The sequence below is a fragment of the Nerophis ophidion genome, linkage group LG06 (assembly GCF_033978795.1).
Source record: "Nerophis ophidion isolate RoL-2023_Sa linkage group LG06, RoL_Noph_v1.0, whole genome shotgun sequence".
In the NCBI taxonomy this organism is placed as follows: Eukaryota; Metazoa; Chordata; class Actinopteri; order Syngnathiformes; family Syngnathidae; genus Nerophis; species Nerophis ophidion.
In genome coordinates, this window is record NC_084616.1 from 49,173,989 (window position 1) to 49,234,936 (window position 60,948).

The 60,948-nt window shown below is 42.3% G+C and overlaps 2 protein-coding genes across 6 annotated transcripts; both read right to left on the reverse strand.

The window, feature by feature from the left end:
• Positions 1 to 7,136: 7,136 nt before the first annotated feature.
• On the reverse strand, positions 7,137 to 27,662 carry uckl1a (uridine-cytidine kinase 1-like 1a). 5 transcript variants are annotated; one of them, XR_009807231.1, is made up of 15 exons: positions 18,227 to 18,459; positions 17,288 to 17,475; positions 16,990 to 17,096; positions 15,351 to 15,521; positions 12,315 to 12,386; positions 12,020 to 12,209; positions 11,867 to 11,928; positions 11,584 to 11,600; positions 11,387 to 11,485; positions 11,214 to 11,307; positions 8,750 to 8,812; positions 8,543 to 8,669; positions 8,254 to 8,361; positions 7,681 to 7,837; positions 7,137 to 7,589 (listed from the first exon to the last, which is right to left on the reverse strand). XR_009807231.1 is itself a non-coding variant. In XM_061904068.1 (15 exons), exons 1-15 carry the CDS (start codon positions 27,567 to 27,569, stop codon positions 7,507 to 7,509), a joined length of 1,554 nt encoding a protein of 517 aa, XP_061760052.1. In that variant the 5' UTR covers positions 27,570 to 27,662; the 3' UTR covers positions 7,137 to 7,506. The 5 variants fall into 5 exon arrangements, 4 of the variants coding, with proteins under 4 accessions (XP_061760052.1, XP_061760051.1, XP_061760050.1 ...); XM_061904068.1 differs by lacking the exon at positions 18,227 to 18,459 and adding an exon at positions 27,550 to 27,662 and having other exon boundaries at positions 8,547 to 8,669; XM_061904067.1 differs by lacking the exon at positions 18,227 to 18,459 and adding an exon at positions 27,577 to 27,657 and having other exon boundaries at positions 8,547 to 8,669.
• A 72-nt stretch (positions 27,663 to 27,734) lies between these two features.
• On the reverse strand, positions 27,735 to 49,286 carry samd10a (sterile alpha motif domain containing 10a). Its single transcript, XM_061904071.1, has 5 exons — positions 48,909 to 49,286; positions 40,395 to 40,573; positions 28,529 to 28,697; positions 28,312 to 28,458; positions 27,735 to 27,977 (listed from the first exon to the last, which is right to left on the reverse strand). The coding sequence occupies exons 1-5, from the start codon at positions 48,919 to 48,921 to the stop codon at positions 27,955 to 27,957; spliced, it is 531 nt and encodes a 176-aa protein (XP_061760055.1). The 5' UTR covers positions 48,922 to 49,286; the 3' UTR covers positions 27,735 to 27,954.
• Positions 49,287 to 60,948: the final 11,662 nt, after the last annotated feature.

Below are 60,948 nucleotides of genomic sequence, written 5' to 3' on the forward strand. Positions count from 1 at the left end.
CTAGTGTGTGAATGTGAGTGTGAATTGTTGTCTGTCTATCTTTGTTGGCCCTGCGATGAAATATGAAATGGCGACTTGTCCAGGGTGTACCCCGCCTTCCGCACGATTGTAGCTGAGATAGGCGCCAGCGCCCCCCGCGACCCCAAAAGGGAATAAGCGGTAGAAAATGGATGGATGGATGGATGGCCACAATACCAGCAATATGTTTGAAGGAGAAAATGTGAAGCCTTTAATCCCAGGAACACTATTTAATCCCAGGAACACCATCCCACTGTCAAGCATGGTGGTGGTAGTATTATGCTCTGGGACGGTTTTGCTGCCAATGGAACTGGTGCTTTAAATGGGACAATGAAAAAGGAGGATTAGCTCCAAATTCTTCAGGACAACCTAAAATCCCTAGCCCAGAGGTTGGGTCTTGGGTGCAGTTGGGTGTTCCAACAGGACAATGATCCCAAACATGCATCAAAAGTGGAAAAGGAATGGCAAAATCAGGCTAGAATTAAGGTTTTAGAATGGCCTTCCCAAAGTCCTGAATTAAACGTTTAGACCAGGGGTGTCAAAATCATTTTAGATCGGGGGCCACATGGAGAAAATTTACTCCCAAGTGGGCCGGACTGGTAAAATCCCTGCATGATAACTTAAAAATAAAGACACCTTCAGATTGTTTTCTGTGTTTAAAAATAGAAGAAGCACATTCTGAAAATGTACAAATCATAATGTTGTTGTATTTTTACACGTACATGTTGCGGTTAATAGTATTCTATCTTTATTTGTTGTTATTTATATTTTCTGAATGAATTATGTGATAATGTTCATCAGTCAACTCAATGGTGTTCATTTTCAATCTATCAAGATAAAAAAATATCAAAATCAAATTACAGTATGGCATGTATGTAGTTTGATCATTTTCCTTGATTGATGTACTATCATCATGTGGTTTATTTTATACATATGTACCATCATCTACAGCTGGGGTCGCCAACCTTTACCACTCAAAGAGCCATTTTGACCAGTTTCACAAAATAAAAAAAAACTATGGGTGCCACAAGACTCTTTTGAAATTAAAAATGAAATAATACAGCGTACAAAGTTTTGTTTTGCTTTGTGCTATGTATTAACCAGGGGTCTCGGACACAAGGCCCGCACCTTTATATGAAAATGTAATATTAGTGCAAGTTTTATTTAAATGCCGCTTGACAACATCACATTTGCCAACCATCTCAATTTTTCCGGGAGACTACCGAGTTTCAGAGCAACCTTTCTCTTGACTGTCTGCTGGTTTTCACCCAAACAACAATAGTAAGGGCGTTGCGACAATCTGTCACTTCGTTTCTGTTAGTTTTTCGTGTTTTGTACTTTATTTCCTGTTCAGTGCTCTTATTTTGTTGTACTTCCTGTTTACTCCGCTGACCACTGTTTTTCTCTCACTCGCCGTTGATTGGCAGCGGTCCACAGCTGCTGTCAATCAACATAGGTCTATTTATGTTTCACTCGAGCACTCCTCAGTTCTCAAAGTTAAAACCATGTTGGGAACATCTCCATGCAAGACTGCTTTCTGTTTATTTCTGTTACTTTGATGAAATTAAAATCATCTTACCCACTTTCTGCTCTCCTGGATTCTTGCATACTTGAGGTCACACAACTGCAGCCATGTGAAGTCCTCACAGTAACTTCGAGCCAGAAAATTGTGACCCCGCAAGAATCCCTGTCGGCGATCCTCAGCCGACGTTCTGGACCGCACATTTCCTGAAGGCCAGGTTTGTGCGGTCCCAGCCTACAGCAGACGCGTACCTTCTCCTCGCGGCTTACCCGTCGGCTACGGCTCCCCGACCGGCGCGTCCCCCGCCGCCATCCTTCCTCTCGGCTCGACGGCCGGCTACGGCTCTCCGACCGGCACGTCCGCCACCTCCTTCACGCCTCGCGGCTCCGTTGCCGACTATGGCTCCCCGACCGGCACGACCGCCGCCGCCATCCTTCCCGTCGTCTGCTGTGCTGCTTCTCCCTGCTCCTATGCAGCTTCCAGCGGCTGCTCCCCGGCTGCTCTTCCTGCCGGCTTCCGCTCTCTTTGCTGGTTCGCCGAGGGCTCCAGTGCAGCCCACTGTGAGGTCTCTTTTGTCCTCCTGCTGGGACTCGGTGCGGGACGTGTTTTCGTCCCTCCTCCTGGCCCCCATCCGCCCGTCCCTGGTTTTCGCACCGGGGGACTCCGACGAGCAGGCACGTCTTCCAGCAAGTGTGGACGGCGTCTGGCAGCCGCCTAGTGGAGGGGGGGCTACTATACGCAGCGGTGCAGCCAGGCACACACCGCTGTCATCCCCGCCAGCGTCTTCTTCCACGGAGACATCTACGTCCATGGTGGGCTTTCGCACAGCTCCAACGCCGGCTCCACGCCAAGTTCCAACGCCGGCAGTATGCACGGCTCCAACGCCACCAGTAGCAGCACCACGCCAAGCTTTGTCGCCGCCGGCATCTGCTATTCCTTGGCCGGCATCTGCTGCTCCTCGCCCGGCATCTTCATCTGCCGCTTCCACGCCGCCGATGACGTTTGCCGCTTCAACCCTGGCACCAGCATCGGCTCCTCGGCCGCCTCCTGCAGAGGTATCTGTTTCTGCTGCAGCCCCCCCCGCTTCGTCTTCTGCTTCAGGGCCTGCTTCGGCGCGCCCTCCTCCATGTGGGCCACCGACGTGGCCGTTCCCTGGGCGTCCTCCTTGCGGGACGCACTCATCTCTTTTTCGGCCAATGATGTGGCCATTCCGTGGCCGCCCGCCTCACCAGTTCCAGCGGCGTCAATGCGCCGCCGCCATTTGACTCTTCCTCGCTGGCTGCGGGGACACTGGGTTTGGCGACCCTCCGCCAAGTCCTCCCTCCGCCCTCCCTTAAATGTTGGACTTTTTTCCATTTTCTTTTCTAGGGAACATCTGGAATCTGTTCCTTGAGGGGGAGGTCCTGTGACAATCTGTCACTGCATTTCTGTTAGTTTTTCGTGTTTTGTACTTTATTTCCTGTTCAGTGCTCTTATTTTGTTGTACTTCCTGTTCACTCCGCTGAGCACTGTTTTTCTCTCATTCGCCGTTGATTGGCAGCGGTCCACAGTTGCTGTCAATCAACATAGGTCTATTTATGTTTCACTCGAGCACTCATTAGTGCTCGAAGTTAAAACCATGTTTGGAACATCTCCATGCAAGACTGCTTTCTGTTTATTTCTGTTACTTTGATGAAATTAAAATCATCTTACCTGCTTTCTGCTCTCCTGGATTCTTGCATACTTGTGCTCACACAACTGCAGCCATGCGAGTTCTTCACAGGCGTGCTATGATGACAATGCGTTTAGCGCCCTCCACAACCGTAACAAACAGCTTACCAGCCCAATCGCATGTTGTATGTGGCTTCTGCAGACACACATAAGCGACTGCAACCCATACTTACTCAACAGCCATGCAGGTTACACTGAGGGTTGTGATATAAACAACATTAACACTCTAACACTGTGAACCCACACCAAACAAGAATGACAAACACATTTCGGGAGAACATCCGCACTGTAACACATTATAAACGCAACATAACAAATACCCAGAATCCCATGCATCCCTAACTATTACGGGCTCCATTATACACCCTCGCTAGCACCAAACCCCAGTTGGGGGGGTGGTAGTATTGATCGGGGTAGAACCACTGTTTTGAATTGGAGCACTTTATGCCAAGCTAATTGTTCACGTTTCGCTGTTCCCCCGACGACCACACCTAGCCATTTAAATGAGACCATTAATCTGTCGGGGGTACCACCGAATAGCACAACCTCAAACAAGGTATTTAGTAGAAAACGGGCTCAGTTCCTTCCCTCACATCGTCTTTAAGACTGTTAAATTAAACTCCTCCCGGAGTCATTGTTACCTGTGGCAAGACTCTATAACGTGTCAGGCCCAGAACAATTCCTATTAAGTGACTATATTTTCTCATCTCTCGCAGGTCTCATTTGCCCCTCTTCCTCTCTATTGGGGGTCGTTTTTGTTGAGAAAAAAAAAATCTATGCGGCCCTGTATTGACTAATGCGGTCTTACTGACAAGAATAGCTATCCGTTGCCACTAATGGATTAAGCATTAAACTTCTTCATCGTCGTCAGAAGTTTTCACTAAATTAGACTTACACAATACTTATCATTTGGTAAGAATGAAGGAGTGGAATGAGTGGAATACCACTTTTAACACCCCTGCAGGGCATTTTGAATATTTAATTATGCCTTTTGGCCTCACGATGATGACCAAGCAATTGTGTTCTGTGTACCTCGATGAAATATTTATCTTTTCCAGAAATCTCTAAGAACATGTCCGCAAATCCGTCTCGTCTTGCAGCGATTATTGGAGAATCGGCGATATGTCAAAGCTGAAAAGTGCACATTTCACTGGCCATCTTTGTTGTTTCTGGGGTTCATCGTGGAGAAGGGCCATCACAAACCTGATCCTGCCAAAATCCAGGCAGTAATTGAGTGGCTATATCCTACATCAAGAAAGCGCTTGCAAATTTTCTTGGGTTTTTCTACCTTCTATAGGCGATTCATCCAATTTAGCAGCAAAGCTGAACCTTTGATGGGACTCACATCCATTAAGGTTCCTTTCAGGTGGACCCAAGAAGCTGAGGCCACCTTTTCTTCGCTAAAACAAATGTTTACTGCAGCATCTATTCTCACGCATGTTGATCCTGTTTTACAATTTTTTTGTCAAGATTGATGTATCGTATACAGGAGATGACGCAGTTCTGTTCCACTAGAAGCTGCACTTTGTGTTTTCTTCTCACGTCGACTCAAAGCAGCGGATAGAAACTATGAGAGGGGGACTATAGAGCTGCTGGCCATCGCTCTCGTGCTACATTAATGGAGGCACTGGCTGGAGGCGACTGCCACGCCATTCCTGGTTGTCATAGATCATAAGAACCTGTCGTACATTAGGATTGTGTGGAGAAGCGGAGCCGGCAGTCGGACAGCCAGGTAGGGCACACCGTAGCCTGCTGCAAGATGGCGGAGAGGAGGCGTGGCCGTCAGTCCGACAGTGAGGCAGCATCTATTCTTAGGCACGTTGATCCTGTTTTACAATTTTTTTGTCAAGATTGATGTATCGTATACAGGAGATGACGCAGTTCTGTTCCACTAGAAGCTTCACTTTGTGTTTTCTTCTCACGTCAACTCAAAGCAGGGGATAGAAACTATGACAGGGGGACTATAGAGCTGCTGGCCATCGCTTTCGTGCTACATTAATGGAGGCACTGGCCGGAGGCGAAAACCACGCCATTCCTGGTTGTCATAGATCATAAGAACCTGTCATACATTAGGATTGTGTGGAGAGGCGGAGCCGGCAGTCGGACAGCGAGGCCGGGCACACCGTAGCCCGCTGCAAGCTGGCGGAGAGGAGGCATGGCCGTCAGTCCGACAGTGAGGCAGGGGACGCCGGAGCCCAGCCCAAGATGGCGGCGAGGAGGCGCGTACTGCGAGCACGCAGCGAGGCGGGGCGCGCCGCAATCAACCCCACAAATATTATCAGGTGCGTGGGTTGCCCAGCTGGGCACAATTTAAATCTCCTCTCACACTGTATAAAAGGGCAGCGGCCGTAAACGCCAGGGGTAGAGACGGAGAGAGAAGGAGCCAGAAGGAAGCCGATGCTGAGCGCGAGAGGAAAAGGAAGACGACGCATGCAGCCGAATAGCTGGAGCGGAAGAGCGAGTAGAAAAATGGGAAGACTGAAAAGAAAACCGGCAAGAGACATAAATATTGCAAAATAAAAGTAGTCTTCACCTGCTCGGCAGAATGTCATTCCTTGGTGATCCTGAGAATCCGTACAACGACAGTTCGAGACCGTCACAGATTGCTCTAAGACTTATTAGCACAGTGGTCACTGTTTCTTACTCGTTTCCGCTTTTCCATTGCCTACAAACCCAGCTTCCAAAACAGCAAGCCTGATGCGCTCTCCAGATTTTACGGTCAAATAGCGTTGCAAATAATAATAGTGTCCTTTGCCGCGACTTGTTCAAAAGTTGTACAGTCCATCTTCACCAATGTATTTTCCCCTGGTTTATAAATAAAACGTCAATTAAAAGTAAACTGGTGATTCTGAATAATTAGTTTCAGTGTAGACAAAGATGTCGAAGATGCGGTTGTCATCTATCGTCATTCTTCACAAAAAGCAAATACAGTTTCAGACAATGACAGCTGCAGTTGGTCCTTCAGGAGACACTGCCCCTTAGTGTTTTGGAAGATAAATACAGGCCGGGCGTCACCCCCCATGGAAGAACTATTAATCAACAAGACGCCGTCAGAGGAGACACAAAATACGCGACGTGAAAGTATACACAAGGCTTAAGTGTGAAGGACAGTGCTGAGAAGATGAAGAAAATGATAGTCATCGAATTGAAGAAAGAAATCATCAAAAACATAACCGAGTGTGTCACCAACTTGTAACCAATTAGAGCGAATCACAGCTGATCTGAACCATAATGAAGCAGAAGGAGTCAAAAATGCCAGCCAATAATATTACAATACTATCTAAATGGTGGCCATTTATCCATAAAAATATGGGGAAGCTGCTGATGGTGTGTTTGACGGAGAATGAGCTGGAGAAAGATAGTGTAGAAGTCCACTTCCAAGGTAAATGCTGTACAATATTATTACATTACATCAAAAAAACATATTGTAGTTGTTTGTAGTACATTCTGTTATATTTTTATGTATATAATATGTATTTACGGTATCCAGCAGAATGCTGAAAGTAATGAGTCTGCTAAATAAATATCTTCCTAGGACTTAACATCCTCATATGTGGCCATCACAATTTTGGTTGTTTAGACAACAATGCAACATCTAATCTACAAGACACTAGTTTGCACTTATGAGGACATTATACTGCCAATTAGTGGTGGAGGAAGCGTATATCACATCACATGGGTTCAAGAGAACCGAAAACACATTGAAAAGTTCGGATGGAAACTTCTTTGTGTTTATACCCTTTGGGTTCCAAAGAGCCCAAATAACCAAGATAAATAAAAAATGCATGTCATACAAAATGTTTGGTCTTAGGAGACTACGGTGCTATGTTTCACGCTTGGTTTCGTGTTTTTTTAATTCTCCCCCTAAATTATTCACCTTTAAGACTGATTGCAAGTTTTGTTTAATATATTTTTATCTCCTATTGTGTTTCTAAACTGACTTTCCTTTTTTGTTCTTTGCAATCAAGTATGTTTCTGAGGTCATTTGCTTTCCCGTAATTGTAACTCATTGACCAGAAGCATATTTCCGCAAATAACTTGATGAATGAAAAGCTGGTGCAGTGAAATCCTGAATAACATCATTTGAAACATAACATTGTTATTACATAGAGTAATTGCACCACTTTCTATAAGCACCATAGTTTAAAAATTCTCAGTTGTTAATGATGCACCAAAACTCACCCCCTCAAAGGGTACAGGAGTGTGAGTTGACAATACGCCATAAAGAAAAGAATGTTCAAGTAGTCTTTCGCACATCAGTATGATGGCTGTTCTTGATCCTCTTCATCACTCCATCTGTCAGAGCCATCCGTCCCAAAGTAGCGGTCCCCAAAGTCCCCTAAAAGCACACACCTTTATAATATCTTTCTCAGGTACTCTATAACAATTCAATATTCCACTCGAACCAGAAAGTGTGAGTAATGCCTTACCGATACCGGGGATGACGTGTAAAGAGTCGTCAAGGTCCTTGTCCACAGCTGTGGTGATGATTTTAACCTTTGGGAAGGCGTAGGCCACAGAGTGCACACCGAGCTCTGCCATCAGCAGCGACACCAGCAGGATTTTCTCCTCCTGTACTTCGTGGTCCTGCTCAGTCGCAAACACATCACAGACCAACATTATGACATTTTGTGTAATCGAATGTGACCCAATACGGGCGCTGTATGAAACCGATGTAGTTTGAACTGGTGCACTGAGAGGGTACTGCAGCTCTTCTGAGAATCTTGACATTAAATTTTTGCTTCCAAAATTGTGTAGATAGATAGATAGATAGATAGATAGATAGATAGTATTTTATTGTTTCCTTCAGGAGAGTTCTCTCAGGAAAATTATTGTGCAGTGCATATTACAAGTACAGTAATGAACACAATTGTTATTGATTATTACCTCTTACAAGTGATCATAATATTGTGTCTGCTTGGTGAATATTGGTGTTAAAAAAAGCAATATTGGTAGGTGATCCTGAGGTCTGAAGTAAGGCTAATAATGTCAAGTAAACCCACCAGAAGTACTCGCACTGCCATCATGGCTGCTGCACCAGTCGACACAGTGCTGTCCATTAAGATGACATGATCTTCGCTGATGTCTTTGGGCAGACGCAGGTAATGTAGCTGGGGAGGCCCATAGGAAAAGAGACAGGTTACCATGGTTACAAAACAGGTGGTGTAGTTTCCAAGGAGACGCCCATCATCTGTAGAGAAACAATCGAACCTCTTCCCCTTTTGTTTAATGGGTTTCTTCAGACGTGTATTTTCTGTTAAGAACACTTGCTTCAAAATGAGCAAGACCTACCTACCTCGGGTTCTCCTGAGTCCAGGTTGGTCTGGATGAGGATCTTGCCAATACGCACGTCCTTGCACACAGCCCTCAGGGCTGGCTCCATGGTCTCTCCTGCCCGCAGAATGGACACACCAGTAATCTGTAGACATGAGTTAGCGGAACAGTTCGATGATCGAAAGCCCAAAAGACACACTTGAATAACGAGCAAGAAACACTCACCCCTTTACCTCCAAATCTGTGTCCCTCATACTCATGGCCCTGTGGTGTCTGAACCTTGCAAGGCTGAGACAGAGAAAATACCTTTTATTCATGCGATGCATATTAGGGGTACACAGTAGTACTGTATACACAGTACATTGCCTTTCCTTACATATTGCAGTATTTTCAACAACAAAGCAAGAGTGTGGATTGTTTCTACATGGTGCCACAAACAACCTACACATTAACATGATTGTAGAGGACTTGTTGAGAATTTGTGTCAATGATGCCAGTAAATGGGGAACTCCACTTTTGGGGGGAATTGTGCCTATTATAGGTTGATTGGCAACACTAAAATTGGCCCTAGTGTGTGAATGTGAGTGTGAATGTAGTCTGTCTATCTGTGTTGGCCCTGTGATGGCGACTTGTCCAGGGTATACGCCGCCTTCTGCCCGAATTCAGCTGAGATAGGCTCCAGCACCCCCTGCGACCACAAGCGGTAGAAAAGGGATGGATGGATGGATGGATACACAATTCTTATGTAAGAGAAGGACACATATATTTTTATTATTTTATGCATTCTAAATGTAAATAAATGCGATTAAAAGTTTGCTTACAATGGAGCCAATGGGAGTCGTTCTATTCTGCTCATAAAAATCTCTAAAAACATCATAACACCTCCTTTAAGGTTTTATATACACACTATAAGTACATACTTATGTAGTGTGTATATAAAAACCTTAATGGTGTTGTTCGAATAAAACTCAAGTCACAAAATGTACTTAGAGTATTATTGGCGCGTTTAAACTGATTTTGTCAAGTGATTTATGGCCAGGATAGCGCTGCCTTCGTTGACTCAAATATAAGCCAAATTTGCATTAAATGTGAAATTGTGAAAGTTAAGCAACATTCCAAAAAAAGTTTCCCATTAAATGTAAATGATTTACCAATAATTGGTACCGTAATCCAATTGTCATTAAATCAAATGCGATTATTATTTTTAAGCAGGAGAAACATTGAATTATGTTTAATTTGAGTAAAGTGACTTAAAATTATTTTGAGGAAAGTAATCTCATGGTTTACATAATTATTATCTCCATCAGGCCATTTCCATTTTGGTCCCTTAATGCTCCACAATACTGGAAAAAATTAAATATATTAAAATTAAAAATATCAAACATTTGGGTCAAAAATACTTGTTTTCTTGCCATGTTAATTAGACCAATTACATGATCTCAAGTAATATAAGATATAAATATATAAATATATAAAATCTGAAATATATTACTAAAAATGAATCAACATAAAAATACCAGCCAACAAAACCAGTCAAATATTCTTGTTGTTGTGTTGGCCGATTATTTTGCATTATTTTGGAAAAATATAAATAATACCATTATTAAAAGGTACATACTGATACACATCGTGCTTCAAGTATTGCAGTTGCACAAAATTGAGGATTTAGGTTTTTGTTGTTGTTTTTTTAAGCATATATTACAAAATGTTGGCCCAAATTCAATCATTTTGAAGGATAAAAGTGACAAAATAAACAAAACATTTCATTTGTATGCACTAGCTATGAACATATTCAATGTATAATGAATGAATACTACCATAATTCATATAACAAAATAAATAAAATAAAAAACAGAATGTACACACAATACTATTTTTGTCCAACATGAGTATTTTTGATGTTGTTTTCAGATATTTAATTTTGGTTTCATTTTGCATGTTGTAGTGCATGATCACAGACTGCTTGCAAACCTTGACCCATCCATCCATCCATTTCCTACCGCTTATTCCCTTTGCGGTCGCGGGGGCGCTGGTGCCTATCTCAGCTACAATCGGGCAGAAGGTGGGGTACACCCTGGACAAGTCGCCACCTCATCGCAGGGCCAACACAGATAGACATACAACATGCACACACTAAGGCCAATTTTAGTGTTGCCAATCAACCTATCCCCAGGTGCATGTCTTTGGAGGCGGGAGGAAGCCGGAGTACCCGGAGGGAACCCACGCATTCACAGGGAGAACATGCAAACTCCACACAGAAAGATCCCGAGCCTGGGATTGAACCCAGGACTACTCAGGACCTTCGTTTTGTGAGGCAGACGCACTAACTCCTCTGCCACCGTGAAGCCCTAAACCTTGACCATAACCTATTATTTGATTTCGGCTGGGTTTTCTTCGGCTTCCTCCTACATTCCAAAAACATGCATGTTAAGTTAATTGAAGATTGCCCTTCTCACCCGAAATCAGCTGGGATAACTACTACTAATCCATGATACTAATGAGGACAAGCGGTATGGGAAATGCACTGATGGATCTAGAGCTTGTCAGTAACTTTTGTGACGTTGTTGATAATCAAATTACAGGTTAAAGGTTGCATTGCATATGAAAGACACTTAAAGCATATCAGTCACAGTGGTTTAATTCTAGTACACAAACAGCTCTTTATATGGTGTACTCACTAACTACGCACCTGTGATGACAAAAAGGTAAGTGCATGTTCTATAAGAAGGCGCATCAATCTCTTTGAGTAGAAGATGAACTCATCTCTGCTGGTTTCTTTATTCCTGCAGAGAAGACAAATCAAGTTGTACATCCGGGATGATTTCAATTCACCCACAAAATCGCAGAAGCAGGCATCGCTACCTGATGATGGTGTGGACGCCTCTGACTCGTGGCGTGCTCTCCAACACACTGAGCGTCTGTGGCAGTGGTTGTGTCTGCTGAGCGGATGCTAGAAGCGCCCTAATCAAAAAAGACATCAAAATTGTGTGACTTGACCGCAGAGAAGACAAAGATAGAGTTACATGCACTAGTTAACTACAAAATGCACATTAGCGTACCTGACACTGAGCTCACGCTGCATAAAGAGAAAATAGCAGATGATATAAAAAAATGTGAAAAGAAAGTAGCTTTAAGTTGGTTCCATGTGTCAACAACATCATGAAGTGCTCAAATCTGACTAGCAATTTAAAGTAGTGTATTAAAATAGAACTTGACCCAAGGAAATAACAGTGTTTTTGAAATAAGAAAAACTTCTGGTAACTTTTTTGAATTTTTTTCTCGGTACAGCATTCACCCACAAGATGGCGCCACTGTCTCATGTTCACGTAATGTTCCTCTTACCTCCTCCAGTTGACTGTGCACATGCTGGACTATCAGATCGATGGCCACCATATTGCAGCCACCTTGAAGAGAAGTCAGTAAGAGGAGGTGTGAACGGTGCTTTCTTTGTAATACAGTGATAAAGTTGCATACAAAAAAAAATGTTGTTTCAACCTCGTGGCACAACAATGTCCGCCAGTCTCATGGCTGGCTCGATGTACTGCTCAAAGGCGGGCTTTACAAACTTGTTGTATTGCTTGATGACACCTTCGATGTCCCGCATGCGCTCCGTGATATCCCTACGGAGGCGACGGACCAGTCGGATGTCTGAATCTGTGTCCACAAAGATTTTCATGTCCAGGAGCTGCAGTTGAAATGGTCAATCACATGTTCAGTTCGATTAATATTTACCACATTCAATAAAAAGTTAAACCCGGAGATATACTTTATTCCAAACATGTCACTTTACCTGAAGAAGATCTTTATCTGCAAAAGCCATGATTCCTTCACATATAATTACACTTGCACCATATACGTTCTTCTGTAGGGGAGACACACACAGGAGTCTTCAGAGAGAACATGTTGACTAATTCAGTAACATTAATAATACAAAATAATTTCACTTTTTGAATGTAACTATTAAAATAGGTTAACTTTTCAAAATATTATGTTTTATTGACAAGTATGTGGACATGATTATCACATTGTTCTCAACATGATGAGCGCGCTCTGTCTTTTATTTAAAAAGGACTTAAATCTTTTGTGCTCCTAACCCTGATAGATAATAATGAAATACTTGGAAATTTAAAAAAAATACACAATTAGCAAACATAAAAGGTAGGAAGGTTAACATTAGGGTTGGGTATCGTTTGAATTCAAACGATTCCGATTCCGATTCTTTGTTTCGATTCCGATTCTTTCTTTAAAAACATTTTTTTTAAAAAGGCTGGGTTCAAAATAAGTTTTGGATGTTTTAAATGAGCTAACTAACCTACAATCTTTCTGAATGAAATAGTCTGACATTCTCCATCAATTTTAATTCTATTAACTTTTTATGAACTTTACTATAAATTCCTCACAGAGCTGATTTCACTGAGCTCTGTAATGATGTTACACTTCTCCACCTTGTACCATGCCGGGATCAATGTGTTTGAAAGGTAGTCCCTGGAAAGTGGTATGTATTTTGGGTTGAGAGTTTTCACCATATCCCTGCAAACATAAACAAACATGTAAAGTTGCTGTTACTGTTTAGCCCAGTATCAATTAGCTTAGCTCTAACGTTATTGCTTAACTAACCTAAATGTTGGAGATTCCACCTCAGAAAAGGGATGCAGTCTTTTGATTATGTGTGCAGTGACCTTTCTGTGCCACTATGGTGAACGGAGTACACAGAGCGCATCGCGGAGCCTGGCTAGCAGGTTGTAAATTGTCTATGAAAAAATACGCGGGATAATTTGTTAGCTGCCTCAACGTTGGCGCAAAACACATTATCTATTGCATATATATTGTTTTACTTATCGGATTTTGCACTGCAGTGCAGTCACCGAGGTGCCAGGCTGGGCGTCGGAGCCGGAGCCAGAGGAAGAGGCAGAGGAGGACGGTCGGCGCAGCGCGTCGAAGACGGGACACGCATTTATGTGTACTCCATGAACTCTTAGGTGCTTTATCATGTTCGACGTGCACCCTCCTAAGCACGAAACAGTCCTGTCGCACATGTTGCATTTCGCCGATATTTCATTTTTTTTTGTAAAATAAAGCCACACTTTCGACCGCCGACGACCGCTATCCATGCTTGACTGACTCGCTCGGCTACATAGGCTCGGCTATGCTAACACTTCCGGCGGTGGGCGCTTCTTCAAGGTGTTCAACGGCTTCTTCTTCCGGGTCGGCGGACATTTTTTTTCCGGTCGGCGGACTGGGTATCGAAACTAGGAATCGGAATTTAAACTTTTGAACGATACCGCGAGAATCGGAAAGTTAGTCCCGGTTCCAATCGATACTCGATACTCGATACCCAACCCTAGTTAACATAGATTTAAGTCCTGGCCTGTATTATCTGCATCCTCCTTAAAAGAGGACATATTCTCCTTTTATCACATTTTCAGACTTACTGCATATTTTAGATGTTGTACAGTACTCGTTATACCTGATGAGATTGGACTGTTTTTAGGTTATATGTGGTTCAAATACAATTCCTAAATCTTGTTAAAGGTTGGGTACGAGAACTTCACAAGATTTCTACAAGGTCTTGCATATTTCTTTAGGAGGACCAGATCGCTACCTTTCACATTGCACATTGTTAATTGTTACAGGGGTGTGACTATCCATTGAGAAACAAAGGACAATTGAGGAAAAAAAAGTGGAATATTTCTATCAGCACATACTGTAGTGCTGCTAGCAAACCCCGAAAACATTTTTTTGAAAATCAAGGCTACATTTTCTGCTATTGGGTTGAATTCTACACTTTATTTTACCTTGAAATTCATTCTCATTTACCAACTTCTTTTGGATGTCTTTTTGACACATAAATGTCCAATTATGTAACATACCACATATGTACTATGTAAAATGTAATGTATAAAAACCATGCAAAGAACTCAGAAAACGTTTTCCATTTGGCAACTCTGTCCTGTAGCAAGGTCCGTGGGTAATATATTCCGGTTATGTGACCTCTGTCGAAAATAAAGGTTGAAAATATACTTTCTCGCTGGCTACTAGTAAATACTCTACAACTTCAACTGTTTCTGAACTAACAGTGTTCGGATTGTAGTCATCCAAATATTATTCAGCAAAATAGACAGCCGTCAACGTTGTGACTCAGAGAGCGAATGGAGTCGACAACAAGTAAGCTAGCTAGATGGTTAGCTAACAAGAGCACTTGTTTTGGTCCTCCTGATCACCTCCTCGTACTGCAACTCAGTGCGGCGTTTAGGCAAGAGAAACAGCAAGTAACTGTGGCTGAGGCGAAAGTTCAGCAAATATAATTTACAATATATTTGTATTTATAATGTCATAAAAAAAAGCCAAAGTGATATTTTTACATGAAAATTGATGTTTAAAAACACAAATTTCCGCGTTCCCGCACATGCCTTTCTATGGCATATCCAATTGGAATTAGCATCAAGCTAGCGCATTTTGGAAAAGAGGAGCCTTACTGTATGATAGTAGTTCCAACAGATTACGGTCAGTGCCTAAAAAACGTACAGAATTTGATACCCATACCAGGTCCGTGTACAGTATGTCTTGCCTGCTGTCTAGCAGTAAGTGCTGCTCAGCAGAGTTCATTGTCACATTTTCTAGGGCTAAACCTCGGCCCCTTAATAATCGCAACAGACGCGAAGTCGGGCAGAGAGGCTACCAAATGTGAGCCTTTTGACCAAAAGGAATATGAGGCAGATTTGACCTGTACTCAACTTTGATATTTATGGAGTATTTCATTAAAATTAATTTAAAAGGTGCCCCACTGAGGCACTGGTCCCTTTAAGCTTAAAAACACCACACTCACCCAGTCTTTTTGTCGTCTGTGGGTGGTGAAGTCATACACAGGAATTTTCACACTTTTTCCTTGCTTCAGCTTCCGCAGGGTGGCAACCAGCAGCTCAAAGTCGAAGGCTCCCGGATGATCGAAGTTGTAATCGTTACTTGCGGCCAAGGCTTGTTCCTCAGGATATAAATCCTGTCAAACCCAACAGACTGTCACTTAGTTGTTTAGCAGATGAAGCATGTCAAGCACATTAAAGAAAAATATCTGTCATCTGCAACTTTGACAAAGGAAAACTGCAATTTTTGTGGAATTTTGCCCATCATCCACAATTCCTACATGAGACAAGAACACACTGTGTGTTGTAGATAGGAAAAAGCCACTAGTACGAAGCAACTAAGAATGGGGATTCATCTTTTTAGTCCATTAAAGCCCTTTAAAACATCAAACAACTTATAACAACGCTCCATTTATATGCCATGACCTACAGTATATATTGACCAAGCTATAAAGACATCGTTAATGTAAAAGCTAACATAGTGGTATAGTGACCTTGCTCACATCATCATGCTCACACTGCTTTTTCAACCACTAGTGAGAGGTAATGCTAGTTACTTGAGCTGCTTCTGCTGTATTGCCTTTTAGTCTGGAAAAGTTAATGACAGGATCTAAATCATGCCTCTCACCTGTATAGTAGAAGATAGTGGCACCAGGCCGAGAATTTGGTCAACATTGAAATTCCGCACGCGACGCTAAAAATTCAGACAGACTGAAATAGGGGATTTTGGCTATCAACTTGACTCTCAATTAATGGAATAAAACCCAACAACATTGCTACGAAGACTGAGCAAGATGCTCATTTGTTATCTGAGGAGTGAGGATTAAGTCTTTTGCTGAAAGACACAACCATCCCAACAGTTGTCATTCCAGTGAGAGCGGACATTTTAAGTGACAGTTTTATGTTCTTATCTTGTCCCTGAAACAATTAGCACTTAGCATAAGTGCGACATGATAATGCTCCAAGGTTCTTACAAAGCCTAGAATGATTACATACATACATTGTTGCTCATTTTGACAAAACAGTCTTGGGTAAAATAAACACAAAAGTATTTATTTTAAATACATCAGAGCAGGCGGGATGTCATTCGAAAAGGAATGACACAGAAGTTACAGGCAGCAGTCTTGGCTGCGACGGCTCAGCAGAGGGGCAGGAGGCTTGCCGACACAGCATGTTCGAGAATGCCCACATAAGTATGTGACAAATGGCCTACTGTTAAAAAGCACAGCATTGAGAGGCATCCAAAACGGTGTGCAAGCTCTCGCCCAAATGCTTTAGTATTAACATCCATCTATCCATTTTCTACCGCGTGTCTCTTTTGGAGTCACGGGGGGTACTGGAGCCGATCGCAGCTGCATTCGGCCGGTAGACGGGGTACACCCTGTATAAGTCGCCACCACATAACAGGGAGTATCAAGACCAGTATCCAAAATTGTTTGTAAGTCAGAAAAGTGAAAACTATCACAGGTACTCTTTAAATAATAGCCCTGAGGCATAAAACAATGTAATCTGTATTACTGAAAACTATTTGAACACCGTCTGTTGATATCTGCTTACTTTGAAAACATCATGAACAAAGTATATTGACATGCACGAATGACTTACCTTGTAGAAGGAATCCATGGACAGTAGCACCACCCAGGGCACATCGAGAGCCTCAATGATTTTATTGGCTACGGTCGTCTTCCCTGAGGCACTGCCCCCACATAACCCTGCCGATACACACAGCACTCTATTTCAGAAGACCATTATATGTGTTTTGCAGAGTGTGTCTAATGTTGTTGGGCCGCATGCGTATGTCACAGCAGTTACGTGTTTAAGTGGGACAAGCAGAAATGCTGTGCAGCTCAACAAAAAAAGTGGCAAGCTAAGAAAGTCAAAACAACTTCACTGAGCATCATACCGATGACAAAGGCCTCTTTGGACTGCGCTCCATGCTCATCGTACCAGGGAGGTCGGCCAGCGGTGTAGATTGTGCGGGTGCCTGTGCGAAGCAAGGGGGGCTCTGTTTTACTCAGCGAAGTAGTGCTCTTTCTGCGGGGTGCACCTGCGGGGGGCAGGAGCCGGTCCAAAGAGTCCTCTCCGCTCCCGCTGGAAAACGAGTACGCAAGTTAGAACCTGAACGTTACACTACACAAGCTTCTGTCATATAAACAACAAAAAATAAGTGGTTATATGTACTTTTATCAGTTTCAAATTATTAATTTTGACGGGAGTGAGATATTGCACCAACATTTGTAAAAGAATACCGGTTCAGTAATCACCAGATCAGTATAGGGACAACAGGCAGGTGGAAGTAATACATTTAGTTACATTATGTATCAAAACAATGATGACCAGTATGGAAACATCAGGACAGACACAGGATAGCAGAAACCAAGTGAAACTGTCAACTCTGAAAATATGGTAAACTCTTAACACTTTTAACACCACTTATTAAGTGATATATTTTTTTTACAACATAAAGTTGCATTGTGTAAGTGGTACCAGCTGTGAAACCACATAAATTCTAATCTCATTATCTTCTCAGCTGAAATTAGAATTAATTTATGAAGCTAAACTACATATAGGAAAATTATGAATAAGAAGTGTTTTGCATACTCTTGTTGACGACTGATACACATTTTAGGGAACCATCAGAGAGACTACCCACAAAAAAAAAACTTGTGCTGTCGCTCACATGCATCATAAACCTACGCCGCCTGTGACCTCTCAGATACCCCTGCTGAGAAGACTATTTATAGCTCACACAACACACACAACAAACAAGTTAACATTTTTCGCAATAAAAGCAGCATCTTGCTTGTATTATACAAGAAACATCAATGCAGGCGGGTCATACCTGGAGTCGGACCTCAGAGACCAACAGCCAGAGATTCTGGCACCTGTACAGTCGAGTAAGGTTCTATCCGCTTCGGATGACAACCTGTTGTTGTCCATCTTGCCTTGGCAAATGTATCTTTGGCTCTAATGTGAATGAATATAGCACTAGGCATACAGTACAATACCAGCCTCCTTTTCTGTCACGTCCATGCGTCCTCGACACTCTCTGACATTGTGTGCATGGAAGACACTTAAGAGGATCAGTGTAACACTGGCAGCAAATAGCTGCTTGGCTGGTATTATTAGAGGCACCTAGAAGTAAAAGAAGAGGACAGGATAATGTCTTTTGCTGATCCTTTTTTGCTGGTCAATAATCAGAGTCACACAAACGGCTAAATTTGACAAAAAAACTCAAATACAGAACACGGGCAAGCCTCAACCATCTTCAGCTTCACATCCCTGCTAGACCAGACACAGAGACAACAGTTGTAATAATCTTTGACATAATGTAAAATTGATAGTCTCATGTTTTTGGACTATGAGGAGAAGCCGAAGTATCTGGAAAATCAAGGAGAACATGCTAACTCCTCAGAAAGATCAAAGAAGAGATGGCAACCCAGAACCTTATCGCTGTTTGGCGGCAATACTAACCACTGCTTCACTGTGCAGAACAATCAAGAAAATAGACAAAAGTGATAATTGTATCTTTTTTTTTTAATTGATGTTTGATTGTCTCTCATTACATGCTCACAAGGGCCTGTTTAGCCGCTTGGTGGCAGAATTGAAGGTTGTTTGCTGTAATTTCATTAGAAGGCCTAATTTAAGAACACATCCAATAAACATTTTACTTCAAGGCTTTGAACTGACATTGAAACATACAGTGCAGCCAGAAAGTATTCGCAGCGTTTTATTTTTTTCACATTTTGTTATGTTACACGCTCATTCCAAAATGTTTAACTTTGCAAATGTACTGTATTGGAAATAAAAAGAATAAGAAATCACATATACATAATTATTCACAGCTTTTTTTCTAAACTTTGCTGACGCACCATTTGGCAACAATTACAGCCACAAGTATTTTTGAAAACGATCCCACAACCTTGGAACACCTAAATGTTTGCAGTTTTGCCCATTCCTCTTTGCAGCAGCTCTCAAGCGCCATCAGGTTGGATGAGAAGCCATCTCTACAGCAATTCACCAATCAGGCCTGTATGGTATAGCGCATACTTGCCAACCTTGACACATCCGATTTCAGGAGGTGGGGGTTGGGGTGGGTGCGTGGTCGGGGGTGGGGCAGGGGCGTAGTTGGGGGTGTGGTTAAGAGGGGAGGAGTATATTTACAGCTAAAGAAAGTATTTCATATATATATATATATATATATATATATATATATATATATATATATATATATATATATATATATATGAGAAATACTTGAAATTCAGTGTTCATTTATTTACACATACACACACATAGCACTCATCTACTCATTGTTGAGTTAGGGGTTGAATTGTCCACCCTTGTTCTATTCTCTGTCACTATTTTTCTAACCATGCCGAACATCCTTTCTGATGATGCATTGCTGTGTGGCACGCACAAGAGTCGTTTCATCAAATGCACTAGAGTCTGGAATCTTCCATCTCTCCCTAGTATGGGCCAAAACCGGTCAATATTTTCTTCCTGAGGAGGATCTTCACTGCCAAGCAATTGGTAGTCCACTACTTCTCCCCGGAGGCTATCCAGGTCCAATTGCAGCTGCGGCTTAGAACTTACAAGCGTATTTCTTCATCTTACTCGTCGTCGGCGTCGCTATGGCTGTATCTTCCTCTTTCTTCTAAAAGCCGTAGATGTTATTATCACATATGCATGTACAGTAGATGGCAGTATGGTCTTGTTTAAGAGTGTCACAACATTGCGGTTTACAGCAGACGAACTGCTTTACGGTAAACGAAAACGTGACTGCTGTCGTTGTGTGTTGTTACCGCGCTGTGAGGACGTTAATGAAACTGCCTAACAATAAACCCACATAAGAAACCAAGAACTCGCCCTCGATCATTCTACAGTTATAACGTCATTGGGCAGGCACGTTGTTTATATTGTGGGAAAGCGGACGTGAAAACAGGCTGTCGACACGTCACTCAGGTCCGCATAGAGCTGGAGAGGGCGTGGCCCCCAGCTCCGCCTGAATTTCGGGAGATTTTTGGGAGAAAATTTGTCCCAGGAGGTTTTCGGGAGAGGCGCTGAATTTCGGGAGTCCCCCGGAAAATCCGGGAGGATTGGCAAGTATGGTATAGCGGCCGAACGGAAGCCATTTCTTAGTTAGCCAAAATGCACTTGATTGACTCCAGGACCATGACAAACAAAATTCTCTGGTCTGACGAGACCAGGATTTACATCTTTGGTATGTGGAGGAGCAGCGGCTTTAGTTTGAGCTCCTCCTGGATGACAAAGCTTCTCACCCTATCTCTAAGGGAAAGCCCCGCCACCCGCCGGAGGAAGCTTATTTCGGCCGCTTGTACCTGTGGTCTTGTCCATTCAGTCATAACCCAAAGCTCATGACCATAGGTGAGGATGGGAACGTAGATCGATTAGTAAATTGAGAGCTTCCGCCTCAGCTCCTTCTTCACCAGGGATCGATACAGCGTCCGCATTATTGAAGACGTCGCACCCATCCACCTGTCGACTTCACGGTCCACTCTTCCCTCACTCGTGAACAAGACTCCGAGGTACTTGAACTCCTCCACTTGGGGCAAGATCTCCTCCCCAACCCGCAGATGGAACTCAACCTTTTTCCGGGCGACAACCATCGACTCAGACTTAAAGGGGAACATTATCACAATTTCAAAAGGGTTAAAAACAATAAAAATCAGTTCCCAGTGGCTTGTTGTATTTTTTGAATTTTTTTTCAAAATTTTACCGGTCCCGGAATATCCCTAAATAAAGCTTTAAAGTGCCTTAATTTCGCTATCTTCGAAACCATTATCCATTTCCCTGTGACGTCATACAGGGCTGCCAATACAAACAACATGGTGGTTACCACAGCAAGATATAGCGACATTAGCTCGGATTCAGACTCGGATTTCAGCGGCTTAAGCGATTCAACAGATTACGCATGTATTGAAACAGATGGTCGGAGTATGGAGGCAGATAGCAAAAACGAAATTGAAGAAGAAATTGAAGCTATTGAGCGAATAGCTATTGACGCTATTCGGCCATAGCGTGGGTGTACCTAATGAAGTGGCCCATAGCATGGCTGCCTTATTAGCATCGCCGGTAAAATGTGCAGACCAAACGATCAGGACGTTCGCATCTTGTGACACTGGAGCAACTTAAATCCGTCGATTGGTAAGTGTTTGTTTCGCATTAAATGTGGGTATCTAGTTTCAAATGTACATACAGCTAGCGTAAGTAGAATGTTAGCATCGATTAGCATAGCATGTTAGCATCGATTAGCTGGCAGTCATGCCGTGACCAAATATGTCTGATTAGCACATAAGTCAACAACATCAACAAAACTCACCTTTGTGATTTCGTTGACTTAATCGTTGCACATGCATCTGCAGGTTATCCATACATCTCTGTGCCATGTCTGTCTTAGCATCGCCGGTCAAATGTGAAGACACTCTGGTACATTCAATGGGGGTCTGGCGGCAGATTTCCTGCCAGTGGTGCAACTTGAATCCCTCCCTGTTAGTGTTGTTACACCCTCCGACAACACACCGACGAGGCATGATGTCTCCAAGGTTCCAAAAAATAGTCAAAAAAATGGAAAATAACAGAGCTGAGACCCGGTGTTTGTAATGTGAAAATGAATATGGCGGGTCTGTTACTACGGTGACGTCACGTTCTGACGTCATCGCTAAAAGACCGATGAACAGAAAGGCGTTTAATTTGCCCAAATTCACCCATTTAGAGTTCGGAAATCGGTTAAAAAAATACATGGTCTTTTTTCTGCAACATCAAGGTATATATTGACGCTTGCATAGGTTTGGTGATAATGTTCCCCTTTAAAGGTGCTGATTCCTATCTCAGTCGCTTCACACTTGGCTGCGAACCAATTCAGTGAGAGCCAGATGAAGCCATCAGGACCACAGCATCTGCAAAAAGCAGAGACCTAATCCTGCAGCCAACAAAACAGATACCCTCATCGCCTCGACTGCGCCTAGAAATTTTGTCCATAAAAGTTATGAACATAATCGGTGACAAATGGCAGCCTTAGTGGGGTCCAACCCACACTGGAAACGGGTCCGACTTACTTACAATGCGGACCAAGCTCTGACACTGATCATACAAGGAGCAGACCGCCACAATCAGACAGTCCGTTACCCCATACTCTCTGAGCACTCCCGATAGGACTTCCCGGGGTACACAGTCGAAAGCATTCTCTAAGACCACAAAGCACATGTAGACTGGTTGGGCAAACTCCCATGTACCCTCAAGGAACCTGCCGAGAGTATAGAGCTGGTCCACAGTTCCACGACCAGGACGAAAACCACACTTTTTCTCCTGAATCCGAAGTTCGACTATACGGCGTAGCCTCCTCTTCAGTACACCTGAATAGACCTTACTGGGAAGGCTGAGGAGTGTGATCCCACGATAGTTGGAACACACCCTCCGGTTCCCCTTCTTAAAGAGAGGAACCACCACTCCAGTCTGCCAATCCAGAGGTACCGCCCCCGATGTCCACGTAATGTTGCAGAGTCTTGTCAATCAAGACAGCCCCACAGCATCCAGAGCCTTAAGGAACTCCGGGCGGGTCACATCCACCCCTGGGGCCTTGCCACCAAGGAGGATTTTAACTACCTCGGCAACCTTAGCCCCAGAAATAGGAGAGCCCACCACAGATTACCCAGGCACTGTTTCCTAATAGGAAGACGTGTCGGTACGATTGAGGAGGTCTTTGAAGTATTCCCTCCACCGTTCCACAACATCCACAGTCGAGGTCAGCAGAACAACATCTCCACCATACATGGTGTTGTCATTGCACTGCTTCCCTTTCCTCAGGCAGATGGTGGTCGAGAAGCGCTTCGAAGCCATCTGGAAGTTGTTTTCCATGGCTTCCCCGAACTCCTCCCATGTCCAAGTTTTTGCCTCCGCGACCGCTGAAGCTGCACACCACTTGGCCTGTCGGTACCTCTCTGCTGCCTCCGGAGTCCTATGAGCCAAAAGAACCCGACAGGACTCTTTCTTCAGCTTGACGGCATCCCTCACTGCTGGTGTCCACCAGCGGGTTCTAAGATTACCGCCACGACAGGCACCAACCACCTTGCGGCCACAGCTCTAATCGGCTGCCTTGACAATAGAGGAACACCTTCCAATCGGACTCAATGTCCAACACCTCCCTCGTGACATGTACAAAGTTCTTCCGTAGGCGTGAATTGAAACTCTATCTGACAGGAGACTCTGCTAGGCGTTCCCAGCACACCCTCACAATGCTTCTGGGCCTGCCAGGTCTGTCTGGCATCGTCCCTCACTATTGTAGCCAACTCAACACCAAGTGGTGATCGGTAGAAAGCTCCACCCCTCTCTTCACCCGAGTGTCCAAAACTTGAGACCGCAAATCCGATGACACAATTACAAAGTCGATTATGGAACTGCGGCCTAGGGTGTCCTGGTGCCAAGTGCACATATGAACACCATTATGTTTGAACATGGTGTTTGTTATGGACAATCTGGGACGAGCACAAAAGTCCAATAACAAAACACCACTCGGGTTCAGATCCGGTCGGCCATTCTTCCCAATCACGCCTCTCCAGGTTTCACTGTTGTTGCCAATATGAGCGTCCAAGTCCCCCAGTAGAACGAGGGAATCACCCGGGGGACCACTCTCAAGTACTCCCTCCAGTAAGCATAAACAAAAGTCAGGACCCGTACCCCCACCCGAAGGCGGAGGGAAGCTACCCTCTCTTCCACTGGGTTGAACTCCAATGTGCAGGGTCTGAGCCCGGGGCCAACAAGAATTGCCACCCCAGCCCGTCGCCCCTCACTGCTGGCAACGCCAGAGTTCAAGAGAGGGTCCAGAACAGAACATATTTTGCTTTATTCAATATTGACGTATTACTTGCCACTGTATGTTGTAATTTTTTTATTGACATTTCCAGTTAATTTTCTAATCTATTATTACACCCAAAATTCGGTTTCAACAACTCTTTCAATGTCTACTTCATCTATTTGTATTTGAATTTCTCTCTGACTGTTATCATCCATCTATTTTTCTACTGCTTCTCCCTTTCCGGGTTGCGGGGGGTGCTGGAGCCTATCTCAGCTGCATTCGGGCGGAAGGCGCGGTACATCCTGGACAAGTCGCCAACTCATTGCAGGGCCAACATGGACAGACAGACAACATTCACACTCACATTCCCACACTTGGGCCAATTTAGTGTTGCCAATCAACCACACAGAAAGATCCCAAACCCGGGTTTGAACTCAGGACTACTCTGGACCTTCGTATTGTGACCTAATAGCATTAATTTAGTTTTGCTGACATTCAAAGACAGTCAGTTTTTTTAAACAAATTTAAGTTCCACAATAATCCATAAAGTTGCTTTGACGTAAGATAAAATCCACTGACAAGCTTGTAGTCGCTGTCTGACGTCACTTCATCGAAGCATGATTGCGACATGGCATTAATAGACACTTTGTTTAATTGTGTTAAAGTTCTGTCTCTACACAACAACTTCACGATTGAAAATTACAATTGATCTTTTTATTTGTATTGTTCAAACAACACAGGTCATAGGTGGGTAGCTGTCAATCTCCGGTCAGTCACTCAACTACGTCTGTGTAAAACATAAACACAAAACTCGTTCTATTGTTTCAAAATACACGCCAACACAACATGTTAATATATTGTATTGACTTATAACATATATTTGATATGATGTATCATTTAACAGGTATCTGATCTGTACATGAATGTTAAATGATAAATTATATTTCCAGGTGAGTGTAATTGTAATGGATAGAAACAGAGATGGGTCGGTGAGCTTTTTACAAGATGATGACATAAGAACTGCATTAGCAAACATAGTTGACTTGTTTAGAACTTAAAAAGCAGGTGTTGATAAAATATTTCCCTGCTGAGATGTTACATCATGATGTGAACCTGCGCACTATCTTGTGCTAATAAAAAACAGTAATATTAAATGCATTTTTCCAACATCTTTATTTACACCAATTACATATAGTCTCGGTAAGAATACAGAAAAATTACGGTATCGATAACGAATGTCGATAAGGATATCGCATCGATAACATCTTAACGATATAGAGCCCTATCTGGGATGCCTGCAATTTTTTGCTAACAGTCGGCCAACAACATATCCTCTGTTGTCCACACATAAGTGTCTCCAATTTCACTGCACAACACAACACCTTCCTCCTTCTCGCCTTTCAGGTTCGGTACGTTCACGAACATGAGAACTCAGAAAATCAATAATGTGAACAAATAACATTAAAGGGGAACTGCACTTTTTGGGAATTTTGATCCTGATGAATCCTGATGAGCGACAGCCACACATCTGTTTGTTTGTTTTTTGCATTCTTTTTGGTAATAATAGTGAATTGTGAAGTGAATTATATTTATATAGCGCTTTTCTCTAGTGACTCATAAGCTAATAAGCTCGTTCGAGGTGGCTAGCAACTAGGGCTGTGGGAAAAAATCGATTCGAATGCGATGTGCGATTCAGAATCGATTCTCATTTGAAAAAAATTTATTAAAAAAAAAAAAAAAATATATATATATATATATATATATATATGTATATATATATATATATATATATATACATTTTTTTATCAATCCAAACAACAAAAAAATACAGCAATACCATAACAATGCAATCCAATTCCAAAACCAAACCTGACCCAGCAACACTCAGAACTGCATTAAACAGAGCAATTGAGAAGACACAAACACGACACAGAACAAACCAAAAGTAGTGAAACAAAATAGAATATTATCAATATTAGTTATAATTTCAGCATCGCAGTGATTAAAAATCCCTCATTGACATTATCATTAGACATTTATAAAAAAAAAGAACAATAGTGTCACAGTGGCTTACACTTGCATCGCATCTCATAAGCTTGACAACACACTGTGTGCAATGTTTTCACAAAGATAAAATAAGTCTTATTTTTGGTTCGTTTAATAGTTAAAACAAATTTACATTATTGCAATTAGTTGATCAATCATTTTCCTTTACAATTATAAAAGCTTTTTTAAAAAAATGTACTACTCTGCTGGCATGTCAGCAGACTCGGGTAGATCATGCTGAAATCCTATGTATTGAATGAATACAGAATCGTTTTGAATCGGAAAAATTTCGTTTTTGAATCGAGAATCGAATCGAATCGAATCAAATAAAGCGATATAATATCGAATCGTGACCCCAAGAATCGATTTTGAATCGAATCGTGGGACACCCAAAGATTTGCAGCCCTAATAGCAACGCAGCTAATGTGAGGAATCCATTCTGCTAAACCACACTAAATATGCATCTAAAAACCGCCAATATTACTTAATTTATGTTCCGTCACCTGTATAATAACCAAGTTGTAGCAACATTACTTGCAGCACGCAAATAAAACGTTGATGGAGAGGTTTGAAGCTGGTTTAGAGAGGGATTTGAAGGCTACAATGGTGATTCCAATTAGCCGCATCCTGCAAGCATTTTGTTTGTCTTTAGAATCCTAAAAAAAAATACATATGCCTTCTTGTTTCAGTGAATGACATTTCAGAAAACGTGCTGTCCCCTTTAACACCAGCAGGTCATTACAATACAAATGACACATTGGTTTAAAATATGTTCAGGATGCATCTTGGTAAATGTGGGAGTAAAGATTTTATGAGCATATTAAGGTTTGATATGATGTAATTATTTTATGTGGTGTGTGTTGGACCTTTTGCCAGCCTAGTTATGTAATTAGGTGAATGTTTAACTTACAAATACATCTATAGAGACATAAATACATATTAATAGTCAAAAGTGATTGTAGTCCAGCTATATTTAATATACCGTTGTGGAAATAGTCTAATCTTATTGTGTAACAGTTATGTGTGACGCAGAAAGGCGCGTCATCAGCTCAGCTACTTTTGAGGCGCTCGAGTCTCACTCAAAGCATTTTGTTCGTCCATAACCACTAAATTTAAATTTGATTTGAAAAAAATAAAATTGACAGTCAAATGTTTTAATCAAATATGTAAATACAATGTATTTCAGAGCGAGAGCGAGAGAGAGATGGACTCCCAAGGACACAACAGCGTGACAAACAAAAAAAAGACAATGATTGAGATGCTACAACAAATGTGTACAGTTAAAAACATGTTTGGTCATGTACCTGTCGGAGCGACACGACATTATTTACCCGCACTTCGTTTCCAGGCAGACCTTAGGAGGTCCGAACCGGCGTCGACTGTCAGAAGCCATGGATGGATACTTCCTCACTGACGCATCATGGGTAATGTAGTTTATACAATGTGGTCACCAGAGGCTCATTTTCAATCACACACAAATCTGGGCGGCGTTTTTGACGTTTATATTTATTTATGAGATTTGGCACTGTTTACAGAAGTGAACATGTATAAATAAGAAAAAATATGACAGTATATCACTGCATAGGTGATTATTGACAGAAGATTGACAGGATGCGTTTTCATACTGTCTAGCAAGGAGACCTGGTCGGTTTAATCCAACTCTCACAATGTCTTTCGGGGTCCAAAATACTTCAAACATTTCTGGGTGCTTACGATCGCTTTTCGAAGGAGCCTGGAAAAGACAATATAAATGTTAGCAATATTTACACCAGCAGAGGGCAGAAAAAACAACATGACGTATGCAATTATGTTTTATTGGTATTTCCTCAAACCCTGAAGTTACAAAACATCATTATTCTGACAGTTCACCCTTGTCTGTTTCCTCTTCCTGACAAATCTGAATATAATGGTCATGTTTAATCATTTAACACCAACAACAACAACACACTTTATGCTATGTTTTCCTGCACTTTGCTTTTGCCATAATTTAGCTGATGTGAGGGTCTTTCACACACAAAGTGTGTATGTTTGATTTAAAGTTGGACACTGGTGTAATAGTCACTGACTTTCTCCTCTGCTGAGCAGCTGCAGGTTGCGTCCTTCCTCCTGCACCTGCAGCTGAAGAACTTGCTGCAGCAGCTCCTGTCTCAGCGTTTCTTGCACCAGTCCCATCCTTTGTAACTTGTCACCATTCAGACGCAGCAGCGCCCGGCCTGAAAGTTGCAATGGCTAGTAATTAGTTTCCACATAAAGATATAATTTGCATTTAACTAGAGTGAATACCTGTGATCGCATGATGGGAGAAGGCCTCTACGTAGGTTAGATAGTTGTGTGGACAGTGCTTCTTCAGCCATTTACAAACATCTTGCTGTGTCCACATGACCACGGGTCGGATTAAGCTTGGCTGTGTCGGGCTAGTGTTGTATATGCTGTAATTGTCACTGCAACGATACTGCAGATAAACAGACATTAGAAAAGATTTGTGCTGGCAAATTATCATTTTTTAAAATGTGATTATTGCACTTTCAAATTTGTATTAATCACGGGTTATTACTCGCATCCATAATTTAAAGTAATTTAAGCAATATTTGGACACAAATCATTTTATTGTCCGAATGTCATACAGTGACATATTTAAACATTTTAATTGAATTGTGGTCATTTACTTGTTTAAAACTTGGTAACAGTTTTATCTAAAGTACCGTCTAGGTGTATTTGGACATGACATTTACCAGTGAGCAAACCAGTCGGAGTCTCCTGACTCATCTTTGCACTTATGTATGCATTGGTGTGATCACTGACCGTAAAGCAACCCACAACGATTAAGGTAAAGGAACATGTGTGGTCAAAATAAATTGCATAACCTGCGTATATATACACACACAGTACGTCACTAAATCTGCAGCAATCTGCTAAAACTTTATTGTTAAAATCTGGGAGCTACACTGTCAGTAAGTAGTGTATGGTTTCTATAAAGTGATGGCAAGTTGACTAAGTATAGTACAAAATTGCAACTGTTAAAGCTGACCTTTACACTCATGCCATTTTGCTTTTTAATTACCAGCCCCTTCTGCATACTCATCATGTGTGAGCTTAAGAAAATTGCTACATGTCAGAAAAAATGCTATGATAATTGTACGCTTGAACCTTTGGTAGCAACCAAACAAACAGGCACAGTTTACCACCACATTCACACACTAATGTTTGAGCCTGATCGGCCTCATTAAAGCTTGCAGAATTGATTGAGACCGTGTGTGCAGTTTGTTTACCGTGGTTATTCAACTTGCAAATTCAGTTACATCTCTTGGGAGACAAACATTCTTGCAGCAAATTCCTAAAAACACACCATGCTTCTGACGTATAGAGGAACTTGGACCACTGTAAGCACATTGGCGGATCCTTGCATTTACATTTTAACCTTGCCAACATAGAACACTGCGGTCCGAACTTGTGATTTACATAACTGAGGCGTTTCTCAAGGCACCCCTTTTAAGTCCTCTCCATGTAGGCAATTACATTTTTTTTCAGAATGCGATTTATATAACCAAAGTGTAGCTGTAGCTTGTTTACTTCAGATGCAGTCTGTAGTTATTTATTCAATTTCTTTGTGTGGAGAGGCGCACCCGGCGAAAGAGCAGCGGGGCAGGGCACGCTGCAGCCCGGCCAAAGATGGCGGTAAGGAGGCGGAGAATGCGGCCGAGCGGAGAGGCGGGGCGTGCCGGGAGCGACGCCACAATCGAATTCAGGTGCATGGATCGCGCACCGGCACACAATCAACTTATCTCCTCTGGCTGTATAAAAGTGCAGCAGCGGAGGAGGGTGAGGCAGAAGGAGGAGGAGAGCCCGCAGCAGAACCTGAAGAGCGAGAGCAACAGAGAGCGAGACACGAGAGACGGGGACGCGGCCGGCTGAAAAGCGTCCGAAGAGCGAGCAGCAGAGAAGGAACTGAAAAGCAACCAGACCGGAAGACAGCTTGTTATTGAAAAATAAACGAGAGTCAAACCTGCTCAATCATGTCTTTCCTGAGTGGTCCATGCAACCCGCACGACGACAGCGTGAATCCTTCACATTTGGCGCCCAACCTGGCTGGACCACCGGAGGCGGGGGAGGACGATCCCCTGTGGGCTTTCGTGGGCGCACTGGCCGGCCTCGCGGCAAGCAGCCGTCAGCATTGAAGACTCCTGCTGGCGCTGGCGGACCAGGTGGGCGGGTGAAGGGGTTGGCGAGTGCCCCCCCCAGTAATAAAGAAAATGAAGAAGAGAAGATGGCGGCGCCCGGACGGGCTGCGACATCGCGGAGTTCCTGCTAAAGATGGAACATTTGGCAGAAATACGGGACAATTCTACAAACTTTATGGCTGGCTCACATCGTGGTCACTCCGTGATCACGTACGACCGCCAGACACTTCTGGATGTGGACATATCGGGCCGTTTTGGACTGATAGATGCGTGCTTGCTAGACGTACTAACTAGCATGGGAATAATTCGGCGGCTACATCCAGCGGCCTGTGAAGCAGGGGACTATAGTAGCAGCGGGGGCCGTCTACGGAACAGACGCCAGCGGTGTGATCGGAAACGCGGATGCCGAGCGGGGCTAAAAACAAAGCAGAAGGCTAATCCCCACAGAACACCACTTCCCTCCAGCCGGATTTAAATGGAAGATGCGAGACTACTGGTCTGGGTAAGGAGTCAGTTAAATTAGAACAAGTTTTTTCTGCTTTGAGTGTTTCAGAGTTGGACATGTGTTTTACTGAGGTGGCTAACTATGATGCGTGCAGTTTATCAAAGCAACAAACAAACAATCGGAAAATCCCCGTTACTGAGGTGGCTAACCATGATGCGTGCAGTTTATCAAAGCAACAATCAAACAATCGGAAAATTCCCGTTGTATCAATTCCTAGATATGGTCGTAATTATACTAAATGCACTGGGCATAATAAACACAACATTATTAATATTGCTACTATGGATAATTTGATCAAAAATTCCCTAAAACAGCCCACTAACTATAATATAGGTTTTTTAAACATAAGATCATTGTCTCCCAAAACGTTGTTAGTTAATGATATTATCAGAGACAACAATCTTAACGTCATCGGTCTCAGCGAAACCTGTCTTAAACCAAACGACTTTTTTGCGCTAAATGAGGCATGTCCTCCTAACTTTACACATGCGCATATTGCCCGTCCGCTTAAAAGGGGTGGGGGTGTCGCACTAATATACAACAAAAACTTTAACCTTAGTCCTAACATAAATAATAAATATAAATCGTGGAAGGTGCTTACTATGAGGTCTGTCACACCGCTGCCTCTACACCTGGCTGTTATCTACCGCCCCCCAGGGCCCTATTCGGACTTTATCAATGAATTCTCAGAGTTCGTTGCTGATCTAGTGACACACGCCGATAATATAATCATAATGGGGGACTTTAATATCCATATGAATACCCCATCGGACCCACCGTGCGTAGCGCTCCAGACTATAATTGATAGCTGTGGTCTCACACAAATAATAAATGAACCCACGCATTGCAACGGTAATACGATAGACCTAGTGCTTGTCGGGGGTATCACCGTTTCCAAAGTTACGATACTCCCGTATACTAAAGTATTGTCCGATCATTACCTTATAAAATTCGAAGTTCAGACGCATGTTCGTCACACTAATAATAATAATAACTGCTATAGCAGCCGCAACATTAATACGGCCACAACGACAACTCTTGCTGACCCAAAATATGTGGGCTCTATTGATAACCTCACTAACAACTTTAACGACGCCCTGCGCGAAACCATTGATAACATAGCACCGCTAAAGTTAAAAAAGGCTCCAAAAAAGCGCACCCCGTGGTTTACAGAAGAAACTAGAGCTCAGAAATTATTATGTAGAAAGCTGGAACGCAAATGGCGCACGACTAAACTTGAGGTGCACCATCAAGCATGGAGTGATAGTTTAATAACTTATAAACGTATGCTTACCTTAGCTAAAGCTAAATATTACTCAAATCTCATCCACCGTAATAAAAACGATCCTAAATTTTTGTTTAGTACGGTAGCATCGCTAACCCAACAAGGGACCCCTTCCAGTAGCTCCACCCACTCAGCTGATGACTTTATGCAATTCTTTAGTAAGAAAATTGAAGTCATTAGAAAGGAGATTAAAGACAATGCGTCCCAGCTACAACGGGGTTCTATTAACACTGATACAATGGTATATACGGCGGATACTGCCCTCCAAAATAGTTTTTCTCGTTTTGAGGAAATAACATTAGAGGAATTGTTACAACGTGTAAATGGAACAAAACAAACAACATGTTTACTTGACCCTCTTCCTGGGAAACTGATCAAGGAGCTCTTTGTATAATTAGGTCCATCAGTGCTAAATATTATAAACTTATCACTTTCCTCGGGCACTGTTCCCCTAGCATTCAAAAAAGCGGTTATTCATCCTCTTCTTAAAAGACCTAACCTCGATCCTGACCTCATGGTAAACTACCGACCGGTGTCTCACCTTCCCTTTATTTCAAAAATCCTCGAAAAATTTGTTGCGGAGCAGTTAAATGAACACTTAGCGTCTAACAATCTATGTGAAAACTTTCAATCCGGTTTCAGGGCAAATCACTCCACGGAGACAGCCCTCGCAAAAATGACTAATGATCTATTGCTAACGATGGATTCTGATGCATCATCTATGTTGCTGCTCCTCAATCTTAGCGCTGCTTTCGATACTGTCGATCATAATATTTTATTAGAACGTATCAAAACACGAATTGGTATGTCAGACTTAGCCCTGTCTTGGTTTAACTCTTATCTTACTGATAGGATGCAGTGTGTCTCCCATAACAATGTGACCTCGGACTACGTTAAGGTAACGTGTGGAGTTCCCCAGGCTTCGGTCCTTGGCCCTACACTCTTCAGCATCTACATGCTGCCGCTAGGTGACATCATACGCAAATACGGTGTTAGCTTTCACTGTTATGCTGATGACACCCAACTCTACATGCCCCTAAAGCTGACCAACACGCCAGATTGTAGTCAGCTGGAGGCGTGTCTTAATGAAATTAAACAATGGATGTCCGCTAACTTTTTGCAACTCAACGCCAAAAAAACGGAAATGCTGATTATCGGTCCTGCTAGACACCGAACTCTATTTAATAATACAACTCTAACATTTGACAACCAAACAATTAAACAAGGCGACACGGTAAAGAATCTGGGTATTATCTTCGACCCAACTCTCTCCTTTGAGGCACACATTAAAAGCGTTACTAAAACGGCCTTCTTTCATCTCCGTAATATCGCTAAAATTCGCTCCATTCTGTCCACTAAAGACGCTGAGATCATTATACATGCGTTTGTTACGTCTCGCCTCGACTACTGTAACGTATTATTTTTGGGTCTCCCCATGTCTAGCATTAAAAGATTACAGTTGGTACAAAATGCGGCTGCTAGACTTTTGACAAGAACAAGAAAGTTTGATCACATTACGCCTGTACTGGCTCACCTGCACTGGCTTCCTGTGCACTTAAGATGTGACTTTAAGGTTTTACTACTTACGTATAAAATACTACACGGTCTAGCTCCATCCTATCTTGCCGATTGTATTGTACCATATGTCCTGGCAAGAAATCTGCGTTCAAAGGACTCCGGCTTATTAGTGATTCCCAAAGCCCAAAAAAAGTCTGCGGGCTATAGAGCGTTTTCCGTTCGGGCTCCAGTACTCTGGAATGCCCTCCCGGTAACAGTTCGAGATGCCACCTCAGTAGAAGCATTTAAGTCTCACCTTAAAACTCATTTGTATACTCTAGCCTTTAAATAGACTCCCTTTTTAGACCAGTTGATCTGCCGTTTCTTTTCTTTTTCTTCTATGTCCCACTCTCCCTTGTGGAGGGGGTCCGGTCCGATCCGGTGGCCATGTACTGCTTGCCTGTGTATCGGCTGGGGACATCTCTGCGCTGCTGATCCGCCTCTGCTTGGGATGGTTTCCTGCTGGCTCCGCTGTGAACGGGACTCTCGCTGCTGTGTTGGATCCGCTTTGGACTGGACTCTCGCGACTGTGTTGGATCCATTATGGATTGAACTTTCACAGTATCATGTTAGACCCGCTCGACATCCATTGCTTACCTCCTCTCCAAGGTTCTCATAGTCATCATTGTCACCGACGTCCCACTGGGTCATTATTGTCACCGATGTCCCACTGGGTGTGAGTTTTCTTTGCCCTTATGTGGGCCTACCGAGGATGTCGTAGTGGTTTGTGCAGCCCTTTGAGACAGTAGTGATTTAGGGCTATATAAGTAAACATTGATTGATTGATTGAAGAGAAAGGAAGAAGAAGAGAGGAGAAGAAATGAAGAAAAGGTGTGAAAGGAGGAAGAGGCAATGATGAGAAGACAAGAAGAAGAATAGTGGGAAAGACTAGCCAAAGAAAAGAAGAGACAGGAAAAAGAAGAAGAGAGGAGAAGTAATGAAGAAAACTTGAGAAAGGAGGAAGAGGAAATGATGAGAAGACAAGAAGAAGAAGAGCAGCAAAGACTAGCAGAGGAAAAGAGGAGAAAAGAAGAAAAGAGGAGAAGAAATGAAGAAAGGTGAAAATGAGGAAGGTAAAGACAAAGAAGACAAAGTAGAGGAAGAATAAGAACTTAGAGAAGTAGTGGTGGTGGAAGGAAAATACAAAAAGGACAAGGAAGAAGAAGAAGAAGACAAAGAAAAGGTCAAAGAGGACAAAGAAGATGAAGAAGAAAAAGACAAAGAAAAGGTAAAAGAGAACGAAGAAGAAGAAAAAGAAGAAGAAGACAAAGAAAAGGTCAAAGAGGACAAAGAAGAACAAGACAAGGAGGAAGACAGGGAAGAAGACAAAGACAAAATGGAAGAAGAAAATGAAGAGAAGACAGGTGGCCGTCTCCATTTCCCGCCCCTTAAAAAAAAGGAGGGGGGAGTTGGCTTAGCCGGTTGGAGTACCGGCTTGCGTCTAGCGATGGAGGTATGTGGAGAGGCGCAGCCGGCGAACGAGCAGCGGGGCAGGACACGCTGGATGGCGGCAAGGAGGCGGAGAATGCGGCCGAGCTGAGATGTTTTTTGGGGGGTTTTTGTCATGAAAAAGGGAGTTTTTTTGGGTTGGTGCACTAATTGTAAGTGTATCTTGTGTTTTTTTATGTTGATTTAATTAGAAAATAAATCAATGAAAAAATAATTATAAAAAATTATTCTGCGGCCCGGTACCAATCGCGTCGTTGACCGTTACCGGGTCGCAGACCGGTACCAGGCCATGGCCCGGTGGTTGGGGACCACTGGTTTAATGGATACATTGAAACACAATCAAGCATATGAAGTCAACATGTTTTTCCACTCTACTGGCACTTTAAAGGAATGGGATATATAATTAGGATCAGTGAGCGCAGAACACAATGAAGAGAGTGTAGGTTGGTATGAGCATGGCATAAAAAGCACAGGAAGCCCAATTTTAAAAATGGACCTTGATCATGCCAGTAGGATTAAACGAGATAATTATTTCTCATTGAATAAGGCTCAATTAGTTCCACCATTTTGTGTTTCACTTTTGTACATTAGTTTCATCTTCAAATTGAAGGTTAGAGAAACTATTACATATCCAGATGGAGCTTCACACATTATTGGCTTATTCCTACATTCCAAACAAATGGGAGTTTTTAATGTTCTAAAACGTGGAAGGCAGCAGAAAATGGACACAATCAAATGCCACAGAGAGCTGTTTTGGTAGAAAGGCGCTATACAAGTACAACCCATTTACCATTTTCTACTCCTTTAATTTCACTTGATCTTTCTATCCATTTCTCAGCTAGTTGCTCCCACCCACTCTCTTTTTTTGATTGATTTACTATTTCTCACTTCTTGACGAGGTATAGACACTTTTTGAAGTCCCACACTGCTAGCATGAATGAGCACTGGTGCTGTCCAAATTGTGTGTTGCTTTAATTATTTTATACATGACCTTTACTTTGAAATTCAATAGTTAAACTATTATAACAGCATACCAATTGGCAGCTGATAGAATGCACAGTCCAAATGATCAGCTCAGAGGAGAGACATATTTTCTGTAACCCAGTTTATGTTCACAAGAAAATTTTTGAAATGACAAAATAGTTTTGGAAGACATGTTGGAACAAGTTGTTTTTCAAGTGTGAATTTCATCACAGAGAGGTTCTTACAGCAGGGGTCCCAAAACTATGGCCCACGGGCCGAATGCAGCCCGCAAGCGTACAAAATCCGGGCTGCGGGAACTTCCAAGTTAAAAAAAAATATTCTAATTCTAATTATTATTTTTTAAATCTGTCCTTTCTAATCCGTTTACCAACATCTTGTTACTTTCGGTGTCTCATAGCCGCTCAGGCATATCATATTGTCTAAAAATGCATTTTCTCATCAATAACGTAACATCATTGCGCTCACGCGGCAGTGTCTGGCGAGCACGCAGCAAGTGCGCACTCTTTCAGTCAATTAATGCGCGAGGAATATATATATATATATATATATATATATATATATATATATATATATATATATATATATATATAGCCCGGGCCCCGGCAAACCCAATGCGGCCCCCAAGTCAAAAAGTTTGGGGACCCCTGTCTTACAGGATCTCCCATATGCAAGCATATTTACGTTAAGTATGTTTATGGTAAGTGTTGGCTTCAGAGGTGCAAATGGTGGAACTGTATGGTCGCTGAAGAAGTGAAAATGTCGCAGTATGCACTATAGTTCATCTTCCAAACAAAGGTAAAAAGACCACTGTAGAAAATGCGCATCCGATCGGATTCAAGGGAGCGAACAATGCAATGTATAAAACTGTTATCATCCCGGTCCAGTTTGAAGTTTTAGCAGAAGCTTATAATTGAAGAGCCATTCAATGGGGTGAAGACAAAAGTGGGACTGCATGACTTGTAACCACAGGCTTTAAATGAGGCCAGTCTCTGCAGACACCGATTGTGTGAGGAAACAATACAGCATCAGATAATGGATTGAAATGCTCAATTTAAAAAGGGAGCTGAACAGCAGTTGAATGAACATCTGTTTACAACTCACTTAGGAACTGAAATCTTCGAATAAGTCTTTTTTAAATTAAAAATTCTTACAAAATATACTTTTGCTTACACAGCATGTTATGCAGAATACCAAAGGACCAGTGCCATTCCGGAGATGGAGTACCGTGGAGGAAAAAAACTACTTATAATCTGTGTTAACAAAGTGTCCAGACCGGACACATTTGACTCAGAGATTTCCTTTCTACACCCTATGCAAAATGATAGTTACGAGAGGAGCTGAAAAAAATCTATTCACATCCGAATTGTGATGCTTATTCATCCACCCATCCATCCATCCATCTTCTTCCGCTTATCCGAGGTCGGGTCGCGGGGGCAACAGCCTAAGCAGGGAAACCCAGACTTCCCTCTCCCCAGCCACTTCGTCTAGCTCTTCCCGGGGGATCCCAAGGCGTTCCCAAGCCAGCCGGGAGACATAGTCTTCCCATTGTGTCCTGGGTCTTCCCCGTGGCCTCCTACCGGTTGGACGTGCCCTAAACACCTCCCTAGGGAGGCGTTGGGGTGGCATCCTGACCAGATGCCCGAACCACCTCATATGACTCTTCTCGATGTGCTTATTCATTACGATTTTAAATAGATACAAAACTTTCAAGAATTTATTTAAAAAAAAAAAATGTTTTTAGGCCATCATCGCGTGTACTTTCTATACGTGTATACGTCTTCCAAAATAGGTACATTTATAACCTTTAATCTGCTTTGAAAAGGTGTTATCATTTATATACTAAATAGTGTATTGCGAGATTTGGTTTGAATCAGGAATCGTGTTGAATCAGTCGATCGATTCGTCACCCCAAGAATTGGAATCGAATTGAATTATGAGTTGTTGTAAGATTCACTTTCCTAATAAGTTCTATAATATTTATCAACGGATTGTTTTATTTATTAAAACAGTTCCAGTCTACTTCATAATTAATTTGGCTTAAAGCTGTAGGTACAACGGCCTAGTGGTTAGAGTGTCCGCCCTAAGATCGGTAGGTTGTGAGTTCAAAACCGGCCGAGTCAGACCAAACAATGCGGCCACCGCTGCTGCCCACTGCTCCCCTCACCTCCCAGGGGGTGATCAAGGGTGATGGATCAAATGCAGAGTAATTTCGCCACATCTATTGTGTGTGACAATCATTGGTACTTTTTAATTAGGTTTTGTTTGTTTGTCAGTGTAGTTTTCTTTAAATTGATGTAAACATGAGATGTTTCTTAATGTAAATTTTCTTTAAATTGATGTAAACATGAGATGTTTCTTAATGTAACTTTGTTAAGTGTTCAAAAACAAAAACAAATATCCTCACTATTATACTTGTTATCCTCTCAGGGCATTTAATCGATTGCAAATGGACTGTTTGGTTTTTCTGAGAAGACGTTTCGCCACTCATCTAAGTAGGTTTCATCAATTCGTGCCTACAGACTTAGATTGGTCAGATCTAGTCCCATGGCCAGTGCCAAAACCCCAAATATTTATACTCAAAAACCAGGAGGGTGTGCTTGAGCAAGGGTTGTTTCGCCTGATCGTAATGAGAAAAAAAACTGTTTTGATGCAAAATGAGCAATCCAAACTGTAAAAGACAATGACAGTCGTTGAGGTGTAATTCCCCATCGTTAGCATTGAGGTATTGTGTGGCAGAACGATCGCTAGGGATCGACTACTATCAGTCCAAAATAGCCGGTTGGTAGAGCAGCCGTGCCAGCAACCTGATGTTTCCTGGTTCGATCCCCAGCTTCTGCCATCCTAGTCGTGTCCTTGAGCAAGACACTTCCTGGGTCGTGGTTCCGGCTTTGCAAGGGAGCTCCTTGCATCAGTGTGTGAATGGGTGAATGTGGAAATAGTGTCAAAGCACTTTGGGTACCTTGAAGGTATAAAAGCGCTATACAAGTATAACCCATTTATACTATGGCTGTATTTTTATTTTTTTAATACATTCTTACTCAAATAAATGTAATACAATTCCACTTACAATGGAGCCAAAGGGAAATCCTCTTTTACGACCAGTCAATTCCGTTCATAAAACCCAATAACTAACCACCAATAAACCGCCTACAATACTCCATTAACATTTCAAGTCTTTAATATTAACCAAGTATTAGTGATATTGTTGTTATCAGCGCTAAAGCAGACAAACTATTCATAGCAGCACTGTAAGGATAATGAGTCATTCTTAATCTAAACGGAAATATGACAAGATTCTATCATAATAATAATAATAATGATGGATTAGATTTATATCGCGCTTTTCTATTGTTAGATACCCAAAGCGCTCACAGAGAAGTGGGAACCCATCATTCATTCACACCTGGTGATGGTAAGCTACATTTGTAGCCACAGCTGCCCTGTGGTAGACTGACGGAAGTGTGGCTGCCAGTTCTCACCTACAGACCCTCCGACCACCACTTATCATTCATTCATCTTTCATTCACCAGTGTGAGCGGCACCGGGGGCAAGGTTGAAGTGTCCTGCCCAAGGACACAACGGCAGCAAATTGTCTGTCAATAGGTGGGAAGCGAACCTGCAACCCTCAGGTTTCTGGCACGGCCGCTCTACCCACTACGCCATGCCGCCCCTATCAGGTTGAATCCTAATAACTGCAGACATTGTACAGTACTTGATGTTTTATTATGTTTGAATAGAGAATAGAGCCTACCATAGGCTTTATTGTAAGCAGACTTTTGATAGCATTTATTTACGAGTTAGAGTGCATAAAAAAACATGTGCGTTCTTGTTTTACATAAAAGATTGTGAATGATAGGCAAAATTCCCCTTTAAAGACAGGAGGCAGAAGCCAAACAGATGTGTGACCTCACAGCACTGAGACAGAAAGTTACTGATCACTTTCTAACCAAACCTAAGAACAAACACAATACTTGACAGAATACTTTTCAGCTAACATGTCTTCCAAATCATTTTGAGCACAACCTACACAGGGCACCACAAATGTAGTTTAACCTTGACTTGTTCAATAATCAATATGGAACGTGATGTGATAACTGTTATTGTAATTGCGTTGCGATGCAAAATGTAATATACAAACTTCAGAATATATCAGTCCAAGACGGGTGTAGCAGGTGTGCTGTTGTCCAGTACCTGGTGGAACTCAGTGCCCGGTTGCTGTAGCAACTTTACTCTGCCTCCTGTCGCCTTCTGCCCACGTCCATATTGCCAGGTTAGGTTCCCCCCAGTCCGCCGAGTTAGCTGGTGTTCAAAGTCCTCTGGCAGAACTCTGTACTCCACAGCTGGCCTACAAAAACTAAAACTGGACGCCGCTGCAAAGATAAGAAATGCCAAATACTATTTTAAATATAGAATGATAAAAAGAAACCTGTACATGTGTGATCTTACACGTTCAGCCACACACCCTATCATTGTGTGGTGAGGTTATCATGAAGTACCTGCTTGCACTTGCTAGGAAACACAGCAACCATGAGGCAACATTCACATTCATCCTAAAGGCAGGTTAAAGGAAGTTGTGTTTTCCGTCAATTTTTTTAACTTTCTGCAAAGTCGTAGCTGCTCAGCACGCTACTTTCTCATCATTAAAAGCAGGTCTGTATTGGCTGACACCCAAACCAACTCAACAGCAGGTGGTTTCCCCAACAGTCACTAATTAAAGAAAGTGTGGAAGTACAGCAAACATGCTGCTCTTGGCAGTCAACAAGAACTCATTACTGATTCATGTGCCATATTGGAAGGATTTTCTATGATGTTTGTTGTGGTACTCTTTATATATCTTAAAATGAAAAAAAGGACATTTTGAAGAGGACAGGGATAGTTGCTATGAAGGGACAGTAGGGGGTGTTTGATTTTACATGTGTGATCCTACAATTGCTTTCATTCAATATGTCCTGCCAAAGATACATCATGCAATCACTTGCACCACCAATCACCATTGTTGTGGATAAAAGTTCAGTAAATTATTACAGCTTCACCAAGACAGCTGACATGCAAAACATCTTTTACAATCCTACTCTCCCCCAGGCTGCTGTTGTAAACACGCTGCTTCTCCATGGTAATGTGGATAATTAGGAACAGTTGTCAAAATGTGCTGTCCTTAGTATTGCTTAAATAGTACTGAAAGATCAACAACATACTCTAAAAATGGTTCAGGGCTTAATGAATAACACATGTATATGTACATGTACATGGGTCTTCATAAAATTTACATGTTTAAAACTAATCATATCATATTAAAATATGGAAACCGGTCTATATTTATTATGAAATTCCCATGCAGTACACAACTTCATGAAATGATTTAACTAACACCAGAATAAGCAGTACATAAAAATGAATTGATGGATGAATTAATTTACAAAAACAAAATAATTAAAAATAGTATGTCATGTACAGTATTAGGCAGCTATGGGTGACATGAAATTGATTTATTTTTTGGAGGATTATGGAATGACATATTGGAAAAGCTTAAAGGGGCCCGAAGCGCATTTGTAGTAAAAATAAAATAGAATTTAAATAATTGATGAAAAAATACAATACTGTAGTAAAAACAATACATAATGACAATTAAACAAATATGTTACAAGTTGACAGCAGTCTCACCTGAACCAATTTGCACTGCTTGTTTATAATTATCATTTTCCTTAAAGGGCACCTATGACAATATTAATGGACATTTAAAACACTTCCTTGCGTTGTATTGAAACTGACAGTCACATGTATAACCTGTTTTTTGAGTGTTTGCAAACAGTTTTTGTATGAAGGCATTCCCAGATTTTAAATGAAACCCTCCACCCTCTACAAAAGAATTGGAATTTATCTACGGAAAATGTACAATGGTAAATATATATTGAAGAGGATCTCACCGCTTACTTAACAGGTCGATAAAAAAAACTCCATATACAAATACAACATCAGGTACATCTGCCCACTATCAGATCAATACGGAGCAGCATGAAAAAAGACAGCATTTATCTCACTGCCAATCGCATGCCAGTGATATTGTGCGCATGCCACAATTTGATTAAAATAACACCGTCACGGCCCGGGCGCACGTCATTGTGCATCCATGTGCGCGCTGCGCAGAGCACACCTCCAGGAGCGCACCCAGCGCGTGCTAGCCCAGCTGCAGCTAGCAGATGCACTCAATCGCCAGCAATCCACGCACCTGTAACTGATGAGAAGACCTGGCTACTTATGCCAGGGCAAACCTGCATCCTGTGCCAGAACGTAGCTACCTGTCAGGTACAGTAAGCCAAACCTGTCTAGCTCTATGCATTCGTTTTTATCCCCCGTCGTGATTTTTTGTCTTGTGTCCTCCTTGTCGCCTCTCTGCAGCCTGTTTTCGATCTCACGTCACAAGATGTGTGTCTCGTCTCCTCGCGTTTCCTCTGGTTCCCTGGCTGCATCTTTGATCTCGACCTTCCGCCTGGACACACCCCTTTGACGCCTTGCTATTGCCCCGACTTCCTGCCTGGGCTCACGTAGCCTTGCCCCTATAAGACTTCTGCGCCTCTCATTCTACACTACCTGTACCACACAACAGTTAATTCACACATAGTCACACCATACACTCCATTTCCCTTGTTTATTAATATTATTATTTATGTACAAGCCCCGTTTCCATATGAGTTGGGAGATTGTGTTAGATGTAAATATAAACGGAATACAATGATTTGTAATTCCTTTTCAATCCGTATCCAATTGAATGCACTACAAAGACATGATATTTGATGTTCACACTCATGAACATATTTTTTTGGGGAAATAATAATTAACTTAGAACTTCATGGCTGCAACACGTGCCAAAGCAGTTGGGAAAGGGCATGTTCACCACTGTGTTACATCACCTTTTCTTTTAACAACACTCAATAAACGTTTGGGAACTGAGGAAACTAATTGTTGAAGCTTTGAAAGTGGAATTCTTTGCCATTCTTTTTTTATGTAGAATTTCAGTCGTTCAAAAGTTCGGGATCTCCGCTGTCGTATTTTATGCTTCATAATGCGCCACACATTTTCGATGGGAGACAGGTCTGGACTGCAGGCGGCCCAGGAAAGTACCCGCAGTCTTTTTTTACAAAGCCATGCTGTTGTAACACGTGCTGAATGTGGCTTGGCATTGTCTTGCTGAAATAAGCAGGGGCGTCCATGAAAAAGAAGGTGCTTAGATGGCAGCATATGTTTTTCCGAAACCTGTATGTACCTTTCAGCATTAATGATGCCTTCACATATGTGTAAGTTACCCATGCCTTGGGCACTAATGCACCCCCATACCATCACAGATACTGGCTTTTAAACTTTGCGTCGATAACAGTCTGGAGGGTAAGCTCCCCCTTTGGTCCGGATGACACGATGTCGAATTTTTCCAAAAACAATTTGAAATGTGGACTCGTCAGACCACAGAACACTTTTCCACTTTGCATCAGTCCATCTTAGATGATCTCGGGCCCAGAGAAGCCGCCGGGGTTTCTGGATGTTGTTGATAAACGGCTTTCGCTTTGCATAGTAGAGCTTTAACTTGCACTTACAGATGTAGCGACCAACTGTATTTAGTGACAGTGGTTTTCTGAAGTGTTCCTGGGCCCATGTGGTGATATCCTTTAGAGATTGATGTCGGTTTTTGATACAGTGCCGTCTGAGGGATCGAAGGTCACGGTCATTCAATGTTGGTTTCCGGCCATGCCGCTTACGTGGAGTGATTTCTCCAGATTCTCTGAACTTTTTGATGATATTATGGACCGTAGATGTTAAAGTCCCTAAATTTCTTGCAATTTCACTTTGAGAAATGTTGTTCTTAAACTGTTTGACTATTTGCTCAAGCAGTTGTGGACCAAGGGGTGTACCTCGCCCCATCCTTTCTTGTGAAAGACTGAGCATTTTTTGGGAAGCTGTTTTTATACCCAATCATGGCACCCACCTGTTCCCAAATAGCCTGCACACCTGTGTGATGTTCCAAATAAGTGTTTGATGAGCATTCCTAAACTTTATCAGTATTTATTGCCACCTTTCCCAACTTTTTTGTCACTAGTTGCTGGCATCAAATTCTAAAGTTAATGATTATTTGCAAAACAAAACAAAAAATATTTATCAGTTTGAACATCAAATATGTTGTCTTTGTAGCATATTTAACTGAATATGGGTTGAAAATGATTTGCAAATCATTGTATTCCGTTTATATTTACATCTAACACAATTTCCCAACTCATGGAAAGGGGGTTTGTATATATATATATATAAAGTGTATATATATATATATATATATATATAAAGTGTAAATATATATATATATATATATATATATATATATATATATATATATATATATATATATATATCATAGAACGTCCCTTGTGTATGTGCCGTCTTCTTCCCCTGTACACCAGTAACAAATACATCATCATGTCGACAAAACAGTCCAGTCTAAATTATCCTGGACAAAACCACAAAATTATTAATTCTATAAATAGCAAGCACTTCTCATGGGTAGAAATAACACTGGAAGCTCCATGCATTGAAACAGGAGAGAGAGGAGGGGCATGACAGAGAGCATGAACTAGAAATGACCACATAAGTACAAACCCCGTTTCCATATGAGTTGGGAAATTGTGTTAGATGTAAATATAAACGTAATACAATGATTTGCAAATCATTTTCAACCCATATTCAGTTGAATATGCTACAAAGACAACATATTTGATGTTCAAACTGATAAACTTTTTGTTGTTGCAAATAATCCTTAAATTTAGAATTTGATGCCAGCAACACGTGACAAAGAAATTGGGAAATGTGGCAATAAATACTGATAAAGTTGAGGAATGCTCATCAAACACTTATATGGAACATCCCACAGGTGTGCAGGCTAATTGGGAACAGGTGGGTGCCATGATTGGGTATAAAAGCAGCTTCCATGAAATGCTAAGTAATTTTCAAACAAGGATGGGGCGAGGGTCACCATTTTGTAAGCAAATTGTTCAACAGTTTTGGAACAACATTTCTCAACGAGCTATTGCAAGTAATTTAGGGATTTTACCATCTACGGTCCGTAAAATCATCAAAAGGTTCAAAGAATCTGGAGAAATCTGTGCATGAAAGCAATGATATTATGGACCTTTGATCCCTCAGGCGGTACTGCATCAAAAAAACGATATCAGCGTGTAAAGGATATCACCACATGGGCTCAGGAACACTTCAGAAAACCACTGTCAGTAACTACAGTTGGTCGCTACATCTGTAAGTGCAAGTTAAAACTCTACTATGCAAAGCCAAACCCATTTATCAACAACACCCTGAAACGCCGCCGGCTTCACTGGGCCCGAGCTCATCTGAGATGGACTGATGCAAAGTGGAAAAGTGTTCTGTGGTCTGACGAGTCCACATTTCAAATTTAGTTTGGAAACACAGGACGTGGTGTCCTCCAAAACAAAAAGGAAAATAACCATTTAGATAGTTATAAGCGCAAAGTTCAAAAGCCAGCATCTGTGATGGTATGGAAGTGTATTAGTGCCCAAGGCATGGGTAACTTACACGTCTGTGAAGGCACCATTAATGCTGAAATGTCCATACAGGTTTTGGAGCAACATATGTTGTCATCCAAGCAACGTTATCATGGACGCCTCTGCTTATTTCAGCAAGACAACTTCAAGCCACATGTTACAACAGCGTGGCTTCATAGTAAACGAGTTTACAGTCCAGACTTGTCTCCCATTGAAAATGTGTGGCGCATTATGAAACGTAAAATACGACAGCGGAGACCCCGGACTGTTGAACGACTGAAACTCTCCATAAAACAAGAATGGGAAATAATTCCACTTTCAAAGCTTCAACAATTAGTTTCCTCAGTTCCTAAAGGTTTGTTGAGTGTTGTTAAAAGAAAAGGTGATGTAACACAGTGGTGAACATGCCCTTTCCCAACTACTTCGGCACGTGTTGCAGCCATGAAATTCTAAGTTATTTATTATTTGCAAAAAAAAAAAAATTAAGTTTATGAGTTTGAACATCAAATATCATGTCTTTGTAGTGCATTCAATTGAATATGGGTTGAAAAGGATTTGCAAAGAATTGTATTCCGTTCATATTTACATCTAACACAATTTCCCAACTCATATGGAAACGGGATTTGTACAACCACCACACTGTGATGTCACTGTGTCCACTAGTAAAAAGAAAGAATGCAAACACATAATTTGATGTTTTTTTGCACTTTTCAACACAAGTATTCCAACACTTTTAACAGTTGTAAGTCAGAAAAGAGGAAACTCCTCATTTGTATCTTTTAACGTTTAAGGCAAGCTACTTGCGGATACTGCCCTCCAAAATAGTTTCTCTCGTTTTGAGGAAATAACATTAGAGGAATTGTTACAACGTGTAAATGGAATAAAACAAACAACATGTTTACTTGACCCTCTTCCTGGGAAACTGATCAAGGAGCTTTTTGTATTATTAGGTCCATCAGTGCTAAATATTATAAACTTATCACTTTCCTCGGGCACTGTTCCCCTAGCATTCAAAAAAGCGGTTATTCATCCTCTTCTTAAAAGACCTAACCTCGATCCTGACCTCATGGTAAACTACCGACCGGTGTCTCACCTTCCCTTTATTTCAAAAATCCTCGAAAAAATTGTTGCGGAGCAGTTAAATGAACACTTAGCGTCTAACAATCTATGTGAAACCTTTCAATCCGGTTTCAGGGCAAATCACTCGACGGAGACAGCCCTCGCAAAAATGACTAATGATCTATTGCTAACGATGGATTCTGATGCGTCATCTATGTTGCTGCTCCTCGATCTTAGCGCTGCTTTCGATACCGTCGATCATAATATTTTATTAGAACGTATCAAAACACGAATCGGTATGTCAGACTTAGCCCTGTCTTGGTTTAACTCTTATCTTACTGATAGGATGCAGTGTGTCTCCCATAACAATGTGACCTCGGACTACGTTAAGGTAACGTGTGGAGTTCCCCAGGGTTCGGTCCTTGGCCCTGCACTCTTCAGCATCTACATGCTGCCGCTAGGTGACATCATACGCAAATACGGTGTTAGCTTTCACTGTTATGCTGATGACACCCAACTCTACATGCCCCTAAAGCTGACCAACACGCCGGATTGTAGTCAGCTGGAGGCGTGTCTTAATGAAATTAAACAATGGATGTCCGCTAACTTTTTGCAACTCAACGCCAAAAAAACGGAAATGCTGATTATCGGTCCTGCTAGACACCGAACTCTATTTAATAATACAACTCTAACATTTGACAACCAAACAATTAAACAAGGCGACACGGTAAAGAATCTGGGTATTATCTTCGACCCAACTCTCTCCTTTGAGGCACACATTAAAAGCGTTACTAAAACGGCCTTCTTTCATCTCCGTAATATCGCTAAAATTCGCTCCATTCTGTCCACTAAAGACGCTGAGATCATTATCCATGCGTTTGTTACGTCTCGCCTCGACTACTGTAACGTATTATTTTCGGGTCTCCCCATGTCTAGCATTAAAAGATTACAGTTGGTACAAAATGCGGCTGCTAGACTTTTGACAAGAACAAGAAAGTTTGATCACATTACGCCTGTACTGGCTCACCTGCACTGGCTTCCTGTGCACTTAAGATGTGACTTTAAGGTTTTACTACTTACGTATAAAATACTACACGGTCTAGCTCCATCCTATCTTGCCGATTGTATTGTACCATATGTCCCGGCAAGAAATCTGCGTTCAAAGGACTCCGGCTTGTTAGTGATTCCCAAAGCCCAAAAAAAGTCTGCGGGCTATAGAGCGTTTTCCGTTCGGGCTCCAGTACTCTGGAATGCCCTCCCGGTAACAGTTCGAGATACCACCTCAGTAGAAGCATTTAAGTCTCACCTTAAAACTCATTTGTATACTGTAGCCTTTAAATAGACTCCCTTTTTAGACCAGTTGATCTGCTGTTTCTTTTCTTTTTCTTCTATGTCCCACTCTCCCCTGTGGAGGGGGTCCGGTCCGATCCGGTGGCCATGTACTGCTTGCCTGTGTATCGGCTGGGGACATCTCTGCGCTGCTGATCCGCCTCCGCTTGGGATGGTTTCCTGGTGGCTCCGCTGTGAACGGGACTCTCTCTGCTGAGTTGGACCCGCTTTGGACTGGACTCTTGCGACTGTGTTGGATCCATTGTGGATTGAACTTTCACAGTATCATGTTAGACCCGCTCGACATCCATTGCTTTCCTCCTCTCTAAGGTTCTCATAGTCATTATTGTCACCGACGTCCCACTAGGTCATTATTGTCACCGATGTCCCACTGGGTGTGAGTTTTCCTTGCCCTTATGTGGGCCTACCGAGGATGTCGTGGTGGTTTGTGCAGCCCTTTGAGACACTAGTGATTTAGGGCTATATAAGTAAACATTGATTGATTGATTGATCTAATGCATCTAATTAATTGAATTGTAAACTCAAAAACACTGCCACAGATGCGAACCTGTATGTTATTGTATCATGTATGTTATTGTATCACATATGTTGCTGCACTTCATAATTCTGATCGTGTTTCTAATAGTGTGCACCTTTAACCACAGCCACAATAATAAACACGTTTCATAATCTTGTCAAGAAGTTAGTACATGCTATCAATTATGGACATGTGTCAAATATAATATGAATGAAGCAAGTCGCCTACCGTCAACAGCCATGATGGTTCCACGCCGCGTGGACTTAATACAAGTGGAGCATCGCCTCAGCCCAGCAAAACCTCCACCGCCTCCCCTACGCTGATTAGACTAAACTTTGAATGAGCTTCACCCAACAGGGACGACGTCCTGCATCTTCCGAGCTCCTCCAAGCAGCCCGCGATGAAGCGCACAGACGCTTCGGTGGTGCAAGTCGGTCAGCGGCTGGCTGCTGCTTACTTTGATCTACACGTTGTGACGCGAGCGAGTGCGCGTTCGCGAGTTTGTCGGTGCCGTGAGAATGGGACGCGCCACTCTTTTTCAAGAACACTAAGGAGCAAAGTGCAGCCCTGGGCCTGTAATTAAGGCAGCCATGAGTGGAGACTGACAAGCAAGCGGATGAAAAGCCTTTTTTTTTTCGCTGCACGTCCCATCTCCCCTTTTCAATTGAAGGAACTGTGTGATGGTATATTACGGACGGTCTTTGGGACGGGATACATCCTTGGTTATAGTGCATTTATCAAAACAATCTACCAATAAATCCTGAGTTTTTTTAACAGGGGTCCCCAAACTACGGCCCACAGGCCGGATCCGGCCCGCCATGAGGTATCGAGTTAAAAAAAATCTTATTATTATTATTTTTTTAATATTTTAAGTACATGTTAGAAAACTGCTGTGTTATTCACTCACAGATGTCATTTTGCTATTTTGCTATTTTGCTGTAAAGAAGGTCAGTGAATGAATGTATATATTTGTGGGCGCTCTGAAGTGGAAAAGGGGTCGGATTAAATAAGCTTTGCTTCTTCCTACTCCTTTTCGGACATGATGTATTGTGTATTGCGAAATGATGAAATTACTTGATGTATAATGTTGTATGTATGTCATGTTCGAAATAAACTAAGAAAAGAAAAGAAAAGAAAGAATATATATTTTTAAACTGTCCTTTGTAATCCATTTTGTACCCCTTGTTTTTTTGTACCGCGTGTCACTTTCGGTGTCTCCTAGCCGCTAAGGCGAATCATATTGTCTAAAAATGTATTTTCCTATCGATTGGACTGGACTCTCGCGGCTGTGTTAAATCCAACTATGGATTGAACTTTCACAGTATCATGTTAGACCCGCTCGACATCCATTGCTTTCAGTACCCTAGAGGGGGGGTGGGTAGGGTGGGGAGGGAGGTGGGGGGGGGGGGTTGCCTGCATATGCGGTCCTCTCCAAGGTTTCTCATAGTCCCACTGGGTGTGAGTTTTCCTTGCCCTTATGTGGGCCCTACCGAGGATGTCGTAGTGGTTTGTGATGTGGTTTGTGCAGCCCTTTGAGACACTAATGATTTAGGGCTATATAAATAATCATTGATTGATTGATATATATATATATATAAATATATATATATATATATATATATGTATATATATATATATTTAAAAAAAAAAAAAAAATATATATATATATATATACATATATATATATATATAAACCCCGTTTCCATATGAGTTAGGAAATTGTGTTAGATGTAAATATAAACGGAATACAATAATTTGCAAATCCTTTTCAACCCATATTCAATTGAATGAAATACAAAGACAAGATAATTGATGATCAAACTCACGGCGTGGCGCAGTAGGAGAGTGGCCGTGTGCAACCCGAGGGTCCCTGGTTCAATCCCCACCTAGTACCAACCTCGTCACGTCCGTTGTGTCCTGAGCAAGACACGTCACCCTTGCTCCTGATGGGTGTTGGTTAGCGCCTTGCATGGCAGTTCTCTCCATCAGTGTGTGAATGGGTGAATGTGGAAGTAGTGTCAAAGCGCTTTGAATACCTTGAGGGTAGAAAAGCGCTATACAAGTACAACCCATTTATCATTTATTTCTAAACTTAATTATTTTTTTTTGCAAATAATAATAACTTAAACTTTCATGGCTGCAACACATGCCAAAGTAGTTGGGGAAGGGGATGTTCACCACTGTGTTACATCACCTTTTCTTTTAACAACACTCAATAAACGTTTGGGAACTGAGAAAACTATTTGTTGAAGCTTTGAAAGTGGAATTCTTTCCCATTCTTGTTTTATGTAGAGCTTCAGTCGTTCAACAGTCCGGGGTCTCCGCTGTCGTATCTTACGCTTCATAATGCGCCACACATTTTCGATGGGAGACAGGTATGGACTGCAGGCGGGTCAGGAAAGTACCCGCACTCTTTTATTACGAAGCCACGCTGTTGTAACCCGTGCTGAACGTGGCTTGGCATTGTCTTGCAGAAATAAGCAGGGGCGTCCATGAAAAAGACGGCGCTTAGATGGCAGCTTATGTTGTTCCGAAACCTGTATGTACTTTTCAGCATTAATGGTGCCTTCACAGGTGTGTAAGTTACCCATGCCTTGGGCACTAATACACCCCCATACCATCACAGATGCTGGCTTTTCAACGTCGATACAAATTAATTTGATTCGATTTGTATTCGAATCAATTTTTTCCCACACCCCTAATAGATATATATATACATATATATATATATATATATATATATATATATATATATATATATATATACTGTATATGTGTATATATGTATATATATATATACATATACAGTATATATATATATATATATACACACACATATATATATACCGTATACACATATATTTATATGTATACACGCATATATACATACAGTATACATATATATACGAATATATATATATATATATATATATATATATATATATATATATATATATATATCGACTTTGTAGTTGGGCTTCACGGTGGAAGAGGGGTTAGTGCGTCTGCCTCACAATACGAAGTTCCTGCAGTCCTGGGTTCAAATCCAGGCTCGGGATCTTTCTGTGTGGAGTTTGCATGTTCTCCCCGTGAATGCGTGGGTTCCCTCCGGGTACTCCGGCTTCCTCCCACTTCCAAAGACATGCACCTGGGGATAGGTTGATTGGCAACACTAAATTGGCCCTAGTGTGTGAATGTGAGTGTGAATGTTGTCTGTCTATCTGTGTTGGCCCTGCGAGGAGGTGGCGACTTGTCCAGGGTGTACCCTGCCTTCCGCCCGATTGTAGCTGAGATAGGCGCCAGCGCCCCCCCGCGACCCCGAAAGGGAATAACCGGTAGAAAATGGATGGATGGACTTTGTAGTTGTGTCATCGGATATGCGGCCTCATGTTTTGGACACTCGGGTGAAGAGAGGGGCGGAGCTTTCTACCGATCACCACCTGGTGGTGAGTTGGCTGCGATGGTGGGGGAGGATGCCGGACAGACCTGGCAGGCCCAAACGCATAGTGAGGGTTTGCTGGGAACGTCTGGCAGAGTCTCCTGTCAGAGAAAGTTTCAATGCCCACTTCCGGAAGAACTTTGAACATGTCACGAGGGAGGTGCTGGACATTGAGTCCGAGTGCACCTCTATTGTCGAGGCGGCCGATTGGAGCTGTGGCCGCAAGGTAGTTGGTGCCTGTCGGGGCGGTAATCCTAAAACCCGTTGGTGGACACCAGCGGTGAGGGATGCCGTCAAGCTGAAGAAGGAGTCCTATCGGGTCCTTTTGGCTCATAGGACTCCGGAGGCAGTGGACAGGTACCGACAGGCCAAGCGGTGTGCAGCTTCAGCGGTCACGGAGGCAAAAACTCGGACATGGGAGGAGTTCGGGGATGCCATGGAAAACGACTTCCGGATGGCTTCGAAACGATTCTGGACCACCATCCGCCGCCTCAGGAAGGGGAAGCAGTACACTGTCAACACCGTGTATGGTGCGGATGGTGATCTGCTGATCTCAACTGCGGATGTTGTGGATAGGTGGAAGGAATACTTTGAAGACCTCCTCAATCCCACCGACACGTCTTCCTATGAGGAAGCAGTGCCTGGTGAATCTGTGGTGGGCTCTCCTATTTCTGGGGCTGAGGTTGCCGAGGTAGTTAAAAAGCTCCTCGGTGGCAAGGCCCCAGGGGTGGATAAGATCCGCCCGGAGTTCCTTAAGGCTCTGGATTGTGTGGGGGTGTCTTGGTTGACAAGACTCTGCAGCATCGCGTGGACATCGGGGGCGGTACCCCTGGCTTGGCAGACCGGTGTGGTGGCCCCTCTCTTTAAGAAAAGGGACCGGAGGGTGTGTTCCAACTATCGTGGGATCACACTCCTCAGCCTTCCCGGTAAGGTTTATTCAGGTGTACTGGAGAGGAGGCTACACCGGATAGTCGAACCTCGGATTCAGGAGGAACAGTGTGGTTTCCGTCCTGGTCGTGGAACTGTGGACCAGCTTTATACTTTCTGTAGGGTACTTGAAGGTGCATGGGAGTTTGCCCAACCAGTCTACATGTGCTTCATGGACTTGGAGAAGGCATTCGACCGTGTCCCTCGGGAAGTCCTGTGGGGAGTGCTCAGAGAGTATGGGATACCGGACTGTGTTAGTGTGGCGGTTCGCTCCCTGTATGATCAGTGTCAAAGCTTGGTCCGCATTGCCGGAAGTAAGTCGGACACATTTCCAGTGAGGGTTGGACTCCGCCAAGGCTTCCCTTTGTCACCGATTCTGTTCATAACCTTTATGGACAGAATTTCTAGGCGCAGTCAAGGCGTATAGGGGTTCCGGTTTGGTGGCCGCGGGATTAGGTCTCTGCGTTTTGCAGATGATGTGGTCCTGATGGCTTCATCTGGCTGGGATCTTCAGCTCTCACTGGATCGGTTCGCAGCCGAGTGTGAAGCGACCGGAATGAGAATCAGGACCTCCAAGTCCGAGTCCATGGTTCTCGCCTGGAAGAGGGTGGAGTGCCATCTCCGGGTTGGGGAGGAGACCCTGCCCCAAGTGGAGGAGTTCAAGTACCTAGGAGCATGGCCGGCTCTACGCAGGGGAAAGAGGGGGCAGAGCCCACTTAAATAAATGTCTTGCCCCCTCAAATCAAAATTTGAGAAAGCAAATTTTAATAAACTCACAAAATGACTACATTACAAGTTGACAAAATTATCTGCACCAGCGGAAAAATCCGCAGAAAAAGGGACACACACGATACAGTAGTGTCGGCTTCCCTCTCATCCCTCCCTCCGCTGTGCGTGTATTCACCATTCCACAGGCTGCGCAGTAGACACACACCCGCACACACACCTCAGCTCTCAGTAAACATCCAATCACTTTTGCAGTATGAAAGTAAAAGAAAAGGAAAAGTTGTCTACATTTATCATATACTTGTTAGGATGGGTGTATTTGTGTAGGCTTATCTGTCATTAACACATTTATCGTCGCGGACTTTCGGTGCTACGGAGTTCCTTTTTTTTTTTTTACAACTTGACGAGAGCAGTGACAGCGGAGGCTCTGAGAAGCAGTGGTTTGGAAGGCAGAGAGCCTCCACTGTCCCTGTAACAAGCTACAAGTCATTTATGATGCTGTTAATGACGGTAAAAATGAAACATAAGGTATATATCCTGCTTAGCAGTCCTCCTCTGCTGTCCTCTGTTCAGAGCGGAGTCCCTAGCAACGGCCCGTTTTACATAGCAACGGTCTGGCAATTGACTGCTGGAATTCTTTTTCTGTTGTTTTTCTTGTAATTCTACATTGTCAACCTTTAATGTTTTAATCTACATTTTGAAATAAACTAATTATAAGTTTCATTTGATATGACCAAGACACCTAAAAACAAAAACACTGCCGTTTTCATCAATTTACAAGCAAGTGGGCAACACACATACATTGGAGTGAATGAATTTTGTGCCCAGATGAGTGCCCATGTTCTGTTTTATAAATTACTTTGAGATTCTTTTTTATCATTATTCATCAGACTACCTTTCAGTTTTGTAAATATTGACTGTCGTGTGTGAAGCCCTACCTTGGGTCAAAATTTGAGAGTTAGGCCATCCAGTTAGGATAAATGTTATGTTATTGGTTGATAAAATCTGGATGAAGGATGTTTTATTTTATTTTATCCATTTATTTTTATTTTTATTTTTCAGTTTCCCCCCCTGAGGGATTGCCACCTTATTGTGGTCAGGGGGTTTGTGTGCCTCAGTGACCGTAAGAGCTATACCAGCAGGAGCTTAGTCTTCAGGTGGGACACCCAAGTTGGACAGGTCTGAAGGTAGAGGCCTGACAAAGTGCAATCCACTACTCCAGGTTGGGGTTGGACACAGCTAAAGACCCATTTCAATGAAGAAAGTATCGTTACTATAAGCACAGAAAAAAAAGTGCTGGAGCATGATGTGTACACATGATGCCCCCTTCACAATTCTGACTTCCCCCCATATAAGTATGCCTAGAACCGCCCCTGCCTAGGAGTCTTGTTCCCACTTTGGTAAAGAGTGGATCATGAGATCGACAGGTGGATTGGTGCGGCGTATTCAGAAATGCGGACGGTGTACCGATCCGTTATGGTGAAGAAGGCGCTGAGCCGGAAGGCAAAGCTCTCAATTTAACGATCGATCTACGTTCCCACCCTCACCTATGGTCATGAGCTTTGGGTCATGACCGAAAGGATAAGATCACGGGTACAAGCGGCCGAAATTAGTTTCCTCCACCGTGTGGCGGGGCTCTCCCTTAGAGATAGGGTGAGAAGCTCTGCCATCCGGGAGGAACTCAAAGTAAAGTCGCTGCTCCTCCACATCGAGAGGAGCCGGATGAGGTTGTTCGGGCATCTAGTCAGGATGGCAACCGAACGCCTCCCTAGGGAGGTGTTTACGGCACGTCCAACTGGTAGGAGGCCACAGGGAAGACCCAGGAAACGTTGGGAAGATTATGTCTCCCAGCTGGCCTGGGAACGCCTCGGGATCCCCTGGGAAGAGCTAGACGAAGTGGCTGGGAGAGGGAAGTCAGGGCTATCCTGCTTAGGCTGCTGCCCCCGCGACCCGATCTCGGCTAAGCTGAAGAAGATGGATGGATATATATATATATATATATTAGGGCTGCAACAAATAATCGATAAAATCGATTAAAATCAATTATAGATATAGTTGGCGATTAATTTAGTCATCGATTCATTGGATCTATGCTATGCGCATGCACTGCGGCTACGTCTCATGTGGTGGCAGTGAGCCAGCCAATGATGTGTCATGTGCAGCTCACCTGACCACGCCGTCTCCTTTGCCTGGAAACATTGGCAAAATGGCAGAGGGAAACAGTACGGATAGTTCAACGTAGAAACATCTCGAGGTTATTGCTTCAATGGAGAAAAGTGTACGACATAAGTCGTCCAAAGTGTCGGAACACTTTACTTTAAAGACTTCAAAGAAGACAGTTTTCTGCAAAATGTGCAGCATTGACCTCGCGTGACACGAAAGGACAACATTGCTTCGGGAATACCTGAAGAGGAGCCATGGATGAAGGGAAGAACTCACGGTACATAACTTTTTTAAGTCCCTAGTCCGAGTATATTGATCCGTTGTGTCCGTCTTTGTGTGTTTTTAATCTTTTGTTAACAAGGAGATTTTTTTTTAAGGAAGCGCAGCAGCAACTATTGTGTATTAACTTTTAGAGTGTTTGAAACTTTTTGGATGGTGCCACGACTTCATTTTCTTTGTTGTTATGAGTGGCAACAGGCATTCATAAGTTCAGCTTTTTTGTGGGTAACGTTAACGTTATCCCTTTGTTGCAATGCGGGGCTGATAATGTGTGTCCGGCACATTTGACTCCGTTTTGAGAGCGAAAACGCACATTTACCAATTTCGAAATAAACGTAAAGGATGGAAATATCTCAGGTTGGTTTCATAATGGATCAATGTAGCCGGGCCCAATAAAGCTGTATAAATCTATTTAGACTTGAGTGACGCTTTAGTATAACTAAACGTTATGAAGGTGCTGGAATATTTCATGCTGTTATTCAGAGGTAGCCTAAAGTGAATCCTTAATTATTCACCACAGAAACGTGTACAATATCTGATTCAGTTCTGATCTGATGAGTTTAATTTCTGTGTTATTATTGGTGTCTTCTGCAACTCCAATGTCCATTTATTTGATTTAGTTGTTTTTTTAATGTGGCGGCGTATTTGTCTTTTACGTCAGAAATTTTTATAAAATCGACTAGGTGTGTATTAAGTTACATGTAAATGATGCTACTATGTATGTTCATAATATGGTTTCTCTCATTTCAGAAAGAAATACGCCAGCATTAGAGACTTGGTACAAAGGAAGGTCTGCACACCACAGCAAGGGCTGCATTGACTGATGCTATCCTGAATATGTTGGTGACGGACATGAGGCTACTATCAATGGTGGAGGATGAAGGTTTTAGACAAATGATTCACGTCCTCAACCCTGGTTACACTCTTCCCTTGATGACCCATTTTACCAAAGTGATGGAGAGGAAGTACGAGCAGACATTCCATGCAGTGTAGACTGACATAAAAGCCACCAAGAGAAAAATTGCTCTTACTGCTGATGTGTGGACAAGTGTAGCCACGGAAGTCTACCGTGGCAATACATGCCACTACATTGGAGACTACATCCAACATTGCAGAATGGTTGGAATAGGTAATAGCCAGGTTTGAAACTCCCCTAAGCAAAATTGTTGCATGACAATGGTGCACTTTATAAAAGAAATAACATTTTTGTAACACTTGCCTTGTTTTATTTGGCAAGTGGAAAGGACATGGTGCCAGTATGCTTTTTTTTTAAATAAAGTATTGTAAAGGATAGAAATGTAGTTTCCCTTTTATCCGATTATTAATCGATGAATCAAAGTAATAATCGACGATTTATCGATTATCAAATTGATCTTTAGTTGCAGCCCTAATATACACACACACACACACACACGTGTATATATATATATACATATATATTAGGGCTGGGCAACGAATAAAAATTTTAATCAAAGTTAATCGCACTATTTGTCCGATTAATCGCGATTAACTGCATTTTATACGCAAAGCCCAATAATGAATTCAAAAGTAGTGTGTAGTGCACCTTTATTGGAATATTCTCCCACATGAACAAAAGCGCCAAAACATTTGTTGTGCAAACACAATTTAAGTCATTCCTTGTTCAACAGTAGCAGTTAAATAGCATATTTCATGAAAATCAACTCAAAAAATGTAAATACAAACATTTAAGCTTATTGCCACTGCCAGGGTATTTAAGTTATCCTGTTTGTTATGGAAAATAAATATAATCTACATACAAATCTCTGAGCCACAATCATAACATCTGAACAGGCAATTTCTGAGGTAACAGCAGAAACATTTTTTTTATCAGGGATCTTATGTTTAAAAAACCTATATTATAGGTAGTGGGCTGTTTTAGGGAATTTTTGATCAAATTATCCGTAGTAGCAATATTAATAATGTTGTGTTTATTCTGCGTAGTGCACTTAGAATAATTATGACCATATCTAGGAATTGATATGATGGGAATTTTCCGATTGTTTGCTTGGTGCTTTGATAAACTGAACGCATATACATGGTACTATATTGTGATGTTATGAGCCAGGGGAAAAAAGAACTACCCTACCCAGCATGCAACAGGAGTGACGAGCATGCGTGGTAACCCGGTATAGGTTGTGTCACCATGACGGCATCTTTTATGTTGTGATATGCACGCTCTGAAAGCAAACGTTAAGAACTCAGCCAACACTCCTTGTCTGCATTATTCATAAATAGACAGACAACACATATACTCCGCTGCTTCACAGGCCGCTGGATGGAGCCGGCAAAGTATTCCCATGCTAGCTAGCCGGTCTAGCAAGCACGCGTCATTCAGTCCAAAACGGCCCGATCTATCCACATTCAGAATTGTCTGGCGGTCGTAAGTGATCCCGGAGTGACCACGCTGTAAGCCAGCCAAGAAATTTGCAGAATTGTCCAGTATTTTTGCCAAATGTTCCATCTTTACCAAGAGCCCCTCTAAGCCAAAGCTTATCCGGGCGACGCCATCTTGTTAAGAAAAGGCGTTAACAAAATAAAAGCATGTAAATAACATACGCAAATGTGCGATAAAATAATTGTCGGCGTTAATAGATTGATGAGTTAACTCGTAATTAACGCATTAATTTGCCCACCCCTAATATATATATATATATATATATATATATACATATATATATATATATATATATATATATATATATATATATATATATATATATATATATACATACACAGACACACACACACACATATACATACATTCATACACACACTTACACACAGTTGTGGTCCAAATTTTACTTGCACTTGTAATGTAAAGAACATAGTGTCATGGCTGTCTTGAGTTTCCAATAATTTCTACAACTTTTATTTTTTGTAATGGAGTGATTGGAGCACATACTTGTTCGTCACAAAAATAGCAATATTTTTGTTTAATCTGACAGCACATGGACAAAAATAAGACCTTCTGGACGAAAGTTCTGTGGTGACATGAAACAAAAATTGAGCTGTTTGGCCACAATACCCAGCAATATGTTTGGAGGAGAAAAGGTGAGGCCTTTAGAACACCATTCCTACAAGCATTGTAGTGGTAGTATTATGCTCCGGAACTGTTTTGCTGCCAATTGAACTGGTGCTTTACAGAGAGTAAATGGGACAATGAAAAAGAGAATTACCTCCAATCATCAGCCTGGAGGTTGGATGTTGGGCGCAGTTGGGTGGTCCTACAGGACGATGACCCAAACAAATGTCAAAAGTGGTAAAGGAATGGCTAAATCAGGCTAGAATTAAGGTTTTAGAATGGCCTTCCCAAAGTCCTGACTCAAATATGTGGACAATGCTGAAGAAACAAGTCGATGTAAGAAAACCAACAAATTTAGCTGAACTGCACCAATTTTCTCAAGAGGAGTGGTCAAAAATTCAACCAGAAACTTGCCAGAAGCTTGTGGATAGCTACCAAAAGCGCCTTGTTGCAGTGAAACTTGCCAAGGGACATGCAACCAAGACTAATCCAAGTACAGTTCTTTCTTACATTCAAATCAAAGTGGATTTGGACAGCAGATTATTGTGTACCTGAGCAGGCCCAGGCTCCACCCCCTTATAAATTTGCAAATCATATCCAAATTAGCTATCTGCCCGAAATCTGCACACTCTACCCAATCAGAATTCAATACGAGTCAGTAGCACTTGCTTCTTTCTCATGTTTTTAGCAAACGAAAGAGGGTTGAGATTGTGAGCTTGTCAATGCTGAGGGCTCCGAGAACTGCATACAGGCTGAAATAAAAGACACATGGTCGAACTGACATCAAGAAGAAAGTGAAGAAGAAGGTGGACGTGCAAAGCCAAAACAGGCAAGGGGACCTAAGAGGAAGTAGTGCTGCACTCTGTTTGAAAAGATAGTTGCTGCAATGATACATAAAACTTTAGAAGAGGTGGGTAACACTGATTACCCCCAATATAAATATAACTTGTGTAATTTACAACAGATTGTGTTAAAGGCCTACTGAAACCCACTACTACCCACCACGCAGTCTGATAGTTTATATATCAATGATGAAATATTAACATTGCAACACATGCCAATACGGCCGGTTTAGTTTACTAAATTAAAATTTTAAATTTCCCGGGAGTTTCGTCTTGAAAACGTCGTGTAATGATGACGTGTCCGCAAGACGTCACACGTTTTTAGGAAGTATGAGCGCTACGCACACACACAGCTAAATGTCGTCTGCTTTAACCGCATAATTACACAGTATTTTGGGCATCTGTGTCGCTGAATCTTTTGCAATTTGTTCAATTAATATTGGAGAAGTCACAGTAGAAAGATGGAGTTGGGAAGCTTTAGCCTTTAGTCACACAAACACACAGTGATTCGTTGTTTAAAATTCCCGGAGGTGAAAATTTACTATGGATCACAGCACGGTCAAGCCATCATGGATCCCGACCACATGTCAACCAGCAGGTTTCGGTGAGAAAATTGTGGTTAAAAAGTCGCTTCTTACCGGAGAAAAGCTGAGCTTGTGCCGTCCATTAAGCTGCCAACGACTTCCCTGAGACATTGGTGTCAAGACACCCGTGGAGACACCCTTCCGACTATCAGGTACTATTTAACTCACTAAAACACTAGCAACAAAATAGAAAGATGAGGGATTTCCCAGAATTATCCTAGTAAATGTGTTTAAAAACATCGGAATCCGTCCCAATGCAATCGCG

Excerpts from the sequence above, each read along its gene's own strand:
- uckl1a (XM_061904066.1), bottom strand. The coding sequence starts at position 18,324 with ATGGACAACAACAGGTTGTCATCCGAAGCGGATAGAACCTTACTCGAC. Across the intron at positions 17,476-18,226 it reads TCTCTGAGGTCCGACTCCAG|CGGGAGCGGAGAGGACTCTT; the intron begins GTATGACCCGCC and ends CTCGTTTTCCAG. Across the intron at positions 17,097-17,287 it reads CAAAGAGGCCTTTGTCATCG|GGTTATGTGGGGGCAGTGCC; the intron begins GTATGATGCTCA and ends GTGTATCGGCAG.
- samd10a (XM_061904071.1), bottom strand. Across the intron at positions 28,459-28,528 it reads CTCCCATCATGCGATCACAG|GCCGGGCGCTGCTGCGTCTG; the intron begins GTATTCACTCTA and ends TGCAACTTTCAG. Across the intron at positions 27,978-28,311 it reads GCTGCTCAGCAGAGGAGAAA|GCTCCTTCGAAAAGCGATCG; the intron begins GTCAGTGACTAT and ends TGTCTTTTCCAG.